General features: G+C 33.6%; 2 protein-coding genes across 2 annotated transcripts; one reads left to right on the top strand and one right to left on the bottom strand.

The window, feature by feature from the left end:
- Nucleotides 1-10,588: 10,588 nt before the first annotated feature.
- LOC145248135 (60S ribosome subunit biogenesis protein NIP7 homolog) lies at nt 10,589-56,413 on the bottom strand. Its single transcript, XM_080109950.1, has 5 exons — nt 56,256-56,413; nt 32,427-32,513; nt 28,099-28,237; nt 15,986-16,126; nt 10,589-10,781 (listed from the first exon to the last, which is right to left on the bottom strand). The coding sequence occupies exons 1-5, from the start codon at nt 56,309-56,311 to the stop codon at nt 10,662-10,664; spliced, it is 543 nt and encodes a 180-aa protein (XP_079966076.1). The 5' UTR covers nt 56,312-56,413; the 3' UTR covers nt 10,589-10,661.
- LOC145247873 (uncharacterized) lies at nt 40,565-41,805 on the top strand. The gene has a single exon (XM_080109489.1). The coding sequence runs from the start codon at nt 40,680-40,682 to the stop codon at nt 41,259-41,261; it is 582 nt and encodes a 193-aa protein (XP_079965615.1). The 5' UTR covers nt 40,565-40,679; the 3' UTR covers nt 41,262-41,805.
- Nucleotides 56,414-62,567: the final 6,154 nt, after the last annotated feature.

The following is a 62,567-nucleotide window of genomic DNA, read 5'->3' as shown; positions in this document are numbered from 1 at the left end:
GAATGATGCACATTCTCCAAGTAATGTTACCTCAAGTAGCAACACAAATGATGAATTCTTGCCCTGAAATCTGGCAAGACCAAGAGACCATAAGAAAGATATACTATAACATATATAATAGGGAGAAGAAAGATATGCTATAATACATATAATAGGGAGAAGAAAGATATGCTATAACATATAATAGGGAGAAGAAAGATATACTATAACATAATAGGGAGAAGAAAGATATACTATAGCATATATAATAGGGAGAAGAAAGATATACTATAACATAATAGGGAGAAGAAAGATATACTATAACATATATAATAGGGAGAAGAAAGATATGCTATAATACATATAATAGGGAGAAGAAAGATATGCTATAACATATAATAGGGAGAAGAAAGATATACTATAACATAATAGGGAGAAGAAAGATATACTATAACATAATAGGGAGAAGAAAGATATACTATAACATATATAATAGGGAAGAAGAAAATTAGGGAGAAGAAAATTGTTCTTGACTTCTTTACTAACTCGGTGTTTGAGAGGTGAAGGAGAATTTCAATGAAATATGTGAATATCTATGCATCCAATATAAAGGTAAAGTGTTGGATTTCAACAAGTGGGGTGGGGCTTTTATTTCTGAGAACTCCAACTTAAGTAAATTGAAAAAAAAAAAATTGGAGAATGTCACACATAAGTGTATGGAAAAAAAAAAAAAAAGAAAAAAGTTTATAGGAGGGAAATGTTGTGCATTTCTCTCCTAATAATTACTTAAATAAACACAAGGCCAAACGACATTGCTTTTAACAAAACAATAAAAAAGGTGAGATTGTCTCTCAGACTGAAGAGAAAGAAAGTGTAAAAGTCTGTTTGGAGGTGTCGTCTGCCATCAGACTGCAGTCGTCAACAAGTAGCAGTGGGAGGAGTGAGGGAGAGAGGTTTGTATAGGTTGCTTGCTGACGTCTCTCTGGCGATAGCAGCTGAGATCCCAAAAGGCTAAAAATAGTTCTTAAGGGGACAGCTCAAATCAATGCGCCCTGCCAACCGATTGGTCAGTGTGGCCGAATCTGCTTATAGTAAATAGTTTGTTAACTGCTACAAGTTTGCTCAAGGAAAGAAAGACATAAATTCTAGAAATTCGTAAATATCAACTAAATTCAGATTTAGTTGATATTGTAATGCCAAGCAAAGAAAAAAGAGCTTTCTGTGTTTTATGAAATTTTTTAATTTCGACTCTTGGAAATATATTTTTCATCTGGTTATCAGTATTTTGTTTATTTTGGGACTTTTGAACTATTATTGACATTCTAAAGACGTCCAATTATCCTAAATTCAAATCTATATATATATATATATATATATAAATTTATATATGTATGATAACTGTTTTGCTAATTGGCAAATGTTCTGGTTGGATTTTACCATATAAATTTTTTTTTCTACACACACCCTAATAGCAAAAAAAAATGGGATTTATTATCTCCAAGCTTTTACTGTTGCCAAAGATCTTTGCCATTTTTTCTGAACACTGGATTCGATAATTTTTAACTTTACCTTTAATATTGGAATCATTAATCAGTATGGAATATAAAAATAATCTTCATCTCTATTTGCAAGGCACAACTCGAATCGTGTACTTGCAATACATATCCTTCTTGTTTAATCTAATTCTCCCCTTGGATGACCTTAAAATGATGTCCTTTTCTATGTTCCTTTAAAAATATTTTAAATTTTCAATGTATGTGCTAAAAAGCAAAATTATGTTTATCCATAATGATTATTTTGCTAAAGACATTTCTTCTGAAGAAATGAGCCATGCATTGAAAATCCGTGGATTAAGGAAATAACTTTAAATTTTGTGTATTCCTTGTTTCAGATAATAAAAATTTTGTTTAAAAGATTTTTACTGAACAAAATTTAAATATAAATCCTACAATACATATATATGTACTAAGTTATGAAAATATATATGGCAATTAAGCTACACAGAATATTCCGTGTTTCATTCTCGTGAGAATTCGTCAGGCATGGCAGTTAAGCTACACAGCTTAATTGCCATATATACTTTCATAACTTGCTACCTAGACCTACCAATGTATTGAGCACTGTTGAAGTAAATACTGCAAATTTACGCATGCTTCATATATTAATTTATGTGATTAAATGAAGTAATCATATATATATATATATATATATATATATATATGAAGTAATCATATATATATATAAATATATATATATGACATTAAGAGGAGATTATAGATAGATATATAAATGCCCGTTCACACACACCTTTCACAATAAAGCTAGAACCCAGAATTAGATAGAATCGAGCAATTGCATCGACAACGGACAACGCCAGACTCAAAGTGGGTTTCGATGTACTGCATCTCATCAGTGATGTGCTCGCGCCTATGTCGGAGCACGTCACTGATGAGATGCAGTACATCGAAACCCACTTTGAGTCTGGCGTTGTCCGTTGTCGATGCAATTGCTCGATTCTATCTAATTCTGGGTTCTAGCTTTATCGTAAAAGGTGTATGTGAATGGGTATTTATATATATATATATATATCATCACTGGAATCAGACACTCTTTTTTATGCTCATCTCAAAAAGGTTAAATTTTATTTACTATATAAGATAACAATTCTTTCAGTCGTTTATTGATATTTTTATATATAGTATTCTGCATAGAGATTTATTATTCTTATACCAGTGGGGCATTCATCAATGCTAAATACGCATAAAAAAAAAAATAACATTAGTCACACACACACACACACACACACACACACACATATTAGTGTTGGAACGATTAATCAGAATCAGAAAAATCGAAAGATTTGGGGGTATCGGTATCGGAAAAATCGATGCCTATTTTCCAATGCCAAAACAATTCTTTTAATTGTCTTTTTTATTATTTGATTTAGTTTAAACCAAAATCTTCGATTTCTGGTAATAAATGATAAAATAATAAATATTTATTGATTTTTAAAATACCAGTAAGGCTAAAATCTATAGATCTTCGTACTCAAGTGTATTTTGACATTTAGGAAAATATCTGCATATTTAACATGTGTTTTTTTTTTTTTTTTTACAGAATCGGAGAAAATAACAATTCTATAGTTAAATATTTACAGATTTATAAAATATCGGAATCAGAATAGTATCGGAATCACTCTCCACAAGTGTATTTTGACATTTAGGAAAATATCTGCATATTTAACATGTGTTTTTACGAAAATCGGAGAAGAAACAATCTTATAGTTAAATAATTAGAGATTTATAAAGTATCAGAATCGGGAATTTCGCTCGGAATCAGTAAAAATATTGGAATCGTCCCATCACTAATATATATATATATATATATATATATATATGTGTGTTTCCTTTTCAGATTAAATATGTTTTTAACTCATTTCAAAGTGTTTTTATTTTAACTGTTTGCTCATATTATAAGCTCTATCTCCTATTTGGTTTTATCAAGCTTTTACATCTACCTGAGATAACTTTATAAATATTAATTCTTTAATATTTATAATATACTTTAATTTTACCATCTTGGATCATTTTGGTAAATTTAATTGTAATTTTTATTTTATATATATATTTTTATATATATATTTTAATAATCATATATATATATATATATAAAAAGAAATGTAGGCAGCAAATTGTTATCAATACATGTCTGATTGAAAGTGTAGAATTTTTTTAATTGTTATTTCGGCTCTGCGAACTAGTTTTCAGGTCTCTTGTTCTTAACAACAATAATATAGCAAAACAACGAAAACAACACCTGAAGACGATCACAAAGATTAACAGCGTTGAAAATGGACAAAAAAAGAAATCTAGGATTCATATTCCATGAATTGACATCAGAGACCCAAAACTTAGCTCGTAGAATCAAGTCAACAATTAAGAAATAACAAAAAGAGAAAAGAAATTTCTGTTGTCTTTGATCAGACATATATATATATATATATATATATATACATATACATAATATTTGCTACGATTTTCTCGTCTGAAGAGATGTTAGACATTGAAAACCTATAGGTTAAGGAGCTATACTAATTTGATATGCATTCTTTGTTTTACATATAATAATAAAAATTTTCTTGATTTGAAATTTAACCATTTCACGTCAAAACTTTTAAATTATTGAATTACTAAAATTTTATATATATATATATATATGTAACACGGATATATCAATAAATGGAGATTTATTCTCTTCGGAATTATGTATGTGTGTATTCTTTTTTTTTTAATCGTAGCGTTTTCATACAAACATGTATAAAAAAAAATAAAATAACTAATCATATGAAAGAAGATGGAGAGAAATTTTTGTACTGTTGAAAGTTAAGTAACTCTGTATGAACAAATACTGAGTTATGTCCCTTTTATAAGATGGCAGCCATTTGAAAATAATTCTGACCAGACAAAAAGGTAACTGCAGATTTCTTCTGTTCAGAATTATATATGTGTGTGTGTGTGTGTGTATGAAAAAAAGCAGACAAAAAGAAATGAGGTCAACTATGTGTGAGATTATTGGGTTTGTTTTACAATCCACAGAGGTATGAAAAAGTTATCAAGAAACAAATATATAACAAATAAATGTTATCAAAGGCAAGATAAGTTACTTCTACCTAACTGGATAAGTTTTTAGTGTTTCTATCAGTATTTTGTTTATTTGGGGACTTTTGAGCTATTATTGACATTCTAAAGGTGGCGTGTTCTTGTTGACCATAATGATTGCTGGTTTAACTTACCAACTCGACACTGCTTGTTTTTTGAACTGAATAAAAGCTTTAAATATATTAAAACACACAAAACGAGTATGTTACAGTAACATGTATTGGTTTGGTTTCTAACAGTATTTTGTATATTTTTTTATTTTTAAGTCATTATCTGTAAAATGTTTTTGACTCCTAATGGGGGTATGAGACGAATGGATTCGCCAATCATTTTTATAACCAACGGCTGTGCTAAACAACTAATGAAAACGTCCCAAAATTATTATAAAAATTGTTGAATTTTGGATTCAATCAGTTCGCCGTTTACTACGTCACAGACCGCATTTAATTCTTGGTCGCCATCTTGGTTACTGATCTGAACTACGCCACCATCTTTGTTCAACACAATGTCTCAAAACTTAACATTATCAAATGTGTCAATTCGCAGGCATTTTTCTTGTTCGCACATATCGCTCGACATTATGTTTTTCAAACTGGTTAAACGTTTTAAAGTGAGTAAAAAAAAATACTAAAAACTTTTCCAGATAAATAAAAGAGTCATTTATCTTGCCTCTGCTAACATTTATTTGTTATAAATTTGAATTTGGGAGTTTGTATTACAATCCACATAGATAGGAAAAAATTGTCAAAAAACAAATAAATCTTATTAAAGGCAAGGTAAGTTACTTTTCTACCTAACTGGATAAGTTTTTAGTGTTTTTATTTAAATTTAACATGTTTATTTAGTTTGAAAAACGAGTAATATTGAGTGCTACCGAAGAACAAGAAAAAATGGCCGTGATGTCGTTGAAATCTTGACAATGACTTCAAAATAAGAAATAAAGCAAAATGGTGGCAGAAACCCCACCCAATAAATGTTACTGTGACATTTATTGGGTGGGTTTCTACAAACATTTTGTTTTATTTCTTATTTTGAAATGATTATCGAGATTTCAATGATGTAAAGAGACATCGCGGCAATTTTTTTCTTGTTCTCCCGTAGTGCTCAACATTACTTGTTTTTCAAACTGAATAAACATTTTACATTGAATAAAAAACACTAAAAACTTATTCAGTTAGGTAGAAAAGTAACTTATCTTGTCTTTGATAACATATAGTTGTTATATTTTTTGTTTTTTGACAACTTTTTCGTACCTCTGTCGATTGTAATACAAACCCAGATTATTTATTCCCAACAATGCAGAACGCTGAAGGTGCAATATCAAATGACTCGCCAACTCTAACCCGTGACCGGTAAAATGTTCTGGTAAACAAGAATACATTGCACGGATTGTTTTGTATTCCCACAACGTTTCAAACCTATATTTTAGAAAACATTTCTCACACAAACTGAAACTGTTTCTTTCTTTCTTGTCAACCCATGAAAAAGATAGAGTTTACTGTTTATGCACAAAAGATTAAAGCACAACAAACATACGACAAGGTACAACAGCTCCTGCTGATTCTCTATTCATGCAATGTGTTTTTTGTTTTTCCGAACACGTTCATCATTTTTTTCCCCCCCTGATTTTTGCTTTTTATTTTTCCGCTTTCTTTTTTAAAGAAGTTTTACGTTTGTTCACTGTTTTTTTTTTTTTTGTTTGTTTGTTTTTTTTTCGTTTCGCCGACTTTTTAAAGATGTTTAACATCTTTTTTTTTTTTTTTTTTTAAATATTTAAACAGGGTTATTACTTTGCTTATTCTTTACTTTACGACCCCCCCCCACCCCACCCTAACCTCCAAACAACCGGGCAACGCCGGGTACCCCCGCTAGTTTTATTAATAATATTAAAATCATTTGGTGTTCTTCCGCTGATGAGAAAGGCCTGAAAGACTGAAAAGTTATTAAAATTAAAACGTTAAGTTTATTTTCCAAACTATTTTAAAGACATTTGAAATGTGTTTTATGAATTAAATCTCATTTAGAAAACTCACTATGCCTGCCTGTCTCCATATTTTCAAACTCTATCTCTTCCAAAACTAAAAGTCACAGAGCAGCGCTAGGGGCCTCAAATGATTGGATGTTTTATGTTCTTTTGTGATTGAAATAGATTTTAAGGGATCAAAATTGAAGAAAAAAAATCGTCATACATTTTGTACATTCATCTCAGTTTATTTTTTAATCAGTTCATATGCGTATCATGTTGGTACAGTGGTAACGTCACCAGCTTTGAATACTTCCGGTTTTGATTCTAGCTGATAGCACCCAAATACTTTTTTTTTTTAAACTTTTGAAATCATGACTATAATAATACATATGAAATCTCAACAAATTAAAATATCATATTTAAGTGTATTTTATGACCAAGCGAAGCCAAGCGCCCCCTCGCTAGTTTAATTACTAATATGTTCTTTTATTAAATATTGTTTCCTATTTGAACATACATTTTAATGTATGTTTTGTATGCATGTCATTTATTGGGTAGGTTTCTATTTTGTTTTATTTTTAAGTCATTAGCGAGACTTCAAAGATGTAAGAGTCAAATCGTAGTTATTTTTTCTTGTTCTAACGTAACACTAGACATTACTTGTTTTTCAAACTGAATAAACGTTTTAAAGTAAGTAAAAACAACTTATTCAGCTATGTAGAAGATGTAGAAGAGTAGCTTCTCTTATCTTTGATAAAATTTATTTGTTAAATATTTGTTTTGTTTTTTTTAACCACTTTTTCATACCTCTGTTTATTGTAAAACAAATCCAAAATAATTAATGAACATCCCTAAAATGTAAGAAACAATGATTATTTTACATAAAATTTTTACACAAAACTTATCTCCCACTCTAAATTCTCCAATGATTGTGTTTTTTTTTTTTTTTTCCTAAATTTTTAAGGTCTTCACACGTACTTAGTTAAAGTAAAATCTCCTTTTCATGGGCGTTTTAGTTGAGGGCATCAATCTAACAATTTGCTATTATTAGTAGTAATGGTATTACTTATTGCTTGCATCTTTTTTTCTTTTTTCAGTAAAATAAATCAAACTACTACATATACCTTATATGGAGAGTAGCATAACAGATCAATTCATCTTTCATCTATAAATATAAAAGCGAAAATGTATGTATGTATGTATGTATGTATGTATGTATGTATGTGTGTTCGCTTTTTCTGTGTGTCTACAAAAGGCTTTTTTCAGAGAAGCGGTCGCTCGCTTAACAACTTTTTAAAACTTTTTATATCACATATAAATCGTAATATCTCACAGTTAACAACGAAGCTCGCCTGTCTATTTAATTTGCTCGATTTTGGGAAGATAAATATTCAATATTTGTCGCTCGCCGCATGTGGGTTAGTCTTTTTCCTATAACATCTTGGGGGGGTGGGAAAAAAAAAAGCGTTCAGCAGTAAATGAATACTATCCCGCAGTTGACCTCATTAACTCATTAAAACGGGCACCTATAAATCCAACTAATTAAATAAATTCAAACGTGTTTCCGTTAGCATCTCGCGGTGGGGCAATGGTTAACATCGCACGTTTTTTTTGTTTTTTTTCACACTTTAATTTACAACTTTGCCTCAACGATTCGGGTTCGATCCTCACACTTACTTTTTTTTTTTTAACCCCCCCCCCCCAAACACCCGGGCAACGCCGGGTACCCCTCGCTAGTTGTAAAAACTATGTATGCCTGCCCCTTTCTTCTCATGTTAAAAATGGCTCTCTAAATAGCAACTATATTATTTATAAACTCATTCTTAAAATGGGAAGGCGGTTTTGTAAACTATTGTTCCTAGATAATTTTGTTTTGCATATCAATAGTCAATTTTTTTGAAATTGCATTTTGTCAATTGTCAATTTTTTGGAAATTGCATTTTGTCAATAAGGAACTAATGCAACTTGACTATTTTCAATTTATTACAAAGAAAATATTTGAGAAAAAATATTTAGAAAATATATGCAGACATTACACAAAGGTTCTATAGTGACCAAAAAAAATAAATTTTTTTTTAGAAATTTAAAAAGAAGCAGAGTTGGAATCAGTAATTGTATCGGAATCTGGAATAGCATTGGAATCTGGAAAATTTTTAGAATCATCTCATCACTAGTGGATACCATTAGTTTTACTTAAAATTCAATATTTCAATTTTTCGCTCTAATAACGAAGAAACACGCCATTTTATTTATCTCCTCTTCAGGTTAGACGCAAGGTGCAGGTTTAATAAATAGGTTTCTGTGGGACAAACCAGATTTGGACCTGTCACGGCCAGATTTTCAGTTCCCCATCAGCTCTCTCTCATAGGAAGAGCTATAAGGCTTTACACAATAGATCTCAGCTACCACACCCGTTGAGAAAACTGCAACAATTTGCTCACTTTATTCACCTAAAAATCAGCATCGAACAAAACGATGACACAAAGCACAAAGTTATGTTGTCTCAATTGTTTCTCTTTTTTCAAAAACATCTCGGAGATCATTTGTAATTATAGCACTATAGTGGTCAGCTAATTCTTAGTCTCTAGCAGACAGTGATTTTGTTACATAAACAGCTTAAGTCTATTTGACACATTATAGTTAGCGAGCTCAATCAGTTGTAATGTCTTTCTTTCTCATTGTTGTTAACAGTGGGCGTCATAGTTGTAAGTGCGGTTGATCTCTCACTTTAATAAAAACAGTAGCATTTTTTTTTTTTTTCATTATTATGTTTTCACCCCAAACAAGACACAGTGCCACTTTGATGTAGACTTTTCTTGTACTCTTGTTCATAGTTAAAAGTTGTAGACCGAAAACAAATTTGATTTGGATTCTTATGTTCTTTACCATTTTAGTTACCTCAGTAGAGGATCTCACATTATTAATAACACGCCCCCCCCCCCACTAGGGAAAAGGAAGAAGTACTCTGAACATATGTCCACTCATGTTGCAAATCAAAATCTAAGAATTGTTTCACTCTTATTCGTTCAATATCCTACAGATTTCCTATCAGCAAGAGTTTTTTTTTTCACTGGGTGGAGGGGTGGTGGCCGCTGCTGATCAACGCTCCAAAGCCACTAGAGGATAAAGGTTAATGAGTGCCGGGTGGATGGTGAGACAATACCGTAATGATTAGTAACAGTGGAACTTCAGTAAGGTTATTTAAGAGGACGGCTCAACAAGAACTTGTTTGCATTAGACTTGAAAACGACCAGGTTATAGTGAAGTGGGAAGCAGCCGCACGGTATTGTGTTCCACAGATGGACAGTTCTCGAAAAGAAACTCTGCTCATGCAATTTAGACAAGGGAAATTATTGACAGCTAGACAAGTATTTGTGGTGAATGTTTGCAAGGGGGGGGGGGGGGGCATAGACCGAAGTTGTAACATATCTCAAATGAAAATGTTGCAAATGAAAATGTTGTTCTTCAGGTAAAACTGCAACAAATTCAGAATTTCCATCTTGTATCAAATAAGCCAAGCATTCAGTCTCGCCCTCTACGAGTGAAAAATTTACTTTCACCATAACTAATGTTCGTGCAAAATTTTTTAAAAATCTAAAGCGTGGTTATGGAGAAAAGTGTGAACGGAAGTGAATTACTAGATTCAATCCCTCTGTCGGGGGGGTGACCAAAAATGTGCATTTTTAGGAAATACTAACATTAATTATCTAATTGTATTTTGCAACAAAATTAAATTCTATTTGAAAGATCATTGATTCACTTCAGATTTCTAAAGAATAAAAAAAAAAAAAAAAAAGGTTCTTGTCCAGAATTCACCCTATATCAAAAAGTAAAAATAAAGAAAAATCTGTATAATGTACCCATGATGAAACAAAAATATCATACTCCAAAAATGACATAAGTTTTGTTTTAATATAAGAACATTGGAAAAAAAGCCATTAGTTTACACAAGCAAAAAAGAAAAAAATAGCAAGAAAAATAAAACTTGTTTTCCTTTTTTTTCTAAAATAATTCTTTATTAATTTTAAAGAAAAGAAAAAAAAAGAAATCATTTAAAATCACGTTATCCTTTCCTCATTGCGTAAATATTCGCCAATGTCTGCTTGGTGAAATGCAATTGTCGCCATGGGATCTGCATGCCTGCATTCTTGAGTTGATTTGGCAGCGACTCCAAAACCCTGAAAAGATAAAATAAAAAAAAGTTAATCTCGAGCATATATACTGATCTTATGCTCATTAAAATATTCAGTTTTCTTTTCGTACAAACAATATATATTGCTGCATTGCTAAAAACAAGTGTATATTTACAGTTTGAGTGCTTGCTTATTTATATTGGTGATTATTTAAACCAACAAATTTAAGATGCAAACATTACGTACTTACATGTTATGGCAAAATTAGTATAAATTTAAAAAATTATGAATAATGATCTACTAGAAAAATAATATATATATATATATATATATATATATATAGGAAATTTATTACTGTGAGTCCAGAATGAGTTTACAAGTTGTTTCAACTAGAGGAAAATCCTCAAAGAGAGGAAAAATCCAACTAGCATCATCAGAATTCATAGATGGACTAAGTTATAAAGTCAAATAAATTTATTTGACTTTATAACTTAGTCCATCTATGAATTCTGATGATGCTAGTTGGATTTTTCCTCTCTTTGAGGATTTTCCTCTAGTTGAAACAACTTGTAAACTCATTCTGGACTCACAGTAATAAATTTCCTATATACTGCTCTGACTACACATTGAGCACTTTAGTCCGGTTTTTTTTTTACCACTGGTAAATAAATATATATATATATATATATATATAAAAGTGAAAGTGTCTGTGTGTGTCTGTGTACATTTCCCTACGCAATAACTCTGTCAATTTTAAGCCTACAAATTCGAAATTTGATATACAGAGTACTGAGATTTGGGAAAATCGATGTGATCGGTTTTGGGCCATAAATTTGCCCGTTAAGGGGTCAAAATTCAACGATTTAACCTTTGAGAACTCGACCAAACTCCAACAATTTGAGGTCTAAACACGTGAAATTTTAGATATAGATTCCTTGGACATGGATCTAACTTAATAACTTTATTTGAGCCCTAAACAATAAATTTTAAGGGGTCATAATAGGGGTCAAAGTTAAAAAAATTGACTGTTTTTTTTTTGTTTTGTTCAGCATACACCTCAAAACACCCGGCCAACACCGGACACCCATGCTAGTTACAAGTAAAAAAAAGAATTTATCGAATTATAGAATTTTATCATATTTAATTATGTGGAACAAAGTCAGTATGGGAAACAAGGGAGATAACCCTCAATTTAAACTGACAAATTAAGGATCAGCCAATTTTAAGTCAAGAGATTTCAGAATATAATCGTGATTAATATTTTGTTAAAAATACATCCAACACATCTACTGGATCATTTTTCATAATTTTTGGAATGTATATTAATTTCGCCATGACATGAACTTGTGTAATAACGTTTTCACCTGAAATGCGTTGGTTTAAAAAAAAATCAATGAGGTAAACATGCAACACAGTTTGTTTTGAAGTCAAATAAATAATTAGATGAAAAAATATTTATTTCAAAATCTTATTGACTATTTAGCGATCACACACTGACTTTCATGAACCATTGCTCACGATGTCTATATCATGACACATCATAGGAAAAAGATGGTAGCTGTATTATTAAAAAAAAAAAAAAAAAATCTCTTAAAAAATATTTTTTAACAAATGTATTTTGAAATTAATAATTAAATTCACTTTTAAAAAATAAAACTTGATTACAACATTTTCTCCCCACCCCCCAAAATCTCGTTTTAATTCCACATGTCTAAATGTAAAATAATTCTTTATCTTTCGAAAAAGAAAATACAGTCACTTTTTATTATATCCCTAGGCAACTGCTTTGAGAATTGAAACAGAAAATGACTATCCACGTAATACTCATTTATTGCCTAACAGTGGCCATTATCCTTTATTCTGAGATGTCAACATGTCGAGCGACTTTAATGGAATGGCCTTCTATTGACGTAGGCCATACTCAATTAGGTTATTATTACGGCTATAATAGCATATTCTTTTCATTGTTTTGACTCTCGAGTATATATCCGACAGTTAGAAACAGTAAATCAACCGAGAACCACATCATTCTATATAAAAACAGGTACTTGTACAGTTTAATGAAGAATTAAAAAATGAAAATATCGAAAAAAAGGTTATATTGTACGTATCCGTTTTGAACTGAAGATTTCCGAAAAAAGGCAGACATCTTGGATTTGTTCTTAACTTTTGTTTGGAGTTTAGAAACGTCACGGGAAGATAACTCAATGTAAAGCGCCGACACTCCCTCCCCATCTTTATTACTAGCTTTACTTCCTAAAAATCGAATCTTTTGCTCGGTATAACAAATTGTTTTTTCGCTGTAAAACAAAAACTACTTGATGAAATTAAGTGAAATTTTTTTTCCAGAAAACTTCATTCCATAACGGATACGTACAATTTAAACTTTTTTTTTTTTTTCGATATTTTCATTTTTTTTTATGTCTTGATTAAACTGTACAAGTACCTAAAAGCATATAAGATATCAACGGATATTATGAGTGATCTTCAATATTGCGGAGAACTAGGAATCAGGAAAAAAAAAAGCAAGTAAAACATCCTTTTATTAACTGAGTTTAAAGAGAACTTTTAAACCTGCAAAAAGGTTTGTTTTTTTTCATTACGATTTATAAGAAGTTTAAAAACCAAAGGAGAAGTTAACTCCCGATTATTGTTATTTTATTACTGAAATAAAATTCTTACATAAAAATTAAAATACATAGCACAGCTTTTATTTAAAATTCAATATGGTTGTTAACTTTTGCCACAAACTCAAGCTGTTTGGGAATCACATTAAATAATTTCACAAATAATTGAATTATAATCTATATAAATAAAATAGTAAATCGATAAACTCTTAAACTACAGGTTATATAGCACTGAAATTAACAGGCAATAATAATCATACACCAATTGTAGTTTATAACAAGTAAAATTTTCGTTTGGATGGATAAATAACGCATACAGGCATATGTCAGCAAGTTGAAATGCAAAATGTTCGTTTCCAACATTTTTATTTCTTTCTGTGCATGCCAAAATTCAACTCATTTAATATTGAATCTTTTTTACCTGTATCTCAATAGATGCATCAGTAGGAGACATGGCTGGAGTGTTTTGGTTTTGATTCTAGATGATAACACTGAAATCATTTTTTTTTTTAACTTTTGACATCACTACTATATATTAGGTACAATATAATAATAATTGACAGAGTATTGGCTCTGTAATAATAAATGCAAAATCTGCATGAACAAGCATATTTTACAACTCAGCAAGGCTGCGAAGAAGGTAGGTTCTCTCTACCGTGCTAGAAAGCTACTAACGCCCGAAAGTATCCTGTATCTCTATAAGGCCACCATTCGCCCATGTATGGAGTATTGTTGTCATATTTGGGCTGGTGCATCTGCTATTAGTCTCTCGCTCCTAAACAAGGTTCAAAAGAGAGTCGCCAACCTGATAGGTCCTGAACTGTCATTTAAGCTTTAGCCTCTGTCCCATCGACGAAATGTAGCATCCCTCTGCCTGTTCTACAAGTACTTTAACGGTGAATGCTCTGACGAACTACAAGCACTTGTACCCCCTCGACGTAAATACGCCCCGACAAACCCGACAAGTAGCTAAATCCCACCTCTTCACAGTAGAGATTCCTAGATGTAAGAGAGCCTTCTACTCCAGTAGTTTCTTCCCCAGAACCGCTAGACTTTGGAATTCCCTTCCGGGTTCCTGCTTCGCCAACTGTACTGACATGCAGAAGTTCAAGTGTAACATGAACCAACATCTTGCTGCCCAACTCCCCACAGAGTACCCCTGTAGCTTATGTCTCTGATAGTAGCCCCCTACATCAAAGCGGCAATGTGCCTTGTTTGGGGTGAAAATATAATATAAAAAATAAATAAATAAAAAATAAATAAAAAATAGGTGCCCTCCCCACACACACACACTAGTTGAATAATAAAGTTGCTATATTTTTGTCATACTGAAAGGGTATGACCAAAGATTTTTATGTTGCTATATTTTAGGGGGGGGGGGGTGCTAATAAGATATGGCCACAAAGATTTGTTCCATTCTATTCATAACCATGATAAGAACAAACAATTAGATGCAAGAATCACTTTATAAAATTTTCTTTGAATTCTTCATGGATATCTTTATGTCTTGACACAAGAATACGACTACAATCTGCTGATTGAGACTGCATTAATTCTTTACCTGTATTGTGCATCTTAAAAAAAAAAAAAAAAGTATTTCATGAAAAATGAAGATAAAATACAACATACAAACAATAAGTATCCAGAAGATATCTCACTACTGATGCAATTCTCTATCTATATAAAAGCCAAGTACGTCCAAGGATGGAATACTGCTGCCATATCTGGGCAGGAGCTGCTAAAAACAGCCTATCCTGCCTTGATAGAGTACAAAATAGACTTTGTGGCTTAGTGGGGGATGCCCTTTTCTCTACCCTGCAACCTCTCTCCCACATCAGAGACGTTGCAAGCCTATCCTTGTTTTATCGTTATTTCCATGGCAGGTGCTCGTCTGAACTCTAATCTCTGGTCCCCCTCGCCAATCTTTCATGAAAAACACCCGTTTAGCTGAATCCACTGTGAAAAATTTCCCCCACTCTATATCTGTGCCTAAATCAAAACGTGGATTTCATGAACAAAGCTTCTTTCTTAGAACTGCACGCCTGTGGAACTCTGTTCCATCTGCCTGCTTCCCACCTGACTACAACTTGGATGTCTTCAAGTCCAACGTTAACAAATTCCTAATGAACCGTCCCCTTAAGTAAACACTTCATCAAATCTCCACACTAACGTACTCTACTTGCAATAACCCTTATCCCTGAGTGGCTTCCGGGCCTTGATAAGTGGTGACCACCGTGTAAAAAAAAAAAAAAAAAAATGTAGAAAGCTTTATACTTATGACTAATACTATCACAACAATAGTTTTGCAGGATAATACAGAAAATCCCCACTTAATGATTAACAAGTGAAGCCTACATAGTCCCCTGTGAGTGCACAGTAAATGAGGCATAAAAAAATGACTAAGTCCATCAATTAACACCCCCTCTCCCCCATTAAGCCCCAAAAGTCCCCCAGAGGGTACATCAAATCCTGGTGAAAATGAATAAACGGTGAAGTTTTAGGCCTTAACATATGTAAATTTGTAGTTCTGCACCATGCAAAAAAAAAAAATATGAACATAGCTAATTTTATAAAGATAGAGATATAAAAAGGAAATAAGTGCGAGCACGAGGTTTAACTTACCAAGGGCAGATCACTCATGCTGTAGACGACGACACCTTGAAATTGTTGGGTTGCTTCTGTGATTCGACCAAGACCCGCTTTCATCACATGGTTGCCGTATAAAAACTGCTGTTCAGCATTCGGCTTTAACCAGATTTTATACTGAAACAAAAAATATAAATATGGTGTCGTTTTGGTGATGCAAGTGAAAACAAAAACTTATACAAAGTTTCTTAGCTCAAATCAGTTCTTGTCCAGAATTCCCCCAATATGAAAAAAAAATTCCCCAATATGAAAAAAAAATTCCCCAATATAAAAAAAAAAATTCCCCCAATACGAAAAAAATAAAATAAAAATGAGACAAATCTGTATTATTATATTCATCTCCCTCCCACAGCAGAAAGATGTAACACAAGGGTCAGTAATAAGTGGAATCGAAAAACCAGTGCTCCTAAATAGGAGCACTCTAGCCTGCAAAAAATGTCCCATTAACATTCTCTGATAGAGGTGCCTCAGGCGATTAGCTAACCCATTCTCAAAGAGATATATGAAGAAAAGTTTTAATGGAGTAATGAGAATTACCTTCCTTGCTTTTTTTTTTTTTTTTTTTTTTCAAAACTGCAGGAGAGACGGTCACTCCTTGGATATTCATAAAATTTGATTTTCCTATTTAAAAATAAAATTACTTGATCAATTTACAATATGGAATATATTTTTGTTTCATCACAGGTATGTACACCATACAGATTTTTTTTTGTTTTTCTGCAGATCTATGGTTTTCAACCACATGCAACAAGATCGGCAGAACCGTCCTTGCTGGCCGTACTTTTCAGCTGCAAGTCCATGGCTTTCTATATGATGTTTTTAATGCAGTTAGTGGCATCCTCCAAGACTTGGTACTAGTTCCCTTGCTAATCTTGGGGTGTTCATCAATGATCTACCAGAAAACATCTCCGAGAATGTTCTATTTGCCGATGATGTCCAAGTAATTTTTTTCTCAGAACTGACTTTCAATATCCCCATAAATGCCTACATCATCAAGTGTTACTTTCGTTTGTCTTCTTTTTTCTTTTTGGCATATAAACCTTTTTTGGGTTATTTAATGCCTAATCCAGATATTTTGGGAAAAGTTTTTATGTTTCAAGTTCTTTATATTTTCAAATATTTATTAGTGATGTTTGGTTTTAGTTGTTTTTTTTTTCTTTTTAGAGGAAATGACGTTTTTGTAGAACATGATTGAGTTTTGCAAAGGAAAAAAAATAACATCAATGTTTAGTTCATGTTAGCTCATGAAGTCAGTATCTCCAGACTGGCCTGACCTGTTGATTCTTCACCCAACACACTACTTGATTTCGAACCTGGGTGATTAATTCTGAATGAGATGACACAGTTCAAGGATTTCAGTTTCGTGCTCGATTGCTTCTTTACTGCCGATGTCATTAAAAGGCACACAGCGTGCACTTTCCCATCTATCGCTCCTTTGTCATCACGACAAAGGACATCTTCCTACAGCTACACATATCTGATACGATCGATTTTGGATAAGAGCATCCAAGCTCGATTTGCTATTTTGTCTGGGATATCTAGCACCTAGAGCAGGTTCAGAGATTTGTGATGTGGATGGTCTATGGACTCCGTTCAAAGTCCTATAAACAACATTAGAAGCCCTCAACCTGTATTCGCTAAAGTGTAGACGGCTGCATAAAGACCTCATCCTCATTTTTAACAACATGAAGAGGAAGTACAATACGTCTCTTGTGTCTTCTCCACGCTAGCTCTGCAGAAAGAAGTTATACCCAAGACAATTTCAGCTAAATAGTCTTAGGCACAGTATCCATTATAAATTTACATATATACTAGATAATCTTTTTTTTTTTTTTTTTTTTTTTTTTTATTACATTTTCACCCCAAACAAGGCACATTGCCACTTTAATGTAGGGGGCTACTATCAGGGGAAACATCTACTGGGGTACTATGTAGGGATTAGGGCAGCGAGATGTTGGTTCACGTTGCACATGAACTTATGCATGTCAGTACAGTTGGGGAAGCAGTGACCTGGAATGGAATTCCAAAGTCTAGCAGTTCTGGGGAAGAAACTACTGGAGTAGAAAGATCTTTTACATCTAGGGATCTCTACAGTGTGGGGGGTGGGATTTTGCAGCTTGTCGGGTCTGTCGAGGGTGTTCACGTCGTGGGGGCACAAGTGCTTGCAGTTCTTCAGAGCATTCACCATTATAATACTTGTAGAACAGGCAGAGGGATGCAATGTTTCGACGATGGGACAGAGGCTGAAGTTTTGATGCCAGTTTAGGGCCTATCAGATTTGCGACTCTCTTTTGAACCCTGTCAAGGAGCGAGAGACTAGTAGCCGATGCACCGGCCCAAATATGACAGCAATACTCCATACATGGGCGAATAGTGGCCTTATAGAGGTACAGGATACTTTCGGGTGTTAGAAGTTTTCTAGCACGGTAGAGAGAGCCCACCTTCCTCGCAGCGGCCCTGGCAATGCCCTCGATGTAATTGTTCCAGCTCATGTTTCCTGTGAACGTTAGGCCAAGGAGCTTGAAAGACGTACTCTCAGCTAAAGAGTTGTTGGCCATTGCTATAGGTGGTAGAGAAGGTTTCTTGTAATTATTGAATGAAACCAGTTTTGTCTTGGTGGCATTGAACGTTACCATCCATTTTTGTCCCCATTCCACTACTGATTTGAGGTCATCCTCTAGTGTTTCTGCCATTACTTTAGATATATGTTCATTTGTTTTCCTGTCGTGCCTGCTATAGAGTGTGGTGTCATCAGCATATATACCCATCTTAGAGGCAATTTTGTCGGGGAGGTCATTTATGAATATCAGGAACAGCAGAGGACCAAGGATAGATCCCTGGGGCACTCCAGCATTTATATTATATTGTTTAGACGTACAACCGTCGAGGACAACCTGGATTTTTCTCTTATCTAAGAAGGATTTAATTATGTTAAGTATTCTACCAGTGATACCGTAAGATCTAATCTTCCTGAGGAGATCCTCATGCCATACCCTGTCAAAAGCCTTAGATATATCTAGAGCTACCGCTCTGCCCTCTCCCGCTTTGTCCATTGAATGGTATATGCGTTCAGAGATTACAGTGAGGATGTCTGCCGTGGAACGGGCTTGTCTAAATCCATATTGATGGTCGGTCAGAAGTTTAGCATCTGTAAGGTGCTGGACTAGAGCATGGTTAATTAAGGTCTCAAATATTTTGGCAAAAAGTGGGAGGAGGCTAATAAGGCGATAATTTAATGGGTCACTTCTTTCGCCAGAATTCTTGAATACTGGTACCACAGAAGCAGTTTTCCAACAGCTCGGAAAGCAAGATTCATTAAGGCATTTGTTGTAGAGTTTGGAGAGAACTGGAGCTACTTCGGCTGAGCACTTTTTTAATAGCACAGCTGGGATGAGGTCGGGTCCACATGCTTTGGAAGTGTCAAGGTTTTTTATGATAGCATGCACCTGAGCAGGGGTGATTTCCAGATCGTCTAGCGTGGCGTCTGTCCGCATAGGAAAGTCAGGTAGGGGGTGGTTTAGAGGGTCCAGTGTAGAGTTGGAGGCAAACCGACTGGCAAGCATGTTAGCCTTCTCGGTTGCTGAGCAAAGAACCTCATGATTGTTGGTTAGTGGGGGAATTGTTGATTGCCCATTATTTACTACACTGTTGTAGATTTTCCAGAAGTCATGAGTTCCTAATTTTTGTGCTTCGATGCGTTTTTTAGTGGTTTCCGTAAATTCCCTCTTAGCTGTCGCTATTTCTTTCTTAACGTTACTTCTAGCTTCTTTGTACTTTTGTCTGTTTGAACTGGACTTATGTCGGTTAAACCTGCGGAATGCATGCTGCCTTTGAGCAATGGCAGTTGCGCAAGTCGAAGTAAACCATTGGGGAGAGTGGGGCTTGCTATAGAATTTCCGCATGGGAACATGCGCTTCGATTGCAGTTTTGAACCATTCAGTGGTCTCAGTTGCACACTGTTCAGCAGGAAGAGAAAAAATATTTCCCCATGGGGCGTCTCTGATAAGATCTCTGATAGCTCCCCAGTCAGCCTTTTTATAATATCTCGTTGTTTTGAGCACTGGCTCTTCAGTTTTGGGTCTAGAGTTTAGGGCGATTTCAACCATTATTACCGCATGATCAGTGTTCCCAAGTGGGCTGTCGGCTTTCGTTACACAATCATCAGGAACTGTGGTCAAAAACAGATCTAATAGTGATGCGTGTTGTTCTTCATGATCAGGGAAGCGGGTTGGAAAAGTAACAATTTGTGATAGGGAGTGAGATACAGAGAAGCTATCAGTTGCGCTGCCTGCTGCATCTGTATAAGTAGAGAATCCAAGCCAGTTTTTGTGATGGACATTAAAGTCACCAAATACATGTACTTGGGCGCTAGTGTCGAAGGAGAGTGCTGTGTCTATGCTGTCAGATACTTTGTTTATTATGGTGCAGTCTTGGGTCGAGGGAGAGCGGTAGAGAAAGTAAAAGTAGCTAATGTTGTGTTGCATTTCTAGGTTTGTTTCTCTAGTCAAGGGAAGGGTATTACGAATGTAAGCTCCAAGTCCGTACATATGTCTGTCAGAGTCCTTACGGCAGAGTGGGAGATATCCAGGCATGTTAAAGTAGTTAGAGGGGATGGAGGAGTGTAGGTTAGTCTCACTTAGTGCTAAGATATCCGGGGTATTTGTTAGGAGAAATGCTTCAACATCAGCTAAATTAGTTCTAAGCCCACGGATATTTGTGAATGCAAGCCTCAAGGGAGGAGGCAAGTTGGATTTGTTTGACCCTAAGCATTGCCCACGAATCTTTACTTTTATTTTCCCCCTCACCTAATTTTTAATATGATGTCATATATGACATACATTGTGACTAAACAGACAGGAATATGATCATTACAATAGATTTTTATGTGTGTGTGTATATATATATATGTATATATGAATTTTTTATGTGTGTGTGTGTATATATATATATATATATATATATGAATTTTTTATGTGTGTATATATATATATATATATACATGAATTTTTTATGTGTGTATATATATATATATATATAAAATCTGGAGAATAAAATTATCTAACAATCAACTGGTATAGAAACCTGTGATTATAAGTTTTACAAAATATTACTGGCAGTAATATTCTATTAGTATTATCCCACCTAAATAAAAATTGCTCGATATACAAGATAGAGCAAATAAATCAAATTTTAGTCATTCAATGAATTTTAAAATTTATAGCGTGAAATGTTTAAATTTCAAATCAAAAGATTTTAATTATTCTATGTAAGATAAAGAATACATTTGAAATATTATAACTTCTTATCCTATAGGATTTCGATGTCTACCATCTCTTCAGAGGAGAAAATATTAGCAAACAGTTATAATGGTTTACACCTTATTTGCGAGACACGGAAAAATCACAATTAAAAGTTGTTTAAGTATTTAAATGTCATAGGGTAAGGGAAATTAATGAAAAGGATATAAAAATTCACATCCAAATTGCATGGTAAAATCCGAAGTGAATGTCTTTTATAGCAGTGTGGTAAAATGATCCAAACTGCATTTTGAGTAATCCACATCACAAAGTAATAGTCCGAAGTAGGAATTTTCCTGCAGAAATTTTCTTTGTTTATATAATGGGTCCGGTAAAAAGAGAAACTGAACAGTTTCTCTTTTTTTGCATAGCCTGTCTACTGAAGACGGTTTTATTTTTATTTCATTAACAATTTGAAGTTATTTTGGAGTGGAATTTGAAGCTCATATTCTATAATTATAAAAAATATTAAATATATCAATTTATATGTTTATTAATAAACAGATCCACCAGACGTATATAAAAAAAATTTTTTTTACCAGACCCATTATATAAACAAAGAAAATTGCTCCAGGAAAATGCCTTTGATAACATTTATTTGTTATATATTTGTTTTTTGACAACTTTTTCGAATCTATGTGTAATAGTAAAACAAACCCGTTATGTAAATTATTTAAGTTAAAATGTTATAAAAAACAAAAACTTGAAGTTTTAAATATATTTCAAAGAAATAAATTAGGTCCGGTGCTAAAATATTGAAAATTCACTGATTGTAAAAAAAAAAAAAAAAAAAAAAAAAAAAAAAAAACTGCTGTGGAAAATGCTAACTTTAAAATATTTGGAAATACTCAGTGAAAAGTTTTATTTATTATTAAAAGACTCAAAAATATTATATAAAAATTGTTTGTTTTGCAGTAAAAAAAAATAAATAAATAAAATGAAATATTCGATTTTCTCCGATAGAAATAAAAGTTCAAAAACTAGTTCACTTACTATATTTTGTTAGATTAAAATTCTCCCAATGTGCAATTATAATAATTATTATCCAAATGGAGAATTGTTCTTTCTCTTTAGAACATACATGGACAATCGGTAACACATATTGGTAGCCATGGACACTCGGTAGCCATATTTTTTATGCCTGTTAGCGTGACCACGTGGTTGAATACAGGAAACTTTCTATACCTACAAGTTGATCAGGAAGTGATGTCATGCTGTCATGTTCATCGGCCTAATCTCTCGGTGGTGGTGGGTAAGGTCTCCTGTGTCTTTTTCCACCACTGAAATGGATAATCAACTCTTGTGAGTAGTAGTGAAGCTACATAATGGTCAAGTTCTTTTGTGCATTTAAGCATAAGGGATTTACTCCTTTTGAATTTAGATTGTGATTTTTGCATTTCTGTTGTAGTTGCAGTCTCTAGGTTTAACTTGGCCTCTATCTGCTCTAAGTTTTGATTTGTTACTGTAAGCTTATTTGAAGCTAATTCATCAAACAGGCTTGAAAGGAATACTGTTTTACTTTCACTTTTGGACCTTTAATGTATTTATTTACTTTTTTACATAGGCATTATCAAGGCCAAGAGGCCACTCAAGGATAAGGGTTAAAGAGTGTACAGTAGAAATTGGACATTATAGTAATCATTAGTAATGAAAATTTGGTAAAGTTGATAACTTATATGGAACGGCTCATCAAGAACTTATTTACGTTAGACTTGAAGACAACCATATTGTAGTCAGCCAGAAAGCAGGAAAACGGAAGACAATTCCACAGGCGTGCAGTTCTAAGAAAAAAGCTTTGTTCATGGAATCTACGTTTAGGTTTAGGCACAGATAAAGAGTGGGGGGAATTATTGATAGTGTTTACAGCTAAACGAGTGTTTCTTGTGAAAGTTTGGCGAGGGGGGACCATAGATTGAAGCTCATTCGAACACTTTCCATGAAAATAACGATACATCAGAGACAAACTCACAACATCTCTTCTGTGAGATAAAGGTTGCAAGGAAGAGAAAAGGACATCTCCTACGAGGCTACGAAGTCTATTTTGAACTCTATCAAGGCAGGCCAAGTCCTTTCTAGCAGCTCCTGCCCAGATGTGCCAACAGTATTCCATCCTTGGACGTACCTGGCTCTTATATAGATAGAGAATAGCATCAGCAGTGAGATATCTACCGGATCGATAGAAAGATCCCACCATTTTTCCAGCGGCCTTGGCAACAGATTTGATGTACGTGTTCCATTTAAGATCAGGAGTAATGGTCAAGCCCAGAAGTTTGTCAAAACTTGAGACCTCCTGAAGACGAGAGCCATTCATTTCAATTGATGTCAGATGTGGATCAGAATGTTGATGATGTAAAGAGAGAAGCTTGGTTTTAGATGCATTAAAAGTAACCAGCCATTCTTTACCCCATTGTACTACGTGCTCAAGATCAGAGGAGAGAGAATTGGAGAGAACTTGGTCGTTTACTGTCTTAGATGTGCTACCATAAATGGTAGTGTCGTCAGCATAGATGTCTACAAATGATGTAAGGATGTGATTTGGAAGATCATTAATGTAGATCAGGAAAAGAGTTGGGCCCAGGATGGCCCCCTGAGGGACATCGGCATTAATACTGTGAGCTTCTGATTTTTGCCCCTCAACTACTACTCTTATGAACCTATCAGAAAGAAATGATTTAATAACTGAGAAGACATTTCCAGCAATACCATAGCTAGAGATCTTATGAAGTAAACCTTTATGCCATACCCTATCAAAGGCCTTAGATATGTCAAGAGCAATTGCCTAGAAAAGTTGCCTCCGTCGAGAGATTTGCTAATCCTATGAGATATAACTGTAAGCACATCTGCTGTAGATCTAGCAGAACGGAAACCATATTGAGTGTCACTAAAAAGATTATTTTTGTTGAGATGGTTGATTACTTCTGTATTTAACACAGATTCCAGCAACTTACTCATGACGCACAAGAGACTTATTGGCCTGTACTGAGAGGGGGATGAGCGATCACCTGAATTCTTAAATACAGGGCATACTGATGAAATTTTCCAGGGAGATGGGAAACTATTCTCCTTAAGACAACGTTTAAACAGTTTTGTAAGTATGGGCGCTAGTTCAGGTTGAAGTTTTTTGAGAACTATAATTGGTATACCGTCAGGGCCAGTTGCTTTACTGGAATCAAGGTTTTTGATTAGCTTGGCAACATCACGTACAGATATACGTATATCACATAGCGTGTTTTCTGATACAGGAGGAAATATTGGGGGTTGGCAGCCTTGATCGCAAAGGGTAGAATTAGCTGCGAAGTTCTTGACAAAGAGTTTGGCTTTGTCTGATGCTGACGAGATTACCTCAGGTCCATTGATAATAGTTGGGATGGAGCACACGCTTCTGTTCATGATTCTGTTTGCTATTTGCCAAAACTAGTGGGAACCAAGCCGCTGCTCAGCTACTTTGGACTTAACAGATTGAGCATACAACTCTCTTGCATTCTTTATTACTTTCTTACAATGGTTGTTGGCAGTCCTGAAAGCGGCTTTAGTTTTCATACATCTGTTACGTTGGAAACAGTGGAAAAAGTGATTTCTGTGCGCAATGGCAGCAGCACATTCTGGAGAGAACTATGGCTGGCTGTTAGATTTTTGCTGAAACTTTTTTGAGGGTATGAAACGGTCAATACCTACAATTAACCATTCCGTCAGGTCTAATACTATAGAGAACACATCCTTTTTAAACATGGAATGCAGAGGTAGATCAGATATAAATGTACGGAAGCTATCCCAGTCAGCCTTAGTGTATCGATATACTGTACGATGGAGAGGTACGTCTGGGGACTTATTACATTTCATTTTTATCTTAATTGATACAACTTCCCCACCAAAGCAAATTAGGCACAAGGCCGTTTTTAATGTGAGGTAAAAATCAGCTCCCCTAAAAGTAGGCAAAAAGGGAGCACTCTGGTTACCAAAAATAATAATTGTCCCAGTATAGAGGGTTTCTCCTCCATTGACTGGTACAAATTATCTTAAGTGCAGCATCTGCAGAACAGATACTACACTTTGATGGTATTTATTTGCTCCCCCACCGAGCAAATTAGGCACAAGGCCGATTTTTAATGTGAGGAGTGAAGGGAGGGGGAAGGGAAAAAGGGGACCAGCTCCTGAGAGGTGGGAAATGGGAGCTGGTTAAAGGTCAGGCATGTGGGGTTGCCCCCACATCTGGTCTTTGCTAGTCATAGCTTGCAGCATCTGCCGGAACAGATACTACACTTTGATCCCGGCCCGAAGGCCAAGAACATCAGAAAAAAAGGCAAGCCTCTTTCTGGACCCTTAAAGCTTGAAAAAGTGTATCCTGCTGATTCTGCTTCATTATCATCAGTAGAAGATGTAGAATCCAATTCTTAGTGTTTTTCCATGTCATTCTTTTGAAATTTAAATTTTAATCTTGGATCTAGGAAAGAACACACAAGTTTTTATCATTTAGATAGTTTTTATCATTCAGATAGTATGAAAACCTTGTTTCTATTGGTCCATTAAATTGCTCAACAGTAAAGATTCCATTAAAGTAAGAAATAATAGAATTAGATTTAACAGTTTTGAAAGAAATAACCTCAAAGCTAAAATTCTAGGTAATATCACTGATATGGTTAAAGTTCTGTGACTTGCTTCTTTGGTAATTTCTTTGAATGGAGTCAATAACTGGATAATTTTTTTGAACAAATCCCCATTGGAAAGTTGTTAGGGTAAAAATTTTATCAACACCATATACTACAAGAGCTTTTAGTTGTACTAAATTCCTTTTTAGCCTATATGTTGAATTTCACAGTGTGGTCACATCTTGAACGTGTTCTTGTTTTTCCAAATTAAGCTGATCCTGTAATTTTGCTCATTGTTAATGGAGATCGATTAAAGTGAGAGACTATATTTCTGTTAGTTGTAATGATTGTCTTCACAGCCTGTTGGGAAAATAATAAATCATTTATTGAGATTTGCAATGTATGTATGAAGCATGATAGTGACTCTAAACCACATTCCCTGACACCAGCGATTTGTTCTGAATTCTGCAAGACTAAGAAAACTGAAGATTTTTTTTTTTTTTTTTTTTTTTTTTTTTACATAGTGTTCACCACTTATCAAGGCCCGGAAGCCACTTGGGGATAAGGATTATTTTTGTGTACAATAATCAATGGGATAATATCGTAGTAATAGTTGGTATTGGAGATTTGATAAAGTGTCTTACTTAAGGGGGCGATTAATCAGGAATTTGTTTATGTTGGACTTGAAGACGTCCAAGTTGTAGCCAGGTGGGAAACAGGCAAATGGAAGAGAGTTCCACAGGCGTGCAGTTCTAAGAAAGAAGCTTTGTTCATGGAATCTACGTTTTGATTTAGGCACAGATAAAGTGTGGAGGAAATTACCGATAGTGGCTTTAGCTAGACGGGTGTTTATCATGAAGGATTGGCGAGGGGGGACCAGAGATTGGAGCTCGGACGAGCACTTGCCATGGAAATAACGATAAAATAAAGACAGGCTCGCAACTTCTCTTCTGTGGGAGAGAGGTTGCAGGGAAGAGAAAAGAGCATCCCCCATCAAGCCAAAAGGTCTATTTTGTATGTTGTCAAGGCAGGATAGGCTGTTTTTTGAAGCTCCAGCCGAGATGTGACAGCAGTACTCCATCTTTGGACATACTTGGCTTTTATAGAGATAGAGAATTGCATCAGTAGTGTGATATCTTCTGAGCGGTAGAGGATCCCACCATTTTCCCAGCGGCCCGGGCAACAGACTTGATATACATGTTCTATTTCAGATCAGGAGTAAAGGTTAAACCCAGGAGCTTGTCAAAACATGAAACCTCCCAGAGACGAGAGCCATCCATTTCAATTGATGCTAGATGAGGAACAGAGCGTTGATGATGTAAAGTTAGGAGCTTGCATTAAAAGTAACCAGCCATCTCTTCCCCCATTGAACTACACGCTCAAGATCAGAGGAGAAGGAATCAGAGAGAGCTTTGTCATTTACAGCCTTTGAAGTGTTGCCATAGATGGTTGTGTCATCAGCATAGATGTCAATGAATGATTTAAGTATGTGTTTTGGGAGATCATTGGTGTAGATCAGAAAGAGAGTTGGGCCCAGGATGGACCCCTGGGGGACTCCAGCATTAATACTGTGGGCCACTTATTGCTGCCCATCAACCACTACTCTTATGAACCTATCAGAGAAAAATGATTTAATTATTGAGAAAACATTTTCAGTTATACCGTAGCTGGAAATCTTGTGAAGTAGGCCCTTATGCCAAACCTTATTGAAGGCCTTTGATATGTCAAGAGCAATTGCCCTAGAAAAGAAGCCTTTGTTGAGAGATTCACTAATCCTATGGGATATAACTCTTAGCACATCAGCTGTAGATCTAGCAGAGTGGAAACTATATTGCATGTCACTAAGAAGGAGCACTTTTCGCTAGTTGGTACAATTAACCTGGACTTAGCACAATTATCCCAAAGTATGGTATATTTTTCAAAAAGTTTTACATGCCAGCACTAAATTATACTCTTATGGAAAAAAAAAAAGTGTATCTTGGTGGATTTGATTTTGAAACTATTTTTTTAATTGGATTTTTTTAAATTCGTTTTTTTTTTTTGTATGTTTAAAAAAAAAAAAAATTAATGTGTTATTAAAATTACAGTGATGTAAAAAAAAAAAAAAAAAAAAAAAAAAAACACACACACACACACACATGCACGTGAAGTTATCTCATAATTCTATTAATATAGAAATCATTTTTAGAAATCATTTGTTCCTTACCTTTGCGTATGGCGCCAAAAAATCTAAGGCTGTGATATGAAGACGGAACTTTCCCGATTTGGTAAACTTTCCAAAACAAGTACCAAAGCCTAATAAATTTTCCCGTGAAATATGCCCAGCTTTTTTCATCAAATTCTCTCTGCAAAGAAAATATGGGATAAATATTGCAAGCATCCATTTTTTTTATGCCATCACAAAACATAACATTCAATAGATCAATTAGGTTGTAATGAACTAACGTGAAAGAGCCAAAGAAAAGTAACAACTTCAAAAGGGTTGATATGCCGTAAAACAAAAACAACCAACCAACGAGTTTCTTTGGATAATATTTATATATTTTTGAGATGAGGATTGATATTTTTTGGATTAGGATCGTTTGGACTATTGTTCTTATCTTAGCACTATTTGTGTTTTGGATTTCTAACGTCTACGTTTGTTGGAAAAAAAAAAATTTTATTTTCAATATTTTTCAATATTCATCAATAGCATCAAGTATGACCTGAAGACGGTCGGAGGTTACATCAACCAAAACGTTGCGAGAAAAATCAAACAATCCAAATAATACAAAAAGTACATGATAAACCTTAGTTGTTTTGCTTTTTATTACAAGTTGGATTTTTAATATAGGGAAAACGGAAATATTAAGTATTTATATCTTGGTGAGTTTTTTTTTTTTTTTTTTTTTTACAAAATGATTTCAAACAAATCATCCCTATTTGTCAAAATAAAAAATTCTGTTTTATTGGGTTGGACATGCTTAAAGCAACCTAAAATTTTCATTTTAAAACCACTTAAGGATCTACAATTATTTGATTTATATTTAATTTATTGTAATTCAAATAAATAAACAAAATTTGGGTCACTTAAAGCGTTACACAATCCCAAAAATAGAATTTTTGATTTTTTCAAATAGGGATGACTTGTTAATGAAATCATTTTGTTAAAAAAAATTTAAAGAAAAAAAAAAAGAAAAAAACTTAGTACTCCAACTCTATTCTCAAAATAAATCCACCCCTATATTAAGTTTGTGACAAAATAATAAACCAAGGTTTATTTTGCATTTGTTTAATGCACACAGGTCAACCAGAAGAAACGAATGTACACCCAAAGTCATTTCTTTCATTTAACTCATTTACCAGAGCCATTAAAACCTAATGGATTAAAAAAAAAAAAAAATTAAAACTTAAGGTGCTGTAAGTGTTCACTGAGGGTGAACAATACTAGCCAACCTCTCCTGCTCAAGACAACCCATAAAGTTGATAAAAGTCATGTTGCATGCAATCAAAATCACTTTGTACACACACTCAAGCCAGGGTGTCCATAGTATTCCATATACCCTCAGACCTAGAGCATTCATATGTATTATTGAGTTGATGCAGACAGTGATACACCGTACATACATGGCCAAACCACCTGAGATGCTGTGTCAGAAAGCATTCAAAATCCTACAAATACCAATAATACTTCTAATAAAGTACGGCTCATTCTTTCCTCTAGTTTGCTGCTACACATTATGACACAGTCATTATTAGGGCTGTGACAACAGCATATTCTTTTCATGTTTTTGACTCCCGAGTATATATCCGTTATTATCTTATATGTTTTTATATAGATGGATGTGGTTCTCGGTTGTCTAGCTGTGTCTGATATCTACCAGAGAATCAAAAGAATGAAAAGAATATTCTGTTGTCACAGCACTAGTCATTACACTGAAGTCATGGGATCCATGTCTCACTGCCATGCAATGCAAGATAGAAAAGACTGTGCCTCTTCTATGGAGTGTAATATGAATATTCTTATGACACCATAATTAAAAAAAAAAAAAAAAATTATAAAGTACTAATCTTCAAATGTCACAATTTCAGCCAAAACAGATTATTAGTTCATGGTATTACAGTTAAGTGAAGCTACCACTGCAAATTTTACAAACAATACTTTTAAATTTCATGGGTTGATAAAGCATTGATTTATAATGATTAAAAATTCTGTTCAAGCAAAGCAATGGCTAGATAAGTGTGTTACGTATATGTCTGTTTGGTGATCGTCTAGCAATTAAAATGGACAGTTAATTCATTTATCAATGAATATGAGACACTTTGTTTTTATAAAAACAAACTTAGTTTATTTTACGATATTTAATATACACGCTTCAATACAATGACGGCGGTAGGGGGTTAGTGGTAGGGTGGGTCGTGAACTGTGACAAACTGTCCCTCAACTGGCCGTCTCTCTGACTGTCTTGCTTTGTTTATCTTTTCTCTTTTATTGAAGTATCTTCGACCTCCTCGGTTTGACCCATAACCGATTTGACATCAAGGACCCAGGTTATCACCAGCCCGGGGATTTCATTGTTTATTTTCGTTTGCCTGGTCTGACCCATAACCGATTTGACGTCAAGGATCCAGGTCATCACCAGGCCCGGAATTTCCAGCCCGGGGATTTCATTGTTTATTTTCGTTTGCCTGGTCTGACCCATAACCGATTTGACATCAAGGATCCAGGTCATCACCAGGCCCGGAATTTCCAGCCCGGGGATTTCATTGTTTATTTTCGTTTGCCTGGTCTGACCCATAAACAATTTGACGTCAAGGATCCAGGTCGTCATCATTGTTTGCTTTCGTTCCCCTCTCTCCATAACAAGTGTTATTTGGACTTTTCATCATCAGAAACAACGATTAAGAGACACAAATGATGCTGAATACTCGCATCACCTAAATCGTTGTCCAAGAAAACATTTAAAAAAAAAAAAAAAAAAGTCCAAACATTTTAACCCACCGTAAATTTAAGTTGCACAGGATAGGAGTTGAAGATATCAGAAAGGCAGTGTAATCACCATTTTGCATGAACATTTGTTCATGAGAACGCTGTGTTCAAAATGGATGTCGCTCAAAATGCTCAGTCAACCAAAGACAAACCGTTTTACAAAAGTTTATCAGCTGTACGGCTTTGCTCGGAGGCGACTATTATACAATGCGACAAAATGTATGTAAATATCTTCACTGGATGATCTGTAAAAAGTTGGATGTTGAATGCAGCAGCAAGTTCTTGGAACAGGTTTACCGGAAAGGACAGTTGGAAATAAGTCATGCACCATCCCTTATAATTCCTACAGCTACATATCTACAAAGCAGAGCTATTAAACCTGACCGTGATATGAGTTCAAGAAGTCTGACCATTTTCGTTCTCCTTTCACATTCCATGGTGACCAAGCACTCATGGCCAAAACTCACAATCTGCCCCACACAATCATTCTAGATTATTTTGATGAATAAAATCAAATTTTGCCTGAAAGTTGTTTTTTTTTATTATTATTTTGCTGTAGATGGGGATGGGGCATACTACCGGATACCAGATATTCATCCACTATCTCATATATTCCAACTGAGAGATATTTTAAAGATTCCAACCATTCCATTGAACTGCAATTATTTGTATCTCTCTTGCACTTGGTTCACCAGATATATTTGCCAGGTAGCTTTTAAAATTATTTTTTATGAGCCAAGTTGCTCCTATAATGACTGGAATGATGAAGATCTTCCTTAGATTCCAGTTTCTTTTCATGTTGTACATAAGACTTTGGTATTCCTTTATTTTTTCCACCTTTCGTCTCTGTTTGACCCAACATCATGGAGGACATTAACTTCTACTAAGGTTGTTGCTTTCTTTTTTTTTTCTACCTATCCCAAATCACTGTCAGGTTTAATAGCTCCATTTTCTAGGTATGACTGACGACTTTTTGAATGGCGTGTTAAGCGGCAACTTTTTTAAAAACCAAAATCTAACACAAGTCTAAGTAAACATCAAAATCTATAGAAACATTAAGCTGTTACTCACAGTAGCAATCGTGACAAATATTTAATACTAGCAAAGTCGCAACCTTAATCTTTGACCTTGAAAAATAGTATGCACCATCCCTAGGTGGAGGACCATTATCATACCAGGTTTGGTCATGATCAGTCCAATAGTGTGGGCAGTAGGAGAGTGTATATATATATATATATATATATATATATATATATATATATATATATAGGCTATGGCCTTGAATGTAATCTTGAAAAATGGTGTGCACCATTCCTAGATGAGGGACCATCATCATGCCAGGTTTGGTCATGATCGGTTCAATGGTGTGGGCTGTAGGAGAGTTGCACACACACACAAAAACGCTACTATATATATATATATATATATATATATATATATATATATATAGAGAGAGAGAGAGAGAGAGATAGAGAGAGAGAGAGATAGAGAGAGAGAGAGAGAGATGGTAGAATAAGAAATTTTCCCTAAATAAAACAAAAAAAATGAAAAAATAAATAACTTACTTAGAATAATAGACTCTGTCTTTATGGAACCGAAAGCAATATTTTCCATCTGGTCTTTCGAGAAGTTGCTTGATATTTTCTCCAATGCTTATAAAAAAATAAAATAAAAAAAAAAAAAAGTGTTAAAATTGATATTAAAACTTGGTGCTTGTCCAGAATTCCCTCAAAAATAAAGAAAAAAAACTGCATGATGTAGATGTAGATAATTGTAACAGAAAGAAAACATATTATTTAGAATTTTCAGATCACTGTTCTCATCCTTTCACGTCACGGGCAATGTAACCTCCAACCTTCTTCTAGTCAAACTTGAGAATCTGCACAAAATTTCAAACAGATTACTTTCTTAACTTGAGGGTGGGGATAAGGGGCAGGGGGTTGGGTCTTTTAGCATGCTCTTGTTCCGTCAGTCATGACTGGATAAGAGTAATTCAAAATTGTATGTTTCGTTTGCTCACACCAAGGGAGGCTTGAACCTTCAGAAGAATATCGCTTTACAACTGTTTTCCAAGTACTCTAACCTTTGCGCCATGGATTCTTGCAGAAAATTCTATTATGAATTTCAAAAGCCTTAAACCTACTTTATTTCCAGATATAAATATCACTATATTACATGTATAATTACCTACTTATTACTGTATATATTACTATATATATATAATTACCTACTTATTACTGTATAATATCACTATATTACATGTATATAATTACCTACTTATTACTGTATAATATCACTATATTACATGTATATAATTACCTACTTATTACTGTATAATATTACTATATTACATAATTACTAGCTGGACCCGTGAAAATTTCACGTTTTCTTTTCTTTTTTTTTCACATACACATTATCCCATATCCGTACCTTGAAACATTTACATTAACCCTTTACTGCCCTGGCCGACGAATTCACCCTGTGTACTATTTTTTTTTAAATAGTAAATGAAGAATACGGTAGGTAAAATGTATGTAAATATGTATATACCAAAATCACGATATTAGTGCTCCAAATATTCTCAATAAATACATCTTCATTTATGTTTTATAAATATGTTTATTTAAAAATATTTTCAAAAGTTTTTTCCGGCAAATTTGATTGGTTGAGAAGATTTTATTCTGGAATAGCGGATTACACATTAAATGAACGCTCAAGGCAGAGATCAGGGTTGCCAGGTTGGCTTCATTTTAAAAAATTTATAATATAAACATTTAATAAGTAACTGTGTAAACAGATTTTAAAATATTTTTAATTAACGAAGACCGCGTCTCTCTCTCTCTATCTATCTATCTATCTCTGCCTTGAGCGTGCGTACAGAAAAGGGCCGAACTTGAAAAAAAAAAAAGCCAAACAGAAACTCTGATGACAAACTACTTTTTCTTTTTTTTCTCTTCCCTCCCCCCATCTATCTCCCCCTCTCTCTCTCTCTCCCCTCTCACTCCTCTATCTCCCCCCTCTCTCCCCCTCCCTCTCTATCCTCTTGGCTTTGTTTATATCTAACAGCACTCAGTCGTAGTTGCGAGAATATTTTTAATCAACGAAAACTGCGTTTGCGTTTCTCTCTCTCTCTCTCTCTCTCTCTCTCTCTCTCTCTCTCTCTCTCTCTCTCTCTCGAACAAATGTAAAGAAAAATAAACAATGAAAAAAAAAAAACAAATGTTCAATTTTTGTCGTGGAAAGTATTGTTATGGTTGTTTCCTTAAAAAATACCTAAAAAATCAATTATTTCATAACATATTTTGAACGGTCAAACCGTAAATTTCTAGACGTAAAGACATATAGCGGTGAGAACATATATATACATAAAGAGAGAGAGAGAGACAGCAGACAGAGAGAGAGGGGGAGAAAGAGAGACCGCCGTATGCTACTTCTAAATTTTCATTTGTGTATGTACTTATACATTTGCAGAAGATCTCTGCCTTGAGCGTTCGTTTAATGTGTAATCCGCTATTCCAGAATAAAATCTTCTCAACCAATCAAATTTGCCGGAAAGTGTGACACACATAGATAGATAGTTACAAGCGTATTAATATATAGATAATTACCTACTTATTACTGTATAATATTACTATATTACATATATAATTACCTACTTATTACTGTATAATATTACTATATTACATAATTATAATTACCTACTTATTACTGTATAATATTACTATATTACATATATAATTACCTACATATTACTGTATAATATTACTATATTACATATATAATTACCTACTTATTACTGTATAATATTACTATATTACATATATAATTACCTACTTATTACTGTATAATATTACTATATTACATATATAATTACCTACTTATTACTGTATAATATTACATATATAATTACCTACTTATTACTGTATAATATTACTATATTACATAATTATAATTACCTACTTATTACTGTATAATATTACTATATTACATAATTATAATTACCTACTTATTACTGTATAATATTACTATATTACATAATTATAATTACCTACTTATTACTGTATAATATTACTATATTACATATATAATTACATACTTATTACTGTATAATATTACTATATTACATAATTATAATTACCTACTTATTACTGTATAATATTACTATATTACATAATTATAATTACCTACTTATTACTGTATAATATTACTATATTACATATATAATTACATACTTATTACTGTATAATATTACTATATTGCATAATTATAATTACCTACTTATTACTGTATAATATTACTATATTACATATATAATTACATACTTATTACTGTATAATATTATTATTAAGTAAATGTTAAATTCTATACTAGCTTTACTTAATAATTGATCGTCACCCAACATCTGTGCTATCTCTTTAAGTAGTCTTACTCTCAGTTCTGTCTATAATTTTTACTTTGTCCCCATAAGGTCAACCATACCCCTTTTCAATCCCCCCCCCCACACATATTACAGCTTTTCGATGTTCTTCTAACCATACTCTTAGTGGATGACATGTCTCACCTTTGTATAAGTTTCCACATTTACATGGGATCTCATACAGTTCTCAGTCATGATTTTTTTTCTGTAAGGGATTGACTTGCATAAGCTATTTCTGGAGAGTCGAATCAAGTATGACTGCCAATGTATGGAGGGAATATGGAAACCATCTACCCTTACGTAACGAAATAAAAATTATAGATAGAGAAGAACGGTGAAAGGTAAGACGACTCAAAGAAGTGGCAGATTTGATGGGTGATGATCAATCATTAAGTAGACTTAGTATAGAACTAGTAATACACACGGACGAAAAAACGCTTTGGATAATCACAGATTTCAAGGTAGTTCTACTAAAATAGCCATATTTTTTAAACCAAAGCACTTCAAGTCTTCAAATTACTACTGTTTTGTTCGGAAATGAATATACTTTCAAATGAATTAATAAATATGAATGTACATTATATATTTTAAGAGTTTTAAGCAAATAAAGTGATAAAAATGTGAACGTCATAAAATGGCGTTTTCGGTAAGGTTTTGTAATGACCCCCCCCTGTTTTCTAAAGGTCCGTACCGTGATTGTATGAAGAATTTCGTCATGAAATTTGGGAATCAATAAGAGGTGTTAATCTTAATACTGTCAAGTGTCCGAAATATTTTTGACCATTTCTTTTTTTGTCGTGTTAAAAATAAGACTTTAATATGCCGAGTATCGAACATTTTGAAAAAGAAATTCTTCGGACACCCAGTAGTAAGTAAATCAATCTTTTTACTATCTTTATCAATTAAAAGTATTATTTTATGTTGAGTAGGACCGCGGTAATTGATAATTTAAAAGGACCTACCCGAAAAAAAAAAATTGTTTCTATTTCTCGAATTTGGTAAAATGAAGTTAATATTAATAGAAGCCGCAGCAGCTACAGCCTGTAGAATCAGCCATAGCACAGTGTATAAACAAACACGCGTTCTTTAATTTTTATTCAAGAACGAATTAAGAAAAACAAAATGAAACATAATGAAAATAATTAAGAAAAACAAAATGAAACAAAATGAAAACATAATGAAATATGAATATGAATGTTCTTATGTTTAATTAGAGCTATTTTGTTATCAGAATAACATTAGTTTAGAACTATTCGGTTTTCAGAATGTATAATAACAACAATCCCAACCAATTCGGCATTATGAATCTGTTGCAATCTCTCACATTTTTCGTCAAATTTAAAAACATGGTTAAAAAAAAAACAAAAAAAACTTTTGTAGATATATAGCTTGCATGCACTTTTATTCTTTAAATTAGTTTTGAACAGCGAATTAAAACAATGTTTTACTGCGAACAGCCACAAATGTTTTTTTTCAAAATCAAAATAAGTATCAAAATCTCGTTTATACATAGATTCGAAAAAGTTGTCAAAAAACAAATATATAACAAATAAATGTTATCAAAGGCAAGATAAGTTACTTTTCTACCTAACTGGATAATTTTCTAGTGTTTTTATTTAATGTAACATGTTTATTCAGCTCGAAAAACGTACAGTGTTTACCGATGTATTGGAAAATTAAAAATGGCGCCCGGCCCGACTCTCTTTGACACGGTAAGTTTGAGAAAAGGAGTTAAAAATTAAAAAAAAAAAAAACTACAAAATACTGTTAAAAACTCACCGAATATATGTCAGCCTATGTCACGGTAACATATATTGAGCGAGTTTCTAGCAGTATTTTGTCTACTTTTTTATTTTTAACTCTTTTCCCCAAACTTACCGTTTCAAGAGAGTCGGGCGGCGGGCGCCATTTAAAATTTTCCAAAACATCGGTAAACATTGTTTTCAAGCTAAATAAACATGTTACATTAAATAAAAACACTAAAAAATTATCCAGTTAGGTAGAAAAGTAACTTGCTTTTGATAACATTTATTTGTTATATATTTGTTTTGTTTTTTTTGACAACTTTTTCGAATCTATGTGTATAGTAATAAAAACCCTCAAAATCTATATCAATATTCTTGAAATTTTAAAAGCAGTTAGAAAACACATCAAACTACAATTAGGAAGCTTTTTATTTCGTTAATTTTTTTTTCTACTTATTAAGCGAAAGATATTTTTACAACCTGCTCCAGCGTAGTATAAACGGCCTATGGAATTAACACCTTCAACCTCGAAAATAGAAATCAACAAATTTATGGAATTTTCTTTGAAATTTCGCAACGCAGTTTCTTATTAAATTAAAACTAAATATATAATATAAAGCCAATAATTATGAACCGCTAACAGTAAATATGAGTGATGAACGCTCTCTTTGAAAAAAAGCTCTCTTAACTTCACCTCTAATCCAAATTATGTGTGGCAAGTCTCCTCCTAAAACACTCTTTAACCCTAACAATAACACTAAGTTCGAGTGGCAAGCCCCCCTCCCCCTCCAACAAAATACCTCTGTAAGCCACATACAAGCATCTAAAACAAACAAACAAAAAATAGATCCTTCCTTAAAGAAAATACACATAAAAATTGGTTAACTGTCCTAAAATGCTAGAATGGCCAGGAAATGGTGAATTATTTTACATTAAATTTTTGTGAAACTAACCGCTCCCCCCTCTAATATTGTTTTTGTTAGCTTTGTCTCTGTCAAGTTTTCAGTATGTTCACACATAATTTTCCTTAGCCCTACAATTAATTCAAAGTCCGAATGGCAACCCTCCACATATTCTCATTGCATAGAAACCCTCTTAAAACTACATATAATCATCTTAAAAAAAAAAAAAAAAAAAAGCATGCATATTTTCCCATAGAAAAAAAAAACAGTTAACTGCCCTAAAATGCTAGAATGATCTGTAATAGGAAATTATTTTACATTCAATTTTAAAATAATTTGTTTATCTTTCATTAAAGTTTTTCATGGCATGTTATACATAATTTCCTAAAAAGGTAGAATCACATTTTGGAGGGGTGGTCAGAAGGAGTTGAGTGGGGTTAAACAGAAGGTGTTAATCTACAATAATACCAAAGAAATATTGCAATATATTCATTTTTAAATGGTCTTATGTTTAGATTTAAGTTTTTTGTACATAAAGCACATTACAATTCAACTTTGAGTTCTCCAACTTCTTTTCTGTTTATGGATACATGGCATTTTTAAGGAATTGCTGCATATTTATGCACATTTACTGCAGATTATTTGGAAACCATAAATTTTGGGAGATTTTCAGTTGCATATTCTGATTCCTTGTACAAAAATACACTTATACAGTAAATTTCATTTTTTAGTCTTGTGTTTTGATATGACATTTTTACTGAAAAAGTAGTGTAAAAAATGTGACGAAACGCATATGGTCTTAAAGAGGGGAAAATATCCAAACGTGTGAGGCACAAAAATAGCCATAACTTCCTTAATTTTAATCAGATTTAAAAAATTTTAAAAGATTCTTTCTTAGCTCATCAAGCTCTTTCTATGCATACCAATATTGAAATATTTCAAGCTATTTCAATTTTTTCATGTGTATTGCTAATAGAACACAATATGGGAGTCGTTAATTATAATAGACTAGCAGGGGGTACCCGGCGTTGCCCAGGTATTTGTAGGTGTGTGTGTTTGGGGAGGGGGGGGGTAAATCAGAACAAAAAGGAAACTTAACAATAGCGATTTATAAAAAAAAAAAAAAGATGGGAGTTTGGTGGTATGTGGGCTCGAACCCAGAGCCTTGAGGCCTATAGACTGAGCATGAACACCTGTGCTACGGCGACAATGTTAATCTAAGAGCGATTAAAGTGAGTCACGTCAAGGAGGTTCGATTGACAGGTGGACGCTTAATGAGGTCATTGCGGGAGCGTTACGATGACGGGGCAAAATAAATGAAAAAATCCAATTTTGTACATAAAAAGCAAATATTTCCATGTGAACAAATATGTATGTAGGTAACACATGATGGATGAATGCTCAATAATCCTTGGAAAACTCCCTTGTTGGGGCACATTGATAGGATTGTTGTAACATCATTGAACCCTTTTTGGTATGACTATGCTGCTATGAGGTAGTAGCATAGTCATGGCATGCTATTAAGCTTAAGTTTTAGGAAGTTAGCTTTCTTTTGCTTATGGTCATGTCATGAAAGCAAAATTGTATAAAAATCATGCATTTTGTAAAGTAGTCAAAGTTTCTCAATATCAAAGTGTTAGTTTTGAATAACACTTAAAAGATATTCTATGAAATATCAGGAAGGCAACATTAGCCTTCGGGCCAAGATCAAAGAGTAGTATCTGTTCCGGCAGATACTGCAAGCAAAGACCATATGTGGGGGCGACCCCACAGATAAGACCTTGGTCAATGTAGGGGCAACCCTTCATACCAATTGTCACTATCTAGCTCCCCTACTCCCCGGGGAGTTAGTCCCCATTTCCCCTTCACTCCTCACATTAAAAATCAGCCTTGTGCCTAATTTGCTCGGTGGGGGAGCAAATAAATACCTGACCTTCAGGACAAGATCAAAGTGTAGTTCTTCAGATGCTGCACTTCAATTTCTTGTTCTCTGTCAATGGAGGAGAAATCCTTCACGACTGAGACAATTTTTGTTTTTGTTCCTTTTCTCCACGTTAAAAAACGACCCTGGTGTCTAACTCTGTCCCGTGGGGAGGCATTGTAAATAGGAACAATGTTGATTACAGCTACGATGCATTAAAAAAGAACAAGATGTTTTTTTTCTCATAAAATGGAAGATCTGGCTGCGCATATCAAGTTATTGGCAAATATGTTTCATGGCTTAAGTGTCACTAAGTCGAGCTGGCTTATAAGTATGCACATCGGAATGATCTTCAAATGCCTTTGAATTGGAGGGAAGAAAAGAAAGCTGGTTGGGACTTGTGGTTAAATTTTAGTGATCGCAATCAGCTGTCTATCCGAAAGCCTGGAGCTACATCATTTGCATGTGCATCAGCCTTTAACAAACCTGTTGTCAACATGTTTTTTGATAATTTGGCCAACCTAATGGACAAGTACAACTTTAGCCTTTGTCAAAGTTATAATGTGGATGAGATTGGGTGCACAACTGTCCAAACACTCAAAGCAGTTGTTGCAGCTAAGAGACAGGAGCAGGTTGGCAGCATAACATCCGCTGAGAAAGGTTGCCTTGAGACAGTTGTTTATGCCATTTCTGCAACAGAATAGTGTGTCCTGCCTATGTTTATTTTTCCACAAGTGAATTATAAGGAGCACTTCATAAATGGAGCAGCACCTGGTTCTATTGGTACAGCTTGACAGTCAGGGTGGATTGATGAATCTGCCTTCATCCAGTACATGCACCATTTCATCAAGCATGTACATTGCACAAAATCAGAACCTGTTCTGATGATTCTGGACAATCATGCTTCTCATTGCAGTTTGGAGGCTATTGATTTGGCCAAGGAGCATGGGATTGTTACGCTAACTATTCCACCCCACACTTCACATCGTCTGCAGCCTCTTTATAAATCCATATTTGGTCCTTTTAAAACTGCATTCAACCTCACAATGGATGCGTGGCTACGTTCGAACCCGGGAAGAACTGTTACGATTTATGACCTTCCCCAACTTGTCTGCCAGGTACAGATGATTGCTGTGACACCAGCAAATGCAATTGCTGGCTTCAGTAAAACTGGCATTTATCCGTACAACAGCCAAGTATTTACAGACTTGGATTTTGCTGCTGCCGAAACAACAAATCAGCCAATAATCAACATTGATGAGGATAATGCTGATAAACACACTGATAGTATTGAGAAGATGGACAGTTATGTATCACTATCTGTGATTGTGCCAGTGCCGAAAGTACAACCTAAGAAAATAACTGGTAGAGGAAGGGAAAACCCAAATTCTTACAGCCACACCTGTCCGAAATGAAATTGCTAGAAGAAACAACCAAAAAAAATTCAGTAAAAAGCTTTTCCGCAATGAAAATCAGTCAGAGTCTGAATCAGATATTGATGAATCTGACGCAGACCAGCTAGTTGAATCTAGTAGTTAAAGTAGTGGCCATGATGATGACGAAATCATTGAAGGTGATTTTGTTGTGGCTCAAGTCACACGCAAAAGAAGGAAAGCCAACTACATCTTTCGAATTGACTTCTTAGATTCTGAAGCGGATTCATATGGAGGCTTATTCCTGAAAAAAGTCGGTGGAGATGTCAGTCAAGGCACAGCTGTGTTTGTTGCAGACCATAATGATTACGGAAATGTTCAGAAAGATGACATTCTTTGGAAATTACCACTTCCTACTGTCTTGGGAGGATCAGAGAGACACTTGCACAGCTGTCTTTCTTGCGCAATTTCGACAAATATGAACTCAATTACGAGTAGAATGGACAGGGATTCATCTGCACATTATTCACCTTTTCAATCACTCTGTTATTGTTACTGTTGTGTTGCTTAACTGTTCAGTGACACTTTCCTGACATGTTTTGTTGCTTAACTGTTCAGTGACACTTTCCTGACATGTTTTGTTGCTTAACTGTTCAGTGACACTTTCCTGACATGTTGTGTTGCTTAACTGTTCAGTGACACTTTCCTGACATGTTGTGTTGCTTAACTGTTCAGTGACACTTTCCTGACATGTTGTGTTGCTTAACTGTTCAGTGACACTTTCCTGACATGTTGTGTTGCTTAACTGTTCAGTGACACTTTCCTGACATGTGTTGCTTAACTGTTCAGTGACACTTTCCTGACATGTTGTGTTGCTTAACTGTTCAGTGACACTTTCCTGACATGTTGCGTTGCTAAGCTATTCAATGATATTCTATTGTTGCTACTTCACCGTGTTTTGTATGATTTCATTAAGGAACTCGTTTGATGCTATTGTTAGTTTGAAGATTGTCTGGCTCTTGAAGCTTCATCATATTAGTTGGGTTTAATTTGACAACCAGAATTTTATTCACATCCCCAATTTTTTAAGGAGTTGTTTGTGAACTTGAAAAATTCTCAGGACCATCAAAGTTTGAGATCTAGCTAATTACCTGCAGAATAAACATGGACTCTACTGTGCATTGTTAACCATTTCAATGACACTCTTAATGTTACTGTTGCGTTGTTTAACTATTCAATGACACTGTGTTGACACTACTCAGGGCTCTATGGACAAACTTATCTTTAGTTGACCTTTGACAACTAAATATTTTTGTTTACTAGCCAAATAGAAAAGTTATTAGCCAAACTCACATGCTTTTTAGAATTTGACATGTTTTTTAATAAGTGTAATTCTAATATACAACAAATTTGATGTGGATACTTAAAGATATAAACATTCTAATTTCTTCAGATGTTTTTTTTAAACAGCCTTTGTTTAAAAAAAAATTTTTTTAAAAAGAAAAAAGAGTACATTGTTCTATTAAACTTATTTAACTTTGTTCGTTTTATTTAAAAAAAAAAAAAAATAGTTTAAGATATTTTTCACTCAGTAGTGAGCTTTGAAAGATTGTTAGTAAAAGAAATACAATCACCTAAAGATAAGTGTTTCATTATTTCTAGTTGCCAAAAAAATCACTCACAAATGTGACTGTTTCACTCGCAATGTAGAGCTCTGCCATGTAAAGAACGGCTTTCAGAATAGACAACACCCTTTTTAACTGTGATAATCATTGTTAGCATACCTACCTGCAAATGCTAGAAAAAAAAAAAAAAAAAAAAAAAACATGGGGTGGAGGCAATACCGATAGTAGAGAAGTAGATTTGTATATTGCACATGCATACAAACCTGGCAGCCAGTGAATTACAGTGCATAATACAGGTCTTTATATCTCTATAAGTATTTGTCTCCGCAAAATTTGAATAAGATTTCCTTAATCAGCATACTCGAAAGTCATCATTCTACAGAAAATTGTGGAGGTGGACCTAATGTACAAATTTATGTCCCCCTCCTAAAAAAGTTAACATGTGCGCAATTTCGAGAATCGGTCCGGAAAAGAAAATTAAATAAAATACTGCACAGAATTCAAAATTGGTGAAAGCACAATTATATAACAAATAAACGTTTCCGTATGCAATGAAATTCACGTTAAAACTGTTGCAAAATCTAATCGTTAACAAGAATAGTAAATGCAAAAAAAGAAAAGAAAACTTTTTTCAGGGCAGGTTTTTATGGGGAGGAGGGGGGGGTCGGTATTTTGTACATGTTTACATTCCCAAACCATTGCTGTGTTTACATTTTTGTTCTGGACGTGCAAGCAAAAGTTTTTTTTTTTACTTGTGCATGTTTATTCCAGTAAATAAGGCTATCAGTAATTGTCTGTTTATGAGCGGTTAATATGTTTGCATTTTTTCTTTTTTTAGCGCTAGTATCTCACGGAGAGAGCGACGCCATTTTTGTAAACTTTTAGAAGTATTTGTTTATTTAGGAATTAGTTTCATTCTGGAATATGAGAATGGCAGGTCTCAGCCAATCAAAAGAGCAGAACATGGGTATTATTTAGAATTTGGGAATCGGAACGAATATGTTATGTCTATGTTTGTCTTTAGCCAGTTACAGAGGGTGTAATCATACTATAGTTGAAAAATGTAGAATTGGACCTGGAGACAACTAGTAGCAATGAGCGCACTAAATACTGAAAGAGAAAAATAGGAAGTTCTTCCTCTGTGGATGTGGTGATTGTGATGGTGTTGCTCATTGGATACAATGTAACATTTTATTATCACAAATGAATGTGGCAGAAATGGTGGTCGTAAGCTACATAAGATAGTGGCTATCAGGATAGATGTCTTGAATTTGTATGTGCCATCTTTTGTTGCAAACTTACGATACTTTGGCCCAAACAGAAATTTCTACAATCATATGTGGAAATCTTGGAAATTTTTCAACCTTTAAAACTAAACAAAGAAAGCAACAAAAATAAAAAAAATTTTAAAAAAATATTTTAACCTAAAGTTCTGCTCTGTAAGTCAAATTTCTTGCAATCACTGCATTAATTTGCTTCCAAGAATCCACACTAGTCTATATATTAATACAACAGTGTGTGTGTTGTTTTGTGCATCACGCTTACGTCTTTTATTTCTTCCGAGTGACTGTTGTCTAATTGTTATGCCTTTCTATTTCTTGTAATAATCTTACCAAGAATTCTTCATAAGTTTTGGTTTCAGTTTCGATTATAGTTGATGGCACTTAAGTCATCTATTTTTTATAAATAATTTTACCAAGAATGCTTCATAAGTTTTGGTTTCGGTTATAGCTGAAGCAAGTTATATATATATATATATATATATATATATATATACACACACACACATTTTTTCTTTATAAGTTTTGGTTTCAATTACAGCTGATACACCTAATTCACATGGATATATTGTGTTTTATATTTGTGAAATCACAAGCTTATGATATATATATGAATCGATAAAGAATTTACTATAAAAATATATACAAAATTTGCATAACTTAAAATATCATGTTTAAGCATACTTTACGCCAGGCTATGCCAGGCGTCCCTGCTAGCTTAGATAAATACAGGGTGTCCATAAAGTTCATGTGCACTTTAAAAAATTTATAACTTTATTTATATTTGCGATAGAAATAATCTGTAAAAAATGTTATAAAGTTTCATGTATCTAGTTTTAAGTATAGTTATTGAATAATTTTTCACCACAAAATTCGTAACAATTTTTAGATAAGTAAAAAATAAGTAAAAAATATTTTCTTTTGTTTTTCAGAATCAATTTGATCCCATGGCTTCAATTGAGGAAAAAGTAAACTGTGTCCTTTGGTTGGCTGAATTGAAATCTACTATTGCTGTACAAAGAAAGTTTAGAATTGAATACAATAAAAACGCGCCTCATAGGAACACCATTGTTAAATAGATGAAAAAATTTAAAGAGACGGGCTCTGTCCATGATAAACCACGGTCTGGAAAGCCATGTGTCAGTGACGAAAGTGTTGCTTCCATAGAAGAATCCTTTACTGCAAGTCCAAGAAAGTCTGTAAGACGGGCATCATTGGAGCTCGGGCTGCCAAAGTCTACTGTGCATAAGATTCTGCGGGCAAAACTTCATATGAAAGCTTACAAAATTCAATTACATCAACAGTTGTTAGAAGAGGATTATTATGCACAGCTAACTTTCTGTCACCAGTTCAATGAAAAACTTTGCAATGATGATGCATTTGTGAGTAATTTACTGTTTTCTGATGAAGCAATATTTCACATTAGTGGCAAGGTCAACAGGCATAATTGCCGAATTTGGGGAACTGAAAACCCAAATGAAACTGTTAAACATGAAAGGGACTCTCTTAAAGTTAATGTGTGGTGTGCTTTGGGAATAAATCGAATCATAGGGCCATATTTTTTTAAATATCATGTTATTAACAGTGACAGCTACTTAGATATGTTGCAGTATTACTTTATCCCACAACTTGAACAATTAAACTTGAAAGATGATACAGTGTTTCAACAAGACGGAGCTCCTTGTCACTTTGCTCGGCGTGTTAGACAGTTTCTAAATCAGGAATCTCCTAACAGATGGATCGGAAAGGGTGGACCATTTCATTGGCCTCCACGTTCGCCAGATTTTACTTCATTAGATTTTTTATGGGGACATATGAAAACAATTGTGTATGCAACCAAACCTAGTTCATTGGAAGATTTGAAAGCTAGAATAACTAATGTGATTTCAGGTATTACTATAAATCATTTGGCAAATGTTTTTTGTGAACTGCAAATCGTATTACCCTTTGTATTGCCAATGATGGAGGGCGTGTGGAAAGTTAAATAAAATTTCAATAAAAGCTTAAAAAATATAGATTTACTTCTTTCAAATCCATTTTACAAATTATTTCTATTGCAAATATAAATAAAGTTATAAATTTTTTAAAGTGCACACGGATTTAATGGGCACCCTGTACTTTTGCAGTTTTAGCAAAAGAGCTACAATAATATCATGGTGTCTCCATTTACACTGAACATCGACAGAATGCCAACATCAATATATTACATATAAAAGCGTAAAAGCGTCTGCTGTGGAATTTCCACAGGTCCCGCTAGTCTTATTATTACTATAGTGATGATTAGTTGTTTACCATGAAATACCGTTTCAGGGAGATAATATATATATATATATATATATATATATATATATACATATATAATATTTTATATATTTCCACAGTCAAACAACATTAAAGCTCACATGGCCGGTGATGAAGATAAAGCGCTGTTTATATGGCCGACCTGACACTTGAGATTTTTTTTTTCCTCTCTCTGGGGCTAAATAAAGAGACTAAACTATACCCCCCCTTCTCTTCTTTGTGCAGACCTGGAAGTTCTCAAGCGGAGAATTATTACCAGATGGTAGGCTTTTACCCAAGACATGTTGCAGCATGTTTGGGAAGAACCGCTCTACCAACTTGACGTGTGCCATTTATCAAACAATACATGTATTGAACATTTGTGAAAACGTTCACGCAATTCATTTATTTGATTCTTTTGTTTTTTTTTTATTCAAAATAAATCTTTTGTTAATCAATATTAAGCCTGTTTTAGTTTCATTTGCATACACTGTATAATTTCTGTGATACTTATATCTCAAATGTTAGCAAATGTTTTGAAACACACACATATATATATATATATATATATATATATACATACATACATACATACATACACTAGCAAAAGTACTCGTCATTGACTGGGTTCAAAAACAGCCTACAGAAAATGGACTCTGATTTATTAAAGTATGATAGGTTATGAAAAGAAAGGGTTGTAAGGAGATAGCTTCGAATTTGGGGGTATCAAAACCAAAGCAAAATATGATGAAAGTAAAAATAAAATAGATGAACCCCATAATTTATTATACCATACCTGTTCACACTGAAACACTTATCACAATATTCTGTGGATCTATATTAAAAAAAACCTTGTTACACTTTGTGACATATTCTATGGAGGTCAGGTGCGAATGAACACCCTATAATTTTATTATACCATATTTTTTCAAACTGAAACATAATTATCAAAGTATACTTACGCAGATAGATATGAAAAGTCTTTATTAAAGTTTGTGCCTATTTCCATTCTATGGAGGCCAGGCGCGAACGCAGACTCCACAATTTTATTATACCATCCCTATTTAAGTTAAAACATACTTATCAAAGTATTCTTATGTACATCTATATCAAAAACATTTGTAAACGTTTATTTTTAATTTTTTTATTTTTTTATTTCCATACTTTGTGGACCAGGCACGAACGCAGGCCCCACAATTTTAATGAACCACCGTTCTGCAGGATCAAACATACCCATTCCTGTGTCTCAATACATCTTCTATCATTACACCTAATCTGGTTTTAAAATAGTCAACCATATAGGAGCCTATTTGTGACCAGACACACACACAGACATTCAGCTTTATATTATAGATATATATTTTTTTTTTCATGTATCTACATAAAATGTTATAAGATATAACAGTTAGTGTATTGATTTTCAGTATTTACTTCAACAATGCTCCATATACAAGTAGAGCTAAATAGTTAAGTTTATGGCAATTAAGCTACTCATAGGCTTCTGTGTTTCACCTCTGCAGAGAATAGTCAGGCTAAAATGCAGGGGCCTCTCTGTAGCTTAATTGCCATATATATTTTCATAAATTTAATATGTATATAATACAAATTTAACACTGTAAAATATATTTTACATGAATTTGTTTGACAGGTTACTCAAATAAGATAGATTGAAAATTCCTTAATATATATATAAATATATATATGAGAGATATATATATATACATACATACATACATACACACACACACACACATACATGGTCAAAAGTATAAAGCACCTATAAAAACACTTAGATAATTGTTTAAACCTACGCATTTAAAGGTTAAGAATTGTACAGTGAACAGTTGAGAGCAAATGTAAAATATTTAACAGTAAATTGTAGCACTTATTTGCTTTTAAAGCCCCTTTCAAAAGTTTTAGCCGAGTTTCATAGCCTCTCAAATTTGGAGAAGGAAGCATAATGGTTTGGGGCTACTTGGCTTTTTCAGTCACTGAACTGTTGTACACATGTGAGGGTAGAATGAATTCCACAATTTATACTTGCATGCTGGACCAGGTTTACCAAATCTCTTAGACTAAAATATTTAAGAATAACATTCCAAGTGATGTAATCTTCCAACAAGACGATGTCCCATGCTATACGTCAAAAGTTTCAATGGATTGGTTTGAGAAAAAAAGGATAACAGTGATGACGTGGTCCCCTTCTTTGACCCCTATTATGGCCCCTTAACATTTGTTTTGAGGTCAAATCAAGTTATTAAGTTAGATCCATGTCCAAGGAACCTATGTCTAAAATGTCCTACTTGGCCTTCGGGACAAGATCAAAGTGTAGTATCTGTTCTTCAGATGCTGCACTTCTATTTCTTGTTCTCTTTCGGTGGAGGAGAAATCCTTCACGACTGAGACAATTTTTATTTTTGTACCTTTTCTCCACGTTAAAAAACGACCCTGGTGTCTAACTCTGTCCCGTGGGGAGGCATAGTAAATAGGTACAATAATATCAAGGCTTGGCCTTTTGGTCAAGATCAAAGTGTAGTATCTGTTCCGGCAGATACTGCAAGCTATGACTAGCAAAGACCAGATGTGGGGGCAACCCCACATGCCTGACCTTTAACCAGCTCCCATTTCCCACCTCTCGGGAGCTGGTCCCCTTTTTCCCTTCACTCCTCACATTAAAAATCGGCCTTGTGCCTAATTTGCTCGGTGGGGGAGCAAATAAATACCATCTGTTCCGGCAGATACTGCAAGCTATGACTAGCTAAGACCAGATGTGGGGGCAACCCCACATGCCTGACCTTTAACCAGCTCCCATTTCCCACCTCTCGGGAGCTGGTCCCCTTTTTCCCTTCCCCCTCCTTTCACTCCTCACATTAAAAATCGGCCTTGTGCCTAATTTGCTCGGTGGGGGAGCAAATAAATACCATCTGTTCTTCAGATACTGCACTTCCATTTCTTGTTCTCTTTCGGTGGAGGAGAAACCCTTCACGACTGAGACAATTTTTATTTTTGTACCTTTTCTCCACGTTAAAAAACGACCCTGGTGTCTAACTCTGTCCCGTGGGGAGGCATAGTAAATAGGTACAATAATATCAAGACGTCTCAATTCACGCTGAACATCCACAGAATGCCAACAGCAATATATTACATATGAAAGAGTCTGCTGTAGAATTTTCCACAGGTCCTGCTAGTATTGAATTAATGCATTATGACAGCCATTAATAAAAGTACACTTTTAATCATCACAATGCTTCAAGCAAACTACAATACTCTGTATGGTACTTATGCAGAATACGGATCATGCTGAAATGATAAAATTTGGAAACCCATTCTTAACATGAGGAGGGGGAGGAAATTTTTTTAAAGTGTTTTATGCGTTCACCTAACAATTTTTATTAAACAAAAGATACCATAAAAATTGAAGTTAACTTGAAAATTCTATCAAAAAAATAGCACGGTTGGTATAATGCATAAATGAAACACTCTTTATTACACGCACAAACATTAAAAAATATTTAACATAAAAAGAAAAATTAAAAAAATATTTTAAAATAAAAATCGACACTGGCTAAAGCAGACATCTAACAGCCATCTTGTTTGTCAATTAGTTTGGAGAAATCAACTTTTGCAGGTATTCAACCATTCAATATGTTCTGCCTGTCAACAACAAGATCAAAAGGATAGGATAGAATCTACGCTTCTCCTGAAGATGTTAAAATAAAATCACCATAGTCACAACCTGGATTTGAACTCTGTTTGCTCATTTCATAAAAATCAAAAATAAAAGTTGCTATTATCAAGTAGATATGATTACGTTGAACAGAAATTAAAAAGAGATAAGGTTTAAATCCCAAAAAAAGTGCATCTTATATGTGCAGCAAATTTATGAAGATACATTTATAAAAAGAAATTTAAGCTTATAAAAGAGAGAACAAATGTAAAGGTGTGATGGATAGACCCAAGCTGAAGCAAATCAAGCTATAATAGTGGAATCAGCTATGAAGTTGCATTTTTATTGATTCAAATATATATATATATATATATATATATATATATATATATATATATATATATATATATATAGTGTGTGTGTGTGTATAATTTGTTTATTTTAGCTTGAATTATCTGAAGAAATGGACAGGTTTGTTTGTTTTTTTTATTGCTCTGTCTATTGAAACAATTTGTAATGAGTTGAGCAAAGAAACCCCGAGATTGAAAGAATAAAAACATATTTAGCTCTACTCACGTAATGAGCACTTTTTTCCCCGGTTTTAACCATTGGGCCACCGCGAGATGCTAACGGAAAGACGTTTGAATTTATTTAATTACTTGGATTTGGCAGGTGCACGTTTTAATGACTTAATAAGGTCAACTTTTGACTGCGGGGTAAATTTCATTTAGTGCGGGAATGCTTCCCCCCCCCAAGACGTTGGGGGTAGGGGGAAACATTATAGGAAAAGGCCTAACATACATGTGGCGAGCGAAAACTGTTGAATATTTATCTTCCCCAAGTCGAGCAAATTAAATAGACAGGCGAGCTCCATTGTTAAATCTGAGAGATTACGATTTACATGTGATATAAAAAGTTTTAATAAGTTGTTAGGCGACCGATCGCTTCTCTGAAAAAAGCCTTTCTTGGACATACACAAAAAGCGAACATACATTTTCGCTTTTATATATATAGACTAGCGAGGGGTACCCAGCGTTGCCCGGGTGTTTGGAGGTGTGTGTGGAAACTTCGGGGGGGGGGGGTAAAAAAAAAAATGCTTTGGTAGGTAAGGATCAAACCCGAACCCTTGAGGCAAAGTTGTAAATTAAAATGTGAAAAATAAAATGTGCGACATTAACCATTGCCCCACCGCGAGATACTAACGGAAACATGTTTGAATTTATTTAATTACTTGGATTTCGCAGGTGCCCGTTTTAATGAGTTAATGAGGTCAAGTTTGACTACGGGACTTTTATTTTCCCAAGATGTTATAGGAAAAAGACTAACCCACATGCGGTGAGCGACAAATGTTGAATATTTATCTTCCTGAAATCGAGCAAATTAAATAGACAGGTGAGCTTCGTTGTTAACTGTGAGATATTACGATTTATATGTGATATAAAAAGTTTTAAAAAGTTGTTAGGCGAGCGACCGCTTCTCTGAAAAAAGCCTTTTGTAGACATACAGAAAAAGTGAACACACATACATACATTTTCGCTTTTATATATATAGATAACACAAACTGCATATAAAGTAGAAATATCCATTTTTCTTAAACTATAGAAAATTCTGTATTCAAACAAATTTGGTACAAGTACAACAGGGCTCTACGGACAAATTTATTTTTAGTTGACCTTTGACAACTAAATATTTTCGTTTACCAGCCAAATAGAAAAGCTACTAGCCAAACCCACATGATTTTTAGAATATGACATCTTGTGTGACGAGTATGTACATCATAAAGGTTTTTCTTGGTTTTTTATAAGTGTTAGTCTAAATATACAACAAATTTTATGTTGATAATGGAAGGTATAAACATTCTAAATTCTTCAGATATTTTTTTAAAACAGTTTTCGTAAAAAAAAAAAAAAAAAAAAAAAGTATATTGTTCTATTAAACTTTTATTGTTTAAATAATTTAACTTTGTTCGTTTTATTAAAAAATAGTCGATAAGATATTTTTCACTCAGTGAGCTTTGGAAGATTGTCAGTGAAAGAAATACAATCGCGAAAAGATAAGCGTTTCATTATTTCTAGTCGCCACTTTGAAAAATCACTCGCAAATGCGACTGTTTCACTCGCAATGTAGAGCCCTGCTACTGATGGGTTGCTTACTTTTTCAAGGACATCGTGTTAGTGTTACTTTACCTTGTTTTGTTAGACTACATGTATGGAGCATGTTTGATAGTATTGTTAGTTTCAACGTGGAAGTTGGACACTTCATGCTTTGTCAGTTTATTGATTGTGATGAAGGCTAATTATTGTACAAGTGTTCGATGATCATATTCGTTTGGGTCAAATTTACAAAGAAAAGGGGGGGGGTCTATGTAATTTGAAAATTTGGCAGGATGATGAAACTTTGTAGAGTTCGAATTATTTTACACTTATAAAAAAATTGTCTGTAAAACAGAAGCAAATACATGTTCGACAACTACATGAATAGAGGTGTTGAGGTGTTATCATGAACAAAATGTGGTGCAAATTGTTTCCTTTTATTCTTAGTCCAGATTCATGCTATTAGCTGTGGTAATTCCCTAGATTACATAAACAGATGCAATTGTTGAATTACTGAAAATGTATCAAAAGTAAGAGGAAACTGCATGTCAAGATGTGTTGAATGCTGCTCTAGAAGCGAAATTTTGTAGCCAAGTGATGGTTAAGGAGATATTTGTTCTTAAAGTTCAAGTTTGCTCCCTTTTTTAGGAGTTTACAGCATGCTAGCTTGTAAATAGTAGAATGTCCATCTTACCACAATAGCATGACTATCTTACCCCAAGCTTGGGGTAAGTTGGGCACTTCTACCAATGATTTTCAAATCAAAATTTTTATATTAATAGCTGCTCTGAGAAAGAAACGCTCCTGCAAGATATTTGCAGCGATATGAAATGTTATTTTGGTCTAACTTTTTACTATGAATATTTCAGAGATTGTTAATAAATAAAAAAATTAAAAATTAAAAAACAGTAACAAAAAAAAAAAAAAGTGCCCATTATACCCCAACCTCCCCTATTGCTGTTTTTGTTTAAAATGACGTTTAAAAAGTCGATTCGTTGACTATCCTTAACAACCCCCCATTTATTTGTTATATATTCAATTTTTTTACCACGGTTTTGTACCTCTGTGGATTGTAAAGCAAACCCAACAAAACTTATCCAGGTTACCTTGCCTTTAGGAACATTTATTGGTAAATATGAAGAATTACTTCAACCTCGAAAATTCCTTTAAAATTCCCACTCTTAAAGGTTTTCGGGGTCGCTGAAAACGAAAATAACGTTTAAAATTACGGCAAACGAGTAGTTTCCAAGATATGAAGAAAGGTGGAGGAGCGGCCGTCACAATACCCCCCACCCCAAATGTAAACAGAATTTTTGTAAAATATTAAACAGTTCTTCTGCTCAAATAGTTAATTAAACTGCATAAGCATCTGTTAAAAACTATACAAGTTCTATAATTGAACCTTCTCTCCACAGAAGAGACGTTGCGAGCCTATCCTTGTTTTATCATTATTTCCATGGCAGGTGCTCGTCTGAACTCCAATCTCTGGTCCCCCCCCCCCTCGCCATTTCTTCACGAAAAACACCCGTCTAGCTGAATCCACTGAAAAATTTCCCCCACTCTTATCTGTGCCTGAATCAAAACGTAGATTCCATGAACAAAGCTCCTTTCTTAGAACTGCACGCCTGTGGAACTCTGTTCCGTCTGCCTGCTTCCCACCTGACTACAACTTGGATGTCTTCAAGTCCAACGTTAACAAATTCCTGATGAACCGCCCTCTTAAGTAAACACTTCATTAAATCTCCACACTAACGTACTGTACTTGCAATAACCCTTATCCCTGAGTGGCTTCCGAGCCTTGATAAGTGGTGACCACTGTGTAAAAAAAAAAAAAAAAAAAAATATCCCCGCTCCAAAAAGAGAACGAAAAACAAACTGGCAGTCCCCCACCCTCATCCACCACTCAAAAAAAAGGTGACCATAAAGTGAGTGCATTTCTTCATATCTTGGAAAATGGAATCTTTCCTGGAATTTTTAAAGTTAGTGGTAATTTTAAAGGATTTTCCGGAAATGGAAAGAAAGTCCCCCCACCCCGAAAAAAAAAAAAAATCGTGGCCATAAAGTGGGTGCTCATTTTACATTATAGAAAATTCGGGTTTGTATTACTGTACACATAGATTCGAAAAAGTTGTCAAAAAACAAATATATAACAAATAAATGTTATCAAAGGCAAGATAAGTTACTTTTCTACCAAACTGGATATATTTTTCGTGTTTTTATTCAATGTAACATGTTTATTCAGCTCGAAAAACATACAGTGTTTACCGATGTATTGGAACATTCAAGATGGCGTCTGATTCTCTCTTTAACACGGTAAGTTTGGGAAAAGGTGTTATAAATAAAAAATTAGAAAAAATACTATTAAAAACCCGCCGAATATATGTCAAGCTATGTCACGGTAACATATATTGAGCGAGTTTTTAACAGTATTTTGTCCAGTTTTTTATTTATAACACCTTTTCCCAAACTTACCGTGTTAAAGAGGGAGTCCGACGCCATCTTGAATTTTCCAATACATCGGTAAACACTGTATGGTTTTCGAGCTGAATAAACATGTTACATTGAATAAAAACACGAAAAGGTTATCTTTCAGATGCAAGGTTCATTGTTTACTTGCGGTTTTAACGATGTAAGATTCCGTTGTACGGAAGACCAAATCGGCCAAAATGTCTATGATGTTTTTATTGGCGCTTTTCTTCGTATTTTTAATAACATTTTTTGGCACCATTTATAAGTTCTTTTTACAAATAATTTTTTTAATACTGTAATAGTAAAATAAAGATACATTTATTAATCATACGGAAAAAGTATCTCGTAATGTTTTCACACGAGATTTTTTTCCTGTTGATTTCTCTTTTTTTTTTAAATATTAAAATTGATTTACTATTTAAAGTGATTTTAAAGCCTTTAACATGACGGAGTTTATAATGAAAACCAAATTACCGTTAAAATTAAAATAATCTTTATTAGAAATTTGTAACAAAATAACAAAATTATAAAACTATTAGATTAAAATTGAGAACTGTTAATTAAACAACGTGAACATTTTATAATGAGTGTTTTCATGAAATGTATTTTTAATAATAAAAAAGTTAACCCTAACCCTAACCCTGTCACGGTGTTTGTATAATAATACCCATAAATTTGCTCTCGTCGATTTCCACGGTTCTTCCAGGACCACCGATTTCAATTGGATTTTCCATCAGGGACATTGCGCAAATGTCCCTTATGAAATTAAACCAGTCCAGTCCACTAGAGTAATCGGGGATAGACCAGTTTCTTTGGAAACTTTTACGATCGGTGCCTCCAAACTCCACTAATACAACATTTCAATTAAAATATTTAATTTTAATCTACTGCCTTCGAAGAAGGATCCTGCCCTAATATTTTTCCGTTTCTTACATTGTGGGCAAGCCCAACAATATCCGTCTATATATTCCTTGCCCCGTCGACATTGAAGGTTCATCCGACGGCTAGGAACTACATTGCATTTTGGACACGTCTGTTGGTTGGCGATTAAACCACGATGTGCCAACCATTTCATAGTGGTTAAATTGTCACATGTATTGGTAACAATGTCTTTAAATAATGTGTTAGTGGCACAAACATCTCCCGCTGGCATCACCACATCGACTAATTTGTTCATGATTAAATCAACAGGAAAAAAAAATCTCGTGTGAAAACATTACGAGATATTTTTTTTCGTATAATTAATAAATGTAACTTTATTTTACTATTACAGTATTAAAAAAAATATTTGTTTCGTGACAACTTTTTCGAATCTATGTGTACAGTAAAACAAACCCAAAATTGCATTGAAATTTATATATTTTGGAGCGCAATTTTTTTATTTTTATTTTTCTTTATTATTCATCTTACAAAATATCTTTGAAAACAAAACGGGGCCAAAACGGAAATTAACTAGTTTATTAGTTTGTAAAAATAAAAAAATGTCGAACACGTGTGCTCGAAACTACGAATAATGACTCAATGAACAGATAAAACAAACAAAATTAATTTAGCAAAGCACAAAAAGATAACCTTAATATTTTAAGTTTGAAAATTAAAATTTAAAAGTTAACAATACTTACTATTTTGACAATTTTTCGAAGAAAACCTTACATTCCTCATCTGTAAGGGGCCGCATGGTGAGCTTTTACTTGAAGAATTCCAAAAAAAAAAACAAAAAAAACTCCCGAAATTGTTCGAGTTATGTCTCTTACACCGTGGTACTGACGGTGTCGTGTTCAGAGTTGAAATAGGAACCTCCAAAAGTCACCACAGAATTACCCCCCACCTTATATGTAAAACGATGTAACTTTATTATAAATTAATATTATCAATATAACTTTTGTACCATTTAAAAGAAGGGCAACATAAACTAGTAATAATTTTTTAAAAATTTTTTCACCGTACGAAAATAATGAAATTTCGAGACGAAAATCGTGTTTACATAATCGGCGCTTTAAAATAACGTTCCCATAGTAAGCATTTCAAACGTGAAAACATACCCGTGTTTAATCAATCTAGCAAATAAACTAATATTCAGATTTTCGCGAAATTTTCGATACTTATTCATTTTAGAATGCAGTTTCCGTAAAAGGGAAATTTTTTTTATTTTTTTCTTAGTACGTGCCCCCTCCCCTCGCTCATAGTTATTTTTTTTTTTTCGAAATTTGAACAATTTGAACAAAATATATTTAAATCTATCGAAATTTCTATTTATTATGAAACATAAGAGTTCAAATAAGTAAAACATATTTTCAAGAATGAGAGCTCATATAGAAACATTGTTTTAATATGAATAAAATGAAATAAAATACGCATCAAGTGCGCTTGAAAGCCAACTCACAACGTAATATTAGGAAAATAAACAAATATTTTATTTGTTTGAAATTTATCACAAATATATTTCAGAGGAAACTCTATCTTCAGTGTGTTGTTTTGTTTTGTTTTTCGCAACAGCAAGTGGCCGCAACCTGCACATATCTTTGTTCAGTTTCGGTAAGTGATCTTCAGGAATAAAATACAGGTCTTCAGTTATTCCCTTGTTTCTGGAGCAGAGCACTCTACCTAAACCATAGGAAGATGCATCAGCTGAAATTTTTGTTGGCTTATCAGCACTATAGTGGAGCAATATCGGTGCAGAACTCGGATTTTTCTTTAATGTGTTAAATGTAGTTTCCCAAATCCATGCATTGTCTTTCTTCAGAAGAAGGTTTTGTGGTCTCTGCTAAATTTTCAGCAAATTTACCAACATGATTTGCCATCCCTAAGAGTTGTCGCAGTTCAGATACGTTTTGTGGTCTGGCCATGTTCATGATTGCTTTAATCTTCTCTGGGTCTATTTTGATGCCTTCTTCTGAAATTGTTTGCCCAATAAATTTAATTTTGCTAACAGAGAATACACATTTATCATTTAACGTTATTCCTGCTGCTTCCATCCTTTCTAGCACCATTTTCAAACGTTGGTCATGCTCCTGCTGGCTTCTTCCACTGATAAGAACATCATTTATGTCACAGATGACGCCTGTTATTCCTGACAAAATACGCATCATTTCGCGGTGAAAAATTTCAGGGTCTGAACTTATTCCAAATGGTAAACGTTTGTATTAATATCTTCTAAACGGCATAATGAAAGTGGTTAGTAGGTGTTTTGATCAGGCGGATGATGTCTTCACTTACTAATCTTTTAAGCTCATCTTGGACTTTTTGCTTCATAGGAAGTGCTAGTCATCTGGCAGTTGTAATTGAAAAAGGTTGAGCAGTCTCATCGAAATGTATTTTAAAAACATGATCCAGTTTTCCTAGTCCTGTAAATACTTTTGCAAATTTTTGTTTGTATTGATGATCTCTGCTTTCTATAGAGTTGATTTTGCTCAACAAGTGTAAGGCACTGGTCTACCCAACAATGGTTCCCTTAAGTCTTTAACAATGTACAGCTCTTGCTGTGAATTTTTTTCTCCACAACAGAGTGTAGCATCTATTTTCCCCATAACCTTTATTTTGCTCTAACCTGGTCCATATAATTTTTTATCCGTCCGCTTTATTATAGGAGAATTTTTTTTAAAGAACCAGTCTGGTACTATGGTCACACTTGCGCCTGTATCTAACCTGAAGTTGACTATTTTGCTGCAGATTGCGGTGGTGACTTTTATGTTAGCTTGCCAGTCAATTTTCCTTTTTCTTCACTGTTTTTAATATTTCCCAATGAGATCGAACCTAAGAAGTGATTTTCTTCCTCTGCAACTCATCTTATAGATTTACTTCTACATTCAGATGCATAGTGTCCTAGATTTTTTACACTTATTGCATTTTGCATGAATCGCTGGGCAATCATCTCTGCCGTGTGAAGTAAAATATCCACAGCGTGTGCACTTCCTTTCAGTCATTTTATTTTCCACGCTCTAGGAAAAAAAAAAAAACTTAAGACATCTATAAGTTTTTGAGGATGTTGAAAACGAAAATAACGTTTAAAATTCCAGCAAACGAGTAGTTTCCAAGATATAAAGAAATGTTAGTTTAAAGAAAGTGGGGGATCACTTTTCTATAATAATTTAACGTGTAATGATCACCCACTTTATGGCCACCACTAGTGTAAAACTTGAATTTACGCCGCTGAAATACACATTTGCCGAATTTTTTGTTGGAGGAGCGTCAACGTGTGGGTGCTCAATTTACGTAAAATTCTTCATATCTTGGAAACTACTCGTTTGCTGGAATTTTAAATGTTATTTTTCGTTTTCAACATCTTATATTCCAAACATTCCCAATAGGTGTCGCTAGCAGTGTATCATTCAAAAACAAGATGGCGTGAAGTTTTTCTTCAATAAAATGTCTCATAATATTTGATTTTCTTAAATAAATAAAAACTACTTTATCGATTTCGTGATTTTTGGAATATGATATCATCATGCAGTGACAAGTGCGTACATTATAAAGATTTTTTTCAGATTTTTATTGTAAAAAAAATTTGTTGTGGCCCGTTTATAGACTTGAACTTATTTTTTTTTTTCCTGCCTTTTCTCTAAAAAGGGTTCAGTAAGAGAAAAGAAGGTTTAACAATCAAAGGGAGGTAATTTAAATTATTTTACAGCATGGATCGGGCAAGACCGGCAATCATCGATGTCAGGCGAGCGTTGTTCAAATGTTGAAACACTAACTCGACTTTTTATTTTATTTATTTAATTTTTTTTTCTGTTATGTTTTTAGTAATTTTTAAGGTGATATTAAAATGGTTGACTTTATTTTCTGATTAGTTACTTATTTATTATTTATTTATTATTATTTTATTTTATTTTTTATAATTCAATTTCTGGGAATTTGATTAGCCGATGAAAAAGCACTATCTAAATGGAAGCAGACGACATTGGAAGAAAGCGACTAAAAAAAAAAAAAAAAAAAAAAAAAAAAAAAAAAAAAAAAAAAGCTGAGACCCAAATATATTTTCAAACTGGCCAAACAGAAAAATGACAGGCAAGGAAATAAATCCATGCATGTTAGAAAAATAAAATGAAAACATTGATGCAAACAATCTCATATTGTCAGAAGAAATTGCTGTCCCAAAAAATGAGGTGCAACAATTGTAAACAAATGTATGCTTAAAAAAAGATCGTGTGTAAAGGATGGTTTCTACTGGAGATGTACAAATGGGCAGTGCAAACAATGGATATTCTTGCGCACAGGATCGCTTTTGTTTTGTTTGTTTTTTGTTTGTTTTTGCGCGATCGAAGTTGGAGATTCCAACAATAGTAAAAATCATTTATTTATGGGCGTTCGAAATGGCAACCCTAAAAAATATTTCCTCTACCCCATCTCCTCCACCTTTGCCGTCGATGGCCATTCAACAGTTGACCAAAGTAAAAGATTCCTAAAGAAATATCTTCATCTCAAGAAAGTAAGGTACGTGCAAAATGAATGCCGATGCTCAAAATGTATAAACATTTTGACCTCTCCCTTTACTTAAAAATTCACCAAAAATCAGGAAATTAACCAATTTTAATAAAATTTTCAGTATTTATCGAATAATGATTGCGGAATATAATGAACTAATTATTTTTATTTAAATCTTAGTGGAAATGTATTATTTTGTTTAAACAAAAAATACCTTTACTAAAGTTATGGTGTTCAGTAGTAAATAAAAAACGCAAGAATTTATTTTTGCTTTTTTTTATATAAATAAAGCATCGTAATTTGTAACAATAAAATAAAAATAAAATAATTTTTACATGAACATTACGAAAAAAGTTTCTAAAGTCCGTATTAATGAATTCGACATAACTCGAAGAAAAATGAATTTCTCGAACTACCGATATTACCATTGAATTAAGCATTGTTTATTTAATATTTTCACACAAAAATTATAATTGCAAAAAATATTTCTACTTTTTTTTTTTAAATCACAAGTTTTGTATAATTTTTATATGCAAGTTTTTAATAATTTCCTTGCTCGCAAGAATGTGAAACTTTCGGCGTAACATTTTTTGAACAATAATTAAAAAAAAATTAAAATAATTAAATTAAAAAAATGGAAAAATTTATACAAACGTTCCATGTCGGTAACTACGGATGCCCATTCTTGAAAAGAAAAGGAAACCTGTCTGTTTTGCCTCCTCCACTTCTGCCCCCTACCTTTTCTTTCCAACTACCCGATGTCATTTTCAGATACTTTTCAAATTGTGTAAAGTCGACTTTAAATTTCATGTAAACATTTCGATTAATTAAAACAGCCAAGTACGTCCAAGGATGGAATACTGTTGCCATATCTGGGCAGGAGCTGCTAAAAACAGCCTATCCTGTCTTGACAGAGTACAAAATAGACTTCGTGGGTTAGTGGGGGATGCCCTTTTCTCTACCCTGCAACCTCTCTCCCACAGAAGAGACGTTGCGAGCCTATCCTTGTTTTATCGTTATTTCCATGGCAGGTGCTCATCTAAACTCCAATCTCTGGTCCCCCCTAGCCAATCTTTCACAAAAAACACCCGTCTAGCTGAATCCACTGTGAAAAAGTTTCCCCACTCTTTATCTGTGCCTAAATCAAAACGTGGATTCCATGAACAAAGCTTCTTTCTTAGAACTGCACGCCTGTGGAACTCTGTTCCGTTTGCCTGCTTCCCACCTGCCTACAACATGGATGTCTTTAAGTCCAACGTTAACAAATTCCTAATGAACCGCCCCCTTAAGTAAACACTTCATCAAATCTCCACACTAACGTAATGTACTTGCAATAACCCTTATCCCTGAGTGGCTTCCGGGCCTTGATAAGTGGTGACCACGTTGTAAAAAAAAAAAAAAACATAAGTTTGTATTTTTTTTTAAGTGTTAATTTTTTCAATAATTATAAATTGTTTTCTTTCTACTTTGAATTCTGTATAGATATTAATAAATAATAGTGTTAACTTTTTTTTTTTCAGTATATAAATCAAGTCAAGACATTAAAAAATGAAGATACCGAAAAAAAAGTTTAAATTGTATGTATCCGTTATGGAACGAAGTTCTCTGAAAAAAATTTCACTTAATTTCATCAAGTAGTTTTTTTTTTACAGCGGAAAAACACGTTTTTATGAGAGCGCGTTGAAGGCAACCATCTTGGATTTTTAAAAAATTTTTGTTTAAATTTTAGAAATGCCAAAGGGATATAACTCCAGTTAAAGCGCTGCCACCCCTTCCCATCTTTAATACTAGCTTTTCTTCCTAAAAATCGAACATTTTGCTCGGTATCATAACAAATTGTTTTTTCGCTGTAAAAAAAAAAAAAAAAAAAAAAAAAAAAAAAAAAAAAAAAACTTTGATGTAATTAAGATAAATTTTTATTTTGGAGAACTTCGTTCCATAACGGATACATACAATTTAAACATTTTTGATATTTTCATTTTTTAATGTCTTGACTAAACTGTAGAAATACCAAATTGTCAGTATGCCGTTTAAAGTTTATGAAAGTTTAAATTCTATTAATAATTGTTTGAACTTTTATAATGAATAAATTGTCATTGTAACTTAGTGAATTAAATTTACTGAATTTAATTGAGTCAATTAAATTGACCTTCCAACACTTAAAATACATTTGTAGTTTTATTAAAAGTAATTTATCGACACATTTAGAGTAGCCGATGAAGCAAAAACGAAGAGGGGTAAAACAACAAAAAAAAAAGCAAATAAATATTACCAAAGGACAGCTATCTTTCTACATAACTAGATCAGTTTTTTGTGTGTGTTCTAACTTATTTTTAAGTGTTTTTTTTCTATAAAAACAATAAAGCTATAGGAAAGCCTGCAGAGTTAGAACTGTTTTGGAGTTGCATATCTTTTCGACTCCAAAATTTGTGATAAATTTCAAACAAGTAAAATATTTGTTTATTTTCCTAATATTACATTGTGATTTGGCTTTCAAGCGCACTAGATGC

The sequence above is a fragment of the Euprymna scolopes genome, chromosome 26 (genome assembly GCF_053919585.1).
Source record: "Euprymna scolopes isolate OS-2025 chromosome 26, ASM5391958v1, whole genome shotgun sequence".
Taxonomy (NCBI): domain Eukaryota; kingdom Metazoa; phylum Mollusca; class Cephalopoda; order Sepiida; family Sepiolidae; genus Euprymna; species Euprymna scolopes.
The sequence above is the reverse complement of the archived record's forward strand: the minus strand, read 5'-3'. Positions and strand labels throughout refer to the sequence as shown.

Excerpts from the sequence above, each read along its gene's own strand:
- LOC145247873 (XM_080109489.1), top strand. The coding sequence starts at position 40,680 with ATGCACCATTTCATCAAGCATGTACATTGCACAAAATCAGAACCTGTT.
- LOC145248135 (XM_080109950.1), bottom strand. The coding sequence starts at position 56,311 with ATGCGGCCCCTTACAGATGAGGAATGTAAGGTTTTCTTCGAAAAATTG. Across the intron at positions 28,238-32,426 it reads GACAGAGTCTATTATTCTAA|AGAGAATTTGATGAAAAAAG; the intron begins GTAAGTTATTTA and ends TTTTCTTTGCAG. Across the intron at positions 16,127-28,098 it reads TTTTGGCGCCATACGCAAAG|TATAAAATCTGGTTAAAGCC; the intron begins GTAAGGAACAAA and ends TTTTTGTTTCAG.